The 71,334-nt window shown below is 40.3% G+C and overlaps 4 protein-coding genes across 7 annotated transcripts; all 4 read right to left on the bottom strand.

Annotated features, from left to right (window-relative positions):
- Positions 1-25,333: 25,333 nt before the first annotated feature.
- On the bottom strand, positions 25,334-28,049 carry LOC121181134 (ependymin-like). The gene is made up of 6 exons (XM_041036944.1): positions 27,974-28,049; positions 27,390-27,424; positions 27,148-27,282; positions 26,564-26,747; positions 25,921-26,008; positions 25,334-25,484 (listed from the first exon to the last, which is right to left on the bottom strand). The coding sequence occupies exons 1-6, from the start codon at positions 28,047-28,049 to the stop codon at positions 25,334-25,336; spliced, it is 669 nt and encodes a 222-aa protein (XP_040892878.1).
- A 1,982-nt stretch (positions 28,050-30,031) lies between these two features.
- Positions 30,032-58,935, bottom strand: pnpla6 (patatin-like phospholipase domain containing 6). 4 transcript variants are annotated; one of them, XM_041035346.1, is made up of 36 exons: positions 58,860-58,935; positions 54,620-54,693; positions 52,147-52,200; positions 51,721-51,808; positions 51,535-51,617; positions 51,291-51,382; positions 51,049-51,189; positions 50,613-50,772; positions 50,093-50,173; positions 49,584-49,712; positions 49,266-49,346; positions 48,885-49,020; positions 48,635-48,709; positions 47,908-48,008; positions 47,255-47,434; positions 46,144-46,221; positions 45,345-45,550; positions 44,938-45,069; positions 44,638-44,761; positions 44,209-44,322; positions 44,048-44,123; positions 43,796-43,945; positions 43,519-43,582; positions 43,104-43,272; positions 42,792-42,974; positions 42,571-42,689; positions 42,051-42,207; positions 41,769-41,885; positions 41,550-41,619; positions 38,480-38,596; positions 34,531-34,679; positions 34,196-34,348; positions 33,697-33,813; positions 33,491-33,578; positions 32,984-33,129; positions 30,032-32,092 (listed from the first exon to the last, which is right to left on the bottom strand). In XM_041035346.1, exons 2-36 carry the CDS (start codon positions 54,650-54,652, stop codon positions 32,018-32,020), a joined length of 4,038 nt encoding a protein of 1,345 aa, XP_040891280.1. In that variant the 5' UTR covers positions 54,653-54,693; positions 58,860-58,935; the 3' UTR covers positions 30,032-32,017. The 4 variants fall into 4 exon arrangements, 2 of the variants coding, with proteins under 2 accessions (XP_040891280.1, XP_040891279.1); XM_041035345.1 differs by lacking the exon at positions 38,480-38,596 and adding an exon at positions 36,579-36,695; XR_005893928.1 differs by lacking the exons at positions 30,032-32,092; positions 32,984-33,129; positions 33,491-33,578; positions 33,697-33,813; positions 34,196-34,348 and having other exon boundaries at positions 34,672-36,047; positions 36,089-38,596.
- Positions 58,936-59,639: 704 nt separating this feature from the next.
- Positions 59,640-62,795, bottom strand: LOC121180068 (ATP synthase subunit d, mitochondrial-like). The gene is made up of 6 exons (XM_041035192.1): positions 62,717-62,795; positions 61,464-61,594; positions 60,792-60,888; positions 60,310-60,381; positions 59,939-60,001; positions 59,640-59,824 (listed from the first exon to the last, which is right to left on the bottom strand). The coding sequence occupies exons 2-6, from the start codon at positions 61,583-61,585 to the stop codon at positions 59,693-59,695; spliced, it is 486 nt and encodes a 161-aa protein (XP_040891126.1). The 5' UTR covers positions 61,586-61,594; positions 62,717-62,795; the 3' UTR covers positions 59,640-59,692.
- Positions 62,796-64,991: 2,196 nt separating this feature from the next.
- On the bottom strand, positions 64,992-66,425 carry LOC121180880 (homeobox protein MSH-C-like). The gene is made up of 2 exons (XM_041036559.1): positions 66,005-66,425; positions 64,992-65,404 (listed from the first exon to the last, which is right to left on the bottom strand). Exons 1-2 carry the CDS (start codon positions 66,423-66,425, stop codon positions 64,992-64,994), a joined length of 834 nt encoding a protein of 277 aa, XP_040892493.1.
- Between the last annotated feature and the right edge of the window lie 4,909 nt (positions 66,426-71,334).

Here is a 71,334-nt window from a genome sequence, read left to right as displayed (position 1 = left end):
TTAAAGGATGCCAGAAAGTATTAGCTTCAGTCAGAATCCGAGCAGTTTGGTTGGTGTTTCAGGCATCGACTGCATCTATGAAGAAAAGAAGATCAGAATAAACCAACGTTGTTAAGTGCAAAGCGACCACATTTATTTGGCCACACCAATTAAACATGAAAACCGAAGAACAGAACTCAAATAAAAAAAAAATCTTTCAAAATTCAAATGACATCAGAGCTTGTCCTCGACTGCCAGGATGAATACAAGATTTTCTACACTTTCAGACTGTTCAGGGAAAGTTTGAATGGCGCTAATCAAGTTCTTGTCACATCAGCAGGACATCTGCAAATTTAACTGGCCTTGGATGGCAAATGTCATTAAACAGCTTCATAGTAAGTCTGAAAACAGCTGTAACAAAAATGAATGGACTTCTGGTGAGACCTTCATCATGTTGCTCACAGCATGACTTCACAGCAAGTATCCTGTGCTTAGATAGACAGATGAACACTAGGGCTGCAAAACAACTAAAAGCTGAGTACTACAAAAGAACTAGCTTGTATGAAGTGCCGTCTGACCATGTCAGAAATCAGAAGTGTTTATACCTTCTCTAAACAGACACACTTGAAGCCTGCCATCACAGAGAGGGGGGAGTTGTTATAAACATGAGGATATATTTTTAGACTGTCTCTCCTGGAAGCCCTTCATAATTTTTTTTGTGTAATGTTGTCATGTTGTTTGAATGTCTCGTACTGATAGTTGAAAAAGGAGCTAGAGAGTGAAGTTCAAACCTTTGCTCCCGCCTCACCTCTGCATGGCTGGTCAATCACAGCCTTATGATTGTTGCATTGTTTTGGAAAGTTAAGGAAACAAATGCAGTAAGATCCAGCATTGGAAAGGTGAGGATGGAGGTGGTTCTTAAAGGTATTCAACCATTCGACAAGCAGTTCTGAAAGAGTATACAGGACCCTTAAGAGTCTACAGTCATGCTAGTGGCTTTGTAAGGCTATACATTGGGTGAAAAATAATCGCCAAAGTAATTACTATTCATACTATGGAGAACATGAACCTATCAAATTTTGTAGCAATCCTTCAAAAATATCTGTTGAACCAAATGTCAACCTCATGATGGCACCAGGGGAAAAGTCAGAGTTCCACCAAAGTCAGTCAGATGCATCCTCTGGGAACCATGAATGTCTTTACAAAATTTTGTGCCAATCCACTGAGTAAATGTTGAGATATATCAGTCTGGACTAATGTGGTGGAGCAACAGCCTAACATGCTGCTACTATGGCCACAAAACATGAAACAAAACATGAATCCACTTTTTGTTTTTTGTTTTTTTGCGAGCAAGTTTTGACCCAAGGCTATTTTTAGCTGTCATACATGCTGAACAGGTTCTCCGTGATTAACAGCAACAACTTCGTAAACGTATGGAGTGCCGATATCCTCTTCAGGCTTAATGTTCTTGGTCACACGTACTCTAACATGTAATCATTATGCAAGGTCAAAACGGCAGCTCAGGGAACCTCAAGACTCCTACAGAGGAGACAAGATGGATGTGCATTCATAGTGGGTCCTTTACAGAGGTCAAGGGTTAATTGGCTGTAAATATGGTATATTAGTGAGATTTCATGACTCTGGCACTTACATGTGGCAGATCCAATGACGCATATATGAGTTCATGCCAAACCTATCCATAACGTTGTTAACCTTTGAAAGCCAGGGCTAAGATGCGCTATAAGATGAGAACTCACAGCTCTGAGCTGATCTGCCTCACACACTTATATTTAAACTGAAACTCCATGAGGCACTGCAGACAAACCCATTCCCCAAATTGTCTCCTCTATTTGCTGTGCTGCTTCCTGTTTAAATGCAGCCCAGGCAAGAGAACAGTCTATCTCCCTCCGTCTCCCTCACAGCAGGAAAATTGAATTTGCCAGAATAAAGAATGGCGTTAACACTCCGATGAATCAAAGTTAGCCTCAAAGTGTATGCACAAAGAGGTAACCGGAGACTTTAACTGTAAGACTCTGCCTGGAGTATTTCCATACCTCTCTCACTACAGTTATGGAGGTGGTTTCCATGACAATGATGCACTTTTGAGGGATAAATGCGAGGGAGCTTGAAAATGAACTTTCATATGTACCCCTCCTCCTCCCACTGCCAGGCAATGAACTCCTCTTGATTGCTTTTGTCGCTGTGTGAGGAGGAAAAGAAATGTTTAATTTGCAATCATGATGACATACTGTAGCTTAAGAGGAATCTATGCATACAGACACGTTTTCAAAATTGGATTTTGTTCGAATTTTCCTTGTATTTAATCATGCAATGTTTTCTTGCTTTGTGCTTGTTGATCCTAAACAGCTGCTTTAGGCTTTTTAGGATCAGCTTTTGGCTCTGCGTTTTTCATCTTAATCCCGAAATAAACTAAAGTTAAAGACATTGTCTACAACCTTTACCTCATCATATTTAACAAATGGAAATAAAACAATTTAAAACTGCACTAATCCATATTTTATATTCGCAACAGATGAGTTGCTGTGAAGACTGTATGTATAATGTGGAAGGTGTCGCCTGTAGTGAGGAATCCACAGAGAATTACCAGTATCTCCCAAGCACTGTGGTGTTTTTTTAGCTTGTTGTGTTTAGGTTTACTGCCCACAAATGTACAGTTCTGGTTCACTTTCACAGTTTCTCAACAGCCTTGTTTGCAGCAGCAGGAGGCAGCCGTTTTCAGCCAAAAAGCACCTGGCTGCTGAATAAAGTGGAGCATTTAGCCACTAAAGAGACAGATATTTTTCTCAGAAGCTGGTGGAAAGAAAATCAGAGCTAAAAGTGGAGTGAATATATGACTTCTGCCAAGTGGCCAGAAGAACGAGTTTAAATAAAATGCTAATGTCATTCTGTATCACCTGGATGTGTAAATGTTCCAAAAATTAATTAAGGCTGCAAACAAATTACCTTTACCCATTCCACAACACTTTTCTTAGTTCTGATTCTAAGCAGAGGTACACTTTGCTGTCCATAGTTGGCTAACATGACCTCTCGGGAGAGAAAAGTCTGCCTGAGGACTTAGAAAAATGAGACATGGGGAAAATGGGTTACAGTTTTTCTGGAAAACCATCTACAAGGAGGAGGACACAGAGAGCAAGAAAATGAAAAAGAATTGGCAAGAGAAGGAGCATGAAGGGAAGAGAAGGAGAGAGTGAGGAAAGCATCTTTACTGTGCAATCAGGTATAATCTCTATACTCCTGGTGAAAGAGTCAAAAGATTGAGAGGGCAGCAGGCAAGATGAATAGTTTGAACCAGTGTCTGTGAAAGTGGATGATGGAAGACGGAGAAGAACAAAAAATGTGGGGGAGAGAGAGCGAGAGAGATACTGGCAAAAAAAAAAAAGAAGCTGCAAGTGTGAGAAAAAAAAAACACAAAAGGCAGAAGACACACACAGAGTCAGAACATGCGGGAAAACTTTGGGGCTAATAGTCACCGCATTAGCCGGTCATCATCCACCTCGCCTGACCACACAAGTCTCTCTATGGGAGCTGTCATTAAACCCTCCCAACAGGTGTCTGGGTGAGTGATTTTAACCAGAGTAAACAGAGCAAGATTAATGGTGCGAAATAGCACACAAGGGCCACAGAGCTGGTGGAGCAACGGTGCCCGTGTCAATGAAAAGGTTATTAATGTTTGGGAAGGTACAGACAATGTCTCTGCCGCTCTGCTGCTCTGCTGTTCAGTGTTTTGTTTTTCTGTTGTAATGTGCTGTACTGTTTGTCTGTGATTGTGTAATAAAATGATACATTAGGAATATATTCATGAAAACTGGAGCTGAAGGAATATTGTTAATGATTTACGAAACATGACATGCAGACGTCTCATTCATTCAACTCAAATTACTCCATGAATTTTATTAAAGCGGGAGAATTAAAAAAAAAAAATGTTACAGCAAAATTAATCAAAACACTTTATCATTGTTCCCTTCCACAGACCTCCAGATTTGACAGCAGTGTTCCAGCTCGGCCTGATGTGTCCAAATCAATAGCAAATTTAGGCTGGCAGTGCTCAGCCTGCAGCTCATTACAAGGGCCAGCGTTATTTACTAGCATTCGACTGCCTCCTCCTCTGTCCCTCGCTTCCTCCCTCCCTCTCTCTCTCTCTCTCTCTCTCTCTCTCTCTCTCTCTCTCTCTCTCTCTCTCTCTCCTCCTCCTCCTCCTTTTCTTCCTCCTCATGTTCCAGGATAGTATTTCATACACATACTCCACCACACAGTACAACCTGCTCCCACTCAGTGTCACCAGGAGACAGTTCCTCCAGAATCCGGAGCCAACCAGTCAGAGCTGCCGAATTAGACATGTTATTGCCAAGATGTCCAACTCGCACAAACGCACGGGGCCTCGTCTGTTTCCACAAACTAAGATCTCAGTGTTCCCAGAAGAATATGGCAGGATATGTGAAGAATTTGTATTGTTTCGTTTTTTAAATAAACTGCTAGTGCGGATGAGACATGAAATAAATTAGGAGACATGGCCGTGAAATCAGTCATGTCATAAGCAAATGCAACTCTACACAGCAGATCAACCAGTATACAATTTTAAAGGAAAGAGAGGTGCAGTGAGCCTGCAGTACGGTAAGTCCTCAGACAACAGTTGTTTAAATTCAGCCTGGATCAGGGCTCCTGATCCAGGCTGACACAGAGCCTGACTGAACAAGCATGACTGTCTCTACTGAGCAGAAACCTGTGCAAACATGTTAATCTATATTATGTCATTGCACTTAACCATATCTGTGCTATATATGTTTTTTTCTGAAAGGCACAGAAACTCCTATATGCATCTAACTTGAGGTACGTGTACTATATGAATTTGTATGCTGCTTGCACATGCATGCATCAAAAATAATAATCGAATAGTATCATATATATAACATAACACGTACGGAGGCCATTCTGCCGCACAGTGAGCAGGCCCTCCCCTTTAATTTTAATACTTTAAGTACATTTTACTGATGATGCTTCTGCCTTTTTAACTAAGTGACAATTGCCATGCATTACTTTTAACTTGTAGTGGAGCGAATGTTCTGAATGTTAGCCCTCAGGTTTGCAGCTTTGACTAAATGTCAAAATCTATAAATGGGAAGTAGTTGATGCTTTTTGTAAATAGATCATCATTTGTCATCTCTTTCTTCAAAATACTTTCAGTTGAAACCCAAATCCCAAATGATTAATATTCACTTTGAAGAAACAAGCCCTCGAATGACCACTGAATTCCAGAAACGGAGAACAGATAATTATGATGTCAAATGTCACTGTTTTGTATATTAGGGATGTGGTTCAAACATTAGAGAGCAGAGTGAACTGCTACTTTAGGATGAGATCCAATTCTGATGTTCTGGTTAATTAAAGATACAATAAGAAATGAAATGAATCTTCAAAAGGCGTTTGTTTTGGCCCAGCAGCTCTGCTACCTGAACAGTTCAGCCTGCTGTGTACTCAACATCTAAATGTTGGAGGAGGAGGCTGCGACGCCGCCTCCTCTGTGTTTACCCACAGCTGTTTAACCAGGGAACGTCGGCCCACAGAGTGGGCTGCCAGCGGCATGGTAAAGAGGGGCTTGATTATTCTGCCTCTGCCAAATGAGGCAGAACGGGGGCTAATTCTATTTGAGCTTCACCACTTGAGTCAACTTTACGGCCCAATTAACTCCCTGAAACGAGAGAAGGCTAAAGGAGAGAAGAGGGGCGGGTGTGAGGAGGTGATGGCAGGAAACACTAGCGCCCCTTCTTGATGGCACAGAACCAGAGTGATGTCAAATAATATTTTCCTGTTGCTGCACCGTCTGGGTTTACCTTGGCAAGATGGAAATTAAATGTAGATCATATTTGGTTGGTGCAATTCTAAAAAAAAACATATAAAGAAAACTCAAAAACCTGTTGCATGTTCTATCTGTTTTTTCATAGAGGGAAAGTACAGAAGAGCTGCTGTTACAGAAAAAAGTTTTATAATTCCTACAGTAACTACCGGACATCCTGATATTATCATTAATGTTAAGACTTACGAGACTCCACCCAAAAGTTTGATAGCTTAGAACTGATCTATAAAGAATTAGCAACGCATTTATTAACGACAAATAAAACCATTATTAATTGTTCAATTAATACAAATTCACAATCACTTAACAAATGTTGCCTTATCAGAAAGCAGTGTTATTATAATAAAACATTAATAAAGTTGTGGAAAAAAGTATTCTTGCATTCTTGCCATCTTTAGATGCCATAACGCTATTATTGTGAGCAGGGGCCACTGTCAAAACCTAAGTGGTGCATTCAAGGACTGTTTGACCTAATCCTTGTCTGCCAAACAATATTGTACTAAAAAATTATAGTGCCATAAAATTAAATATAGAAAGCAAACTTTGATTATGTCCACTGTGTATTTGGTCATTGTGTGCTTTTGCTATTCAGCAGCTCATGCCCAAGTCTCAGATGTCAAAATGTCCTTGAACACATCAGCAGGACAAGTTTTTAAAGAATAGTCCATCCTCGAAGCTTCAGTATCTCATGATGAAATTGCAACTATAGCAGAAAAATAAAAGGCCCTGAGCTAATCAGTGTGATGGTACAGCTGTTCTCATGCGAGAGTGAATCCTCTGTAAGTTGACTTTCATGCAGCACACCGTTTTGAAAATTGTCTCTGCTTGCAACAGCTGTAACCATAGAGAGCTCTGAAAAAAATAAAATAAAAGTAACAAATAAATGAAAGTGATCTTAGGAGAGTTTCAAGTCACTGCAGGGTGAATTTCATTGCATACTGAAATAAAAATGAAAACAGCTGCCTGGAAGGAAATCAATCTACAATCTTCCACTCTGCTCTGGAAAATGATCAGCAATAATGTAAAGTGTGCAATTTGTAATTAAATAGACTGAAACAGACAAAACCACCGCAATGCATAAAAGCAAGAGAAAAGTGGACAGATTTTCACAGAGCGAGTATAGATATTATGAAAACAGAGTAATCAGAGGGAGCATTTGCATGACAATGTACTCTGCTGCACAGAATATAAAACATTTTCACAGAATTTGTTTTGAAAAGGGCCAATTTATTCTCAATAAGGTTTAGTACACGAGGAATTATTCTCATTATTAGTGGAATAAAAGGCTCTGTGTAATTGCTGCCACCAACACAATAGGCAATTAGAAAAGGTCAAAGCCACAGTGGCCAAATAATGGATCAATAGATGTGACAAACATTGAGTCACTCATATTGAGGTACGATGTGGATGTACCAGTTTCTTTTCATTGTCAAAACCAGATCCATCTCGCAGTTTGATATGTACAAGAAAAAAATATATCCAGGTATCAGAAGCAGAAAATTGCAGAAAATTGTATTTATCGTTGTTCTCCCACAGTACTGACAGTCCCAGCCTCTGTTGTCCGACCTCAGCATTTATGTTTGGAAACTGAGCAGGGCGGGGCAGCGAGGGAAATAGTTTATCTGTAAAAGTAAGTGGTTTACCACATGAATGGTAATCATGTTGCTGTTGGTTGCCTGGCTACCGTCACTTGAAATCAGAGGTTATGGATGGACAGGAGAGGGATTTTTGATCCTCTGGGGGTTTGTGTGTGCTCCAGTGCCTAGTTCAGTGCTTTGGATAATGACAGCCACGCTTAGACTGAGAATTTTTTTTTTTTTATTCACAGCAAATAACCCCCTGTATGATATTTATTTGGTGGATATTGGATAAAAAACAATGCTCCAATTTCCAGGTAAGGATAGCTGCGAGGAGCCCACACATCAATGACAGATTTTGCGCTCCTTCGAAAAATCAAACATGCCTAAGCGAAGTTTCAACAGAGCGGGAGAGGTTCAGATAGATTTTATACAGTTTGATGTGGCAGCCTCAGGCCTCAGTGGGCTCCAAATGAATGTCATCATTTAACTATTCAACAATATCTACATTCCTCACCCTTCAAAGAACCAATATGCCGGTTTTTCTGGATGACTGCAGGCACAGTTCAGTAACAACCACTAAGTTAGAGCCACACTCTGAGGAGAACAGCTATTTCTGTTGGATCCAACCAGCATCCTTCACGCTCTGGATGCTGAATGAAACAGATGATGACGAGAGAGCATTCATTAAGCTTTAACAATGCAACGAACTTCCATATCTTCTCAGTGAGGCATTTGCAATCTCTCAAAAACAGTCCACCCACTGCAAAGAAGCATAAAACCCAGGCAAATGGGTTGATTAAACTAGCTTTGACACACCCCCACTCAAGGGAATGAATAGTCCAAAATGGTTAATTTATCAACACCAAACAAACTTTTCAAGGACTGCAGATTTTCAGTCTTTGTGTTCCAACCTTGAAGACATTACCAATGACTGAGTACAACAAATCCCTGATGGCTGCTGGGCTGCTAAGAGAGCCTGTCGCTCTCACAAACACTTTAAGAAGAAGTTCATTCTGAACATCTATTGACCAGAAAGTCTCCTGTCACAACATGACACTCAGTTATCAATCATCATCACATGGTTGGGACTCGAGACCAGTGACGGGCGACCACACTGAAAAAAATTGGTACTGCGTTAAAAAGGAAAGGGGCTGCTTTGGTTCTACAGATACAGGTGAGATACTGAAATCTGAGAGATCCACAAGTTTACGGCTTGTTAGACACCATGACATTTCAGAATGGTTTATAATATAAGGAAATATTTTACAACTCTGGACAGTTATCACAGCAGCAATCATTTATCCTCTCTCTTGATGATCACAAGGTAAACAGTTAAAATACAGTGTTCCCATAATAAACTGATCTGCAAAGAACATATGGTTGCATGTATTTGACTGAACACAATATATTTCTGGATGATTCTCTTAAAAGTTTAGGATCTTTGACTTGTATAGATGTGGGCCCTTTAGGTCTCCAGTCTAGAAAAGCTTGTTGAAAAGAAAGTGTTTTTTCTGTGCTTTGTGTTTTCTTAAGAAAAGAATATTTCACTTTCAAGAGTAAGAAACGCTTTTCACCATCACCATCAAACTTGAAGGAAAGAGATGCTCTTACCATCACCGTCGTCATCATCATCATTTTCACTGCGCTTGTAGTAAACTGATCTTTAGCAGCACTTTCATAAGCAGAGTCATCTGTGGTGAGAAAAAAAAAACAGATGATGCCTTTGGGAATTTAGCAATCTGCTTTTTTTTTCTTTCCTTCCTTTTTTTCTTTTTTTCTGCTCCACTTGAATAAATGCATCTCATTTTTGCTGAGGAGCCAGTTATTAGAGGATCTTTCGCCACGTTTCTCACCATTGAATTGTCACTGGCAGATGGCACGTGAGCAAGAATCATCCGTTATTACCTGCCAGTTACACAGATCAAATGAGCACACTTAAGGGACTTTTTGTGGCGTAACCTAAATTGACAATATCCTTTATTCATCTAATTTACATTTTAGGGCTCTCTGGGGGGTTTTGACCGGTGGAGGCCTAGACCATTTGCCTAATAGGAAAGTTCACCTCTGGTTGGAAAGGCAAAGGATCTTGTTACCTCTATGAAAGAAAGTAATTAGCCCACAACAGTAGTTCAGTTGTTCTCATCTCTGTGGATCATTGTGTGTTGAACCAGAAGCAAATCACAACAATAAAATGCTGAAAAATGCAGTCAGAAGGCGATCAGTTTTTACATCTTTGGCATGTAGCCAGTCAATGGTAAATAAATCTACTTTGAAATTTCTTTGGCAGTGCTGAGCTCTGAGCTTGCATTAGTCACTGTGACTGACTGGTGAATAGTTAACATCATGTTCTGTACCTATTTTTTCCATGACAATGAAAGCTGCCAATCACATGTACGCACAATTTTTTTTTTTTTTTTGTCTCTGCTACTCATAACCAAAGTTGTTGCACTGCTATTCAAGGGCACACACATATACACATCTTCTGTTGTTCTTCTTCTTGCATCGTCTTACGGCGGTAAATGCTTAATTGCCAACCCCCAAGAACTTTAATATTAGACAATTCTGCAAGATATGTGCATGACAGTTACGGAGTAGTTATGGCTATAAAATTCTATTTTGGTTCTATACTAACTCTATTTTTGGGTAAAGGGCTAATGTTGGTTTTGAAGAAGAGAAATAAATAGAAGAACGCCAGACTTTGACAGAAACACAGCACCTGTACCAGATTCAAATTTTAAAACAGTTGTTTGTCTGTATCTGAAGTGACTGAGGTAAAAAATGACAAATAATATTTCAACAAGCACAGACCAGGTCCTGGCACATTGTCACTGGGATTCTGCTGTCAGTGCACTGGGAACCTTGGCAGATAGCCAGCCTGTGTTAGGTAATGTTTTTTCTACCTTGAAACCATTCAACTGGCCGTTGAACATCAGAGTCTATTACTCGCTGTCTCCGATTCGTGAAAAGTTTTTGTGCCGTAAAAACTAATTTCAAGCCAACTGTTGTCCTTCCTTCTTCTGATTACAGTTTTCATTTTCATTTCAGGGAATGTAGCTTATGCAAGCTGCAGCATAACCACTCATCTTTGAAGAGGTTCGCTGTGAAATTGAGACAATGTTTTTTTCCTTAAGCGACCTCACTATATGGCCAACCTTCATATCACTTGAAACACCTTGACAGCTAACAACTCAAAAGCCTCTGGTGGCCCTGAAATGCAAAGCACTCCCCCACACTCATTGTAATCATCCATCACCCCCGACCGTTTCTTCCTTGTGTCTGTCAACAAACAGCTGCTGACAGAATCGGTGGTCACATCCTTTTCTCTGAGCGGAAACTCAGCACCATCTGTGGCTGGATTGTGAGTGCAGGTGGGTGATTTCCCTGTAAATGTTAGTGAGTTGGCTGAAGACCTTCAGAGCTCTGCCAGGTCTCAGTGTGGAGGATTTGGCTGAGTTAAAACCTGCATATGTATGTTGCTCTGCTGCATGACTGGACACCATCTGCGGAGTGTCGCCTGTCCTTCTGTGTCACTCTGTGTGTGTGTGTGTGTGTGTGTGTGTGTGCAGTGATGAGATTTTCAGTATGATTATTTGTGAAGGAGTTAGGATTTGCTCGGGCTTCAGGACAGTATTTTAATTCCTAATAAACTTGTGAGCGGCATTTTTATTCTTAGGAGGAGATGTACCGCTTGTTTTGTGTTTTTAATAATGAAATTGGTGACAAATGTTATTAAGATTCCTGCATAAATTCTGTGAGGAAATTTTTCAGGTGCGTCAACCTTTTCTCTTCTCTACAAGTCATTATGATCACATCTGGTGAGAGCACACAGTCTTGTTCCTCCGTGTTTTTCAGCTTAATTTCAAGAATCAGCACCGGTACAATTGATTCTGTTTAACTGTGTTCAGACAAAAAGCAAAGTGAATTTTGGAGGTGGTATGATTGAATACAAAGTAAATTAAAAGATGCAATTAGAAGTGAATTTACATTGTTGTGGTGCAAATTAATGCAAAGATGTGTCCGTGTGGAGGCCCTGATGTACATACCACAGAACCACCACATCCACTGTTTGATTCAGGCCAACAGCCTGTGTTGAATGTCCCCACCCACCTCTCTTCCCAAAAATCATTCAATGCATTTAATAAAGTACTGTGCTGAAGTACATTTTTAAGTTTATTGTACACATTTTAAAGGGGAACACAATATTTTTTCTGTATTCTTTAAATAATGTTTTGCATCAAATATACTATCATCTTATAAAATATGATGTATTGCTCTAAACTACCAGCACTGTGTAAAACTTTGGTACTATCGTATGTTTCTAAATTTATTGCATTTTTTAAATTATTTTTATAGGAATAGGGTACAGAAATACTGTCATTATTGCATTATGAAATAATCACTATCTGCCTTGTTGACCACATAACAGCTAAACTTCCTACAGATGACATGGCCCATGTAATGACTTCGCTGTGCTCCACCAGGAGATTACCGCAATGATTCATGCATGCATCATACAAACTAATGCACACATAAAATGAATGAGCTCACAAACACTTCTGAAGGACATGAGACACCTTTTGCAACATTATTAGAAGAACGTTGAGGTAGGCATAAGGGGATAAGTGGATGAAGATGAAGATGAAGATGAGGAAGGCAGTGAATGCGGGTCATCCGCAAACCAGCTGTGGTTCAACCCTCACCTCCTTTCCACACAGCACATAATGGCTGTACATAAAAAAAATACTTCAGCTCAGCAGAGAACATCTGAGCAAAACCAGTTGAGAGCAGAAGCATTGCAGGTAATGGAGGCCACCCATTCTTAACCTCGGCTCCCCATTATACATCCACTCAGTGCGTTATTTCAGCAGCTGCATGCATGGGGACAAACACGTACGCACAAAAACAGAACTTAAAACAGACATGTAAGGACTAACGAGTGGATAATGGCGGGTTGTTGATGGGCTGGGTCCATTATGTCTTCCATCATCTGTTGTTGGATGTTTGTGTAACTGTCTCTGCGATGGCGGGTGTTTTCATTTTGGATCAGGGCCTTTACTATAGGTTGTGGTACTGTCTGGCCAGCTAGGATGAGGTGGCCAGCTGTTTTTCTTTCTTTCTTTTTTATTTTTTGCTCCTCTGTTTCATTCATTCTTATAAAGAGAAATCATACTGAGTCTGAAATAACCATAAAAAATTGAGAAAATCTGAAAAATTCAGGTGAATATTTTTGCTGGTGTTGTAAAATATAATTTTACATGTTTTAAAGGACCATACTACAGCATGTTTTAGCCCAGTTTCTACAAATGAGAGACCCTTCACAACACAGTACCGTGCTGGTAAGGGCTGCCTGGAAGCTGAATATTTTTGATAAGATCACTTCATCCACATTATAACGCCAAGGTGCAAAAGGCCAAAAATTCCAATTGAAGCATCTGCACAATGTGCAAATAAGAAAGATCTGAAACCAGATTTTCACTATTTGTATTAAGTACTAAGAAAATCTGGCCTCAAATCTTTCTTATTTCTCCATGACAGGAAATATTCATGACTAAATAAACAACAATCAAAGGGGAATAAAGCAAGATCACAGGGGAAAAAACCCCCCAACATAAATTGGCATTATCTATTTGACACTCAGCTAATCTGCTTCATTAGGACTGTGTGGTTTGAATAGATAGATGAGAAAACCACAAAAAACCCCAGAAAAACAGAAATCTCTAATGTGAAATTACCAAAACTTGGCAGAAAACTGTGTCTTCGTGTGGGACCTCATATTACAAAAAACAGGTCAACAGAGACTCAGAGCTCAAATAAACAAGATAAAGTGTATTACTTAACCTTGGGAAGAAAAGGCTGAAGGGGAATGAGGATTCTGGCAGTCAAATGCAGTGGACAGAGGGAGGCAGGCAGCCCAGCAGGGGAAGGTTGACTGGGGCATGAAGACAGGGTGGTGAGTGGGGCTGGATGGACCAGGGAATGAGCTGGGGAGGAGTCAGGCAGAGTGAGCTGAGAAAGGAGTGAAGGCGAGGTGGAGAGTGGGGCTGGCTGTCTGGCTGGCAGGGGAATAAGCAGGGAGGCAAGCAAGCAAGTGAGCAAGCGAGGCAGTGGGTTTTGGAAGGCTGGAGACCAGTGAGGCAAAGATGGTTTGTTGAGAAAGCAAGAAGTGAGAAAACACAAGGAAAACAGCCCAGACTGTAAAACCACATAACAGGTAACAATAACAAGCTGATGACATGCAAACAAATTAGAACATGTTAATCCACAATTCTTGTCTTTCTTCATTAGGCTTTCATAAGTGTAGACGAACAAATATAAATACAATTTGTTTGCAGATGCAGGCCAAGTGTTGGAGTTTTCCCTTTGGTTGTTGCTGTTTCGCAATGAATTGGCACAAACAGTTTCTATCATTTCATCAGGGGTGTCTTCATAGGCAGTGTTGCACCTTTGTCTCTAGATTTACACTATATTCAGGTTTTTTTTATTTAATAAAATAAAATCAGGAGTTTAGCAGAGCTTGGAAATGGCTTGGAAGTGACTGCTGGTTAACATGTATCTTAATGGACCACGTGTCTGTCAGGTGTTCCATGGTCTGACAACAGAAACAGAAAAACATGGAAAATGAGAACAGCTTTACTGGTAATTCAGATGTATTAAATTACTGTCTATGTGAGCACAGAGAGAAACAGAGAGAGAAACAAACAGATACAGGGCAGTCCAGCCATATACTAGGTTTTGACCTAGTCTGGTTCGTGACAATTAAACAAGCTTCTCAGCCACAGCCAGGGCTCCCACAGTGACAGTTTTACATTACTGAAATGTCAAAAATTAAAATTAACAAGATATTTCACAGCAAACTTTTCACTGGCTGACTGGAGAGCACAAATGACGTGCAAAATGTGGACACAGCTACTGTATCACAAGTATGTTGCTAATCCCCAGTAGTCTAACAGACTCCTCCCACATGAACAAACCAGAACAGCCATGCTCAAACATAATCTATCTCAGTGCAAATGTAAACAGAAACCCAGTACAGCAGACACACAGATGCATGTAAATGCAAACTGGAGCCCCACTGAAGGTTGTAATCTGTTATGCGCCTTGACATAATGAATGATTGGACCTGGATGACGGATGTCAAGCCGGATCTCTCGCCACCACTGTGTGATACCGCTGTCCACTGAGTAAATGTTCATAAATCAACAGAAAGTGCACAGCGTGTGAACCAGTGACCGCACAGGCTAATGGTGAGCTGCAGAGCATAGCGTCTAGGATCACAAATGTCTGAACAGTGTGTTCATTTATCTAACAGGAGCATCTGAGGGACAGTCAACAGTGAGTTGAGTCTCTCCTATCCTTGTTATTGTAAACAGTGCCTCTAAAAACAGTTGATTGGAAGCAATGAAACTGGAGGAGAAATAATTTGAGAGAAGTGGATACTGTTTCTCTTTTTCTCTGTTTTTTAAGTAACTTGCACTTTTCAAATTACAATCTCTCATTATCATTTTAAATGTTATTACCTTCATGATGGCTCAACCTACCCAAAATGCGGCTATAATCTCTCCAATGGCTTATCAAGAATGAGTTTGGTTCAAATGACTCTGGGTATGTTGCTGCGGCTGAGTGACCTTTTAAAATGGGAGCTAGAAGAAAAAAACGACTCTGCAATAATGCGTTCGATGTTTAAAGACCAGTGTGGACTATCAAAGAGTAAAAAATCTGTTAAATTCCTGGTGTTTAGGTTGTTGGAAATTAAAGGCTCTGAAGCATTACACTGCATGTGGGGCTATGTATTAGTGTCAGCAGCGCAGTGGGTGTTTTTTGTTTCTGTGGTCCTTACACTTGCACATACACAACACAGTGACATACAAGTAATTAGAGAATTAGAGTGGACCTCTACTGACCCGCAGTGTGCTTCAGTAATTACACATTTGCTTCTCTTTTCGTACCTATAGCCGATGTGACACAGTCTGCTCACACTCTACCACACAAATCAATTAGACTATTCATTTTGGGGCCTTGTTTGTGCCTGCTAATGGTGATGGCATGCCTATCTGTTAAAGAAGACAGGTCAGGGCCAAGGGCCCATAAAGTGGTGCAAGCAAAATCGGGCTGTAAATGAGGATCGGACTCACAGATTCAACATGACCTGTCCCCTCACTGTGAATCTCAAATACTTATGGGAAAGTGTCATTGAAAAGTTTGGTTATTAACTCAGTGATGGTCAGTGCTGTAAAAAAAGACCTTTATAAGTAACCTGGGAAGCTAAACTAAAACTTTGATAAATGAGAAAAAAAAAAATCTGGAAATACTGACTGAACAAATATTTTTAGCCAGGCTAGCTGCGTTGCTCAAAAATGCCAATCAGTCCAACACTTTGTCCACTGGCCTTTGGTGACCCCAACTTTTCCTCTAGAGCAACTATGAGGTCAGCCTTTGTGGTTCTGAATGACCTGTCTTGAAAACTACTGGATGGATTCCCCATGAAAATTGGCACAGACATTCATGGCCCCTCAGGGTAAACTGTCATAACTTTGTGATTTCTTGACCAACGATCTAGTACCATCAACAGGTCAAGATTTCAATTTGTCCAATAGTTTGGTGGACATTCCCATCAGCCTCATCTGTACTTTGTTTTTAGTGCTAATTATGTCAGCATGCTAACTCTCAGCTATGATGGTGGAAAAAGTAATGAAGTGCTAAACATCAGCGTGTTAGCATTGTCACTGTATGTGTATAACATGCTAAACCCTCATAGTGAAAATGAAAAACATTGCACCTGCTTAAGCAGCTTCAAATACTGCTGTGCTTTAGCACATCCTCACAGAGCTGCTAGGGTGGAGGTAGACTTCTCTGCCTTGTTTAAACTAGTGTTAATTTTGTTATCAAAAATTATTACAAAATAGACTCTTCAACAACCTTTTTCCCACAATAAGGACATATCTTATTAAACAATAACTATGACTAAATCTCAGTACAGTATTGTTGACAGAAAGAGAGGTCACTGAAATGGAGTTTAAACTAAAATAATTTCTCCTTATTTTTCTTGATGAATTAAGAGGAGACAAAATTACATTGTGGGTTTTTTTTTTTTGCATGCAATGCTAAATTAGGCTTCTGCAGTGACATACTTCATCCTTATATCTATATGCAGAATAGGCATATTCTAGACAACAAATTCCTACTCTCAGTTCACTAGTCCACACTGGGAGACAGACCTCAAAACAGGCATGTAATTAGATTAACACCTCCTGTCAACATGTTTTGCCTGTGGCTGAATTTAATCGTACACTTTGGGAAAAGCTGTTTTTAATCCTGTTTAACTTTTTGCTAAAAGTCACCCTCTGTAAGAAGGTTACAGGCTCAGATGGGGTACCCATGTGGAGAGATTTTCTTGGATAATTGTAGAAGGGAGCAATATGTTTTCTCTAGGGAGCTGTTTGGACATTTTGTACCTTTGTCAGCCAGTAAGAGCAATTCTAATTAACTGCGACATATATATAAAAAAAAAAACAAACAAAAAAAACCCTAATGGCATGGTTTCCTCTATTTGCGCCCTCCAATCTTCACCCATGGCTTTCACACCTCATTTCCACAGCCAGTCACTACAGACGTGTATGACCAATACATCATGTACCCAATTCACAGGCTTCTTATGTAAGTGTTAATGTGATGCAAATAATGAACAATGACGTCCCTTTTCTCTTTTTTTTCTTCTTTTTTTCAGAAGGCAGACACTGTGTAGGCCAGGTTGGTGTGTCTGCCTGGGATTCTGTATGTATATGTACATAAATATATTCATCTCCATATGCTCTGCCAATATGTTTGGGCCTGTTTAAACAAGCATTTGTCACAGGGCAAGCCACTCAGCAAGGTCATAAAGTGTGTTATTGCCCTTTAACTTCTGCTTTTTTTTACCCTCCCCTTCAATAACAATGTAAATTTCACAGCATTTAGTGATAAGGCATTTTAGAGCTGTTGTGTACAGTACCATAGTAGTTGAAAGACGAAAAAACATTACAGAGAGGTGGCCTTCTCTTGCTCATCCCTCCATCTGTTTGGTTGAAAACCAGATTCACTTTGGTCAACAAGTGCAATAAATATACAGAACTATATCTACTATTTTACAAACTGAAAAATAACCACTGTCACATTAATACGTAGGCACAAAAGAAAGCAGAAGTGGCCCAGCAGCAAATCTATCTGACAGATTTCTTGAAGAAAATGATTTTGTTTTTCTTTTCTCATACTGTTTTTGTGTTCGTGCTTTACAAAAATAATAAACTATTAACTAACAGATATTGAAATTTCCCTAAGCAAATGTTTTTTTTTTCTTATTACAGTTAATCTTTCAGGACATTGCTTCATTACGAAGTATGGGGGTTGCAACATAAACCTAAGCTGTCACAAGACAATTAACAACATAGGAAATCTGAAAAAAAAAATCTCTGCTGCACCAGTTTTTTTCAGATTTTTAATCTTTGTTTTGAGAATTAATCAATAATTATACCTCTAAAACAAGACAAGTAAAATTAATCACTCTCTGGTTGAACTACTCCAATTCACTAGACATATGCAACTATTGACGATACTGACATTGAGTAGACATTGCTCTTTTTAAAGGTCAGAAGCCAAAAAGAGAGAGAACCACTGTCTTATGATCACTTAAAGCAAAAGTTCAAAGTTTTTACATAATATGCTTATTCACTGTCTGGCAGAGTTAGATAAGAGGATTGATATACCACCAAATATATGGATACAGCTAGCAGCTAGTAAGCTTAGCTTAGCATAAAGAGTGGAAACAAAGGGTAACAACTAGACTGGCTCTGTCTAAAAGTGACAAAATCAACCTACCAAAGCTCACTAATAAATATAGCATAGTATAGCATAAAAAATATTTATGTGGCTGTATAAGATGTAAAATCTGCTCCAGAAAGGAAGGCAGTTCATTATACTCCTTGTCTTCCTAACAGACAAATATACTGTGACAAACAGAATATGAATGACAAAGAAAGAGAAAGAAAGAGGGGAGGGGACTGAGAAACACAGAGGAGAGGACCAGCCACTAGCTCTCATCAGTGTAAAGAGGATAATTGGTTGCTGCCCATCCGACGTCCATCATTCTCTGCTGAATAGTGGGGTGACAGTGACTAACACTGTCCACTGGGAGCGGTTCGCTGAGAGTAGCTGCATCACGTGCACACACACACAAGCTCCAATGTACACTCCAGTTCACACTCCAAACTCAAAGACACACACGCAAATTCTCATACGCACGCATTAAAACCCGTGACCTTGCATACAGAGTCTTATTTGTATGCTTATTTGTAGTACCCACTCACTGGAATCATCACTCACCAATGCGTGTAATTAGGGCTCTTTGATCAGGCTGAATGAGTACTCAGTAACTACACTGAGTAGTAATAAAAGAGGTTTCTGAGCCATTTGTTGTGTGTGTGGTGAATGAGTGGGTTCATGCATGCATTTACTGATCTATTTTTTTTTTCTTTCCAGCTACATGCTACTCAGAGCTGAAAGTTAAATGTCAAAACATGTAAAATAATGGGTTTGCCTTGAATCAAAGTTAATATAAAGTGACTGGTAAATGTGACAGAGTTTCATAATAATGTGGGGTTATCCAAAGACATGAAAATCTCACGTCAGGCACAATTAGTGCTGCATGTTTGTGGTTGAAACACTAAACTAAACATAGTGTTGCAATCAGCTGCTTAAAAGGAACATCAACATGAGACACACTGAAGTTTGACATAAGCAGTCCATCATGCATTTCTGGGCCTTTTGCTCCTGGATGACTGGTCAAACAAGGAAGTGATGTTACATCACTGAAAGATTTCTCTATGTACACTTAGGGTGTTGGCATCAAACCGCAAAAACTTCTCTGTGCATTCACCTTTTCACGCCAGTGTTCGAGAATTCTCCATCATGCAATGTAGCCAATAGAAGACATGGCATGACCAAATATTTTCTAATGGAAAAACTTATGCTATCACCGTCATTCCACCTACATAAGCCCAAAGCGAAACCTAACCGCCTCAGCTGACTCCTCTCCGTGTTGACTTTTTCCCTTTCACAGAGACAGTGTGGCCAGCTCTAATTGAGGAAAAATACTGGCAGCTCAATAAGTCACTAAAATTATCCAGATGACAGTGTATATTAATTTGCATATGGACATTTCTGATTAAGCATCAGTTGTGCATGAGAAACCCTGTAATCAGTGGAACTGCTTGGATTTACAATCACACGGCACCAAGTGCAGTGGCATAAGTCATTCTGATTTGCACCAAATGCTTTGGGAGTCAACTCATTAAGTCTCTAAATTTTAAAGCAAAAACTCTGCAGCAGCTGGTATGTAATGAATTTGAACACTCTTTCTGAAGTATCAGCACTCTCTACTGTGCATTATATAATGTCCTGTAAACAGGACAACAAAAGTAGATCTATTACATTTTTAGTCCACTTAGCAGCATGGAAATGCTTGGAAATGCTGCTAAGTGCGCCCCCCGGTGATCCCCTGACCTTTCATTCAGTTTGTCCAAAGCTCTTATGCCTAAATACAAATAATATAAAGAAACAAAGAAAAAAAAACAAAAAAACAAACAAGCTAATGACATTCCAGTCAGCCTCAGCTGTGTTAAGTACTACTAACACCCTCAGCTATGATGGTGACAAAGGTAAACATGGCATGCTAAACATCTGCCTGTTAGCATCATCATTGTGAGTATGTTAGCATGCTGATATTAGCATTTAGCTCAAAGCACTGCTGTGTTTAATTACAGCTGTTGCATCCAGCGGGCTCCTCAGATGGTCCCATTCAGCGAGTTGGGAAGTTGTTCTGCTGACTTCAGTGTGCTCACATTTCACGTTTTTACTTCTGAATGTGGAAACAACATTGACACTTCAGCATGTAGGCTATTCTGTTTCATTGCTGAGAGCATTTAAATACACTGATAGCTGTTTCCAGTATTTCCATGACAATGAAGAGGAAAGGTCAACTCAGAAAATTCCAAAGAAATTTTCGCTGACTTTCCATGTTTATGTTTCGACTTGAGGGGACGTTCTCATTTTCCCAGTTGGGAATTTCCAATTATTCTGGCACCACATGAATACACTAAGCCCCTCAGGGCCAATAGTATGGATGCAGACTTTTAGTCAAGTTTTAGTTTACAATCAAAAAATGGAACAGACTTTGAACCATACTTCTATACCACTTGATCCGTCAGGGTTGTGGGGGGCTCCCAGCTGACTGCAGGCAAGAGGACGGGGTACACCCTGGTCTAGTCGCCAGTCAGTTGCTGACACAGAAAGACACACAACCACTCATGCACACACTCACAACTAGGGGCAATTTAATGTGCATGCATGGGATTGTGAGAGGAAGCCACAGAGAGGAAACCCACACAGAGAGGAAACCCACACAGGTACAGGGAGAACACTTCCTGAAACTTCACACAGAGGAGCCCAGACTGGGGTTCGGTCGGGGTTTTGGAACCCTCTTGATGTGAGGCAACAGTGCTAACCACTGCACCACCGTGCCGTCATACTATATGTCCATAAATAAAAGTATAAAAATTGTTCTCAAACCAGAAATGTGAACAAATAAAATATATACTAAAAGCATACCTGGAAATACAAGAAAAAGCTTCAACACCAACATACTGATGGAATTACAAGGCCATATTCTAAAAAGAAGCCTTTGTTAATAATTTTTTTCAGGTGTGTAATTTGTCATAATATCTTTCTGCTCCATAGTACAAAAGTCTTGAATGAAGAATACAGAGACGATTTAGCTGTTTTTTAAAAGCTTGTCCAGTGGGGCTAAAAATGTACATATGCAATGATGGTAGGCGCTTTCTAGGTTAGGACTGTATACTGGTGCTACAGGTAAGGTCATGGAGGACAGGTAGAGTTATTTATGGTGTTAGAGGGAGGGTGTGGATGGATGTGGATCACCAAAAACATTAAGATTAATCCTTCTGTACCATGAATGAGACAGTATGGTCACATCTTATTGAGATATGTGTTTAAATAGTTGTTGAAGCGACTGTTACGGTGGTGTTCTTTCTCTCTGTAGTTATCAACATATCACTGCAACACACAGCTGAGTTTTGAAACTAATCCACTGTCAACAAATCACGTCTATACAATAAACATATATGTTCGAGATGAAAAATTAACCTTTGCATTTAAGTTCTTTGCTGTTTCAGATCTTGTTTGATGTTGTTAAATAAGCTTTACTTTAGGCCTGTTCATGTGACACTGCTGAGAATTTTAAGGCGACAGGGTTTGAAATTGCCTCGACTTTCCGCTGACATTGTCATTGACTGGCAGTCAGGCACAAAATTAACAAATCTGCATACACCGTCTCCTACGTTAACATTTAGGCTCAGTCAAATCTGGTGAAATTGGAAGGTACAACTGACTTTAACAATGTAATTTTCTTATCACAACAGGGACTTTACACGTGGCCCCATCTCTTCCTGTGCAGGCCTATGCAGCATGCTCAGATAATCATTAGGCTGATAATTGGACAGACTAGCGAGGCTATTATTGCTGATAATGCTTCCAGAGCAGGCTCTCATCTCTTTAATCACACAGGACAGATTGAGTAATTTTTGACAGTGCGCGGTGGGCAGCCACCTCCAAACACCTTGACATTCATTATTAGAAGATGACTCACAGATCCCCAAAGGATGAAACAAGTGTGAAGAACCTCTAATGACGAAAAAGAGATGCTCTTATTATTGATGTTCGGTGGGTTAGTCAGCCATTGCTGTAAGAAGACACTGAAGAGTGATTCAGTCACTCAGGAAGTTTTTGAATAGATTCAAAGCTTGAACAACAAAGGAAAAAAAACCCTTTTAAATGGGCACAGCAGCATCTGCTATCATGCTGGTGTCGGTTTGATTATTTTATCTCGAGTACGAGTCACATATTGACTAATGGGTAACACTTTGCACATTTCCAAGAATTTATTAATGTTTTTGTAACCAAATATAACATCTCCTATGAAGAATCGAGAGTCTAAATAGCTGAATGAATAGCTGAAAATTCTTACTTAAGAGTTCTATCAGAGCTTTCAGCTGCATCTCGTGGCCTTCATCAGCAGATGAAGGCCACGAGATGCACTCAAATATTGACATAAATTCTTCACTACCAAACGTAATGGATAATATAATAATAAATTACATTTACATGATGCATTTCACACAAATGTTTTACATTATACTACACCGTACACCATCTAAGGATGCTTCACAGGTCTAGGTTAAGCTGTTTACAAACATACATTTAATAAAATGTCCTTATCTCTGTTTAAAACTACATTATAGTGAGTTGTAGTGTGTTATAAACCATTGTTATTTTTTAATATACTGTTTATGAATGCAAAAATTGGTTGCTGATAAAATAAAGTGTCACTGTGTAGCATTTAAGTAACTGATCCACTGTATTAACTGTTTTCAGAAAACCTTTAGATTTGGGGACAAGCTTGGCCAATGCATAAATCAAATTAGGAACTGCTGAGATAAGAGTAGTGCTGCTTCCATCTGCTGTAGGACAGCAGTACTGCAGTTTGCAACAGGAGGATTTAAGCAGACACAAACGGCAATTTACATCACACAGCAGCAACTTTCATTAACACTTTGATTTCAAGGTCACAGTATTTGTAAGGTTTATTTACTGAGTAATGAACATTAGTGATTCATTATCCAGCAGTAGCTTAATTTCCTATTAATGTTTGACAAGCACTACATGCTCTTTCAAATTTGTGCCATTCAATACTGAATGGCACTGAATTTAATAAGTAATTTAAGTAATCCAAGGCCAAATAATTGTTATTCAGTGCTTTATTTTAATGAAGAGGACGACATCATCCAGGTTGATCAGATGATCAGTTGTGGAGAGAATATATTGATATCAGTATTAATATTCTGTGATGAGTTGGGTTAATTTTAAAACAGTTCTGCTGTGCTGAAGGAAGCTTTATTAGCTTTAATCCTGGTGGGTTAGCCAGATGTCTTCTCCACTGGATTGGTCAGTTCTAGATTTAAAGGCTGCCAAGGTTCATGGGGTTTGTGAGGTCAAGTACCCAGTTACAGGTTCTGAAGAAGCAAAAATGCATTTTTTGAGAATCACTGCAGACTCTAATGAAGGCCGTATGTTGTCTTACTTGATTTGTCATTGGCACAGAGATAACGTTTCAGAGTCATGGTTGTCACAAGGATGTGACCTGTTGTTTTTTTAAGTTTTTTTTATTAAGGAATAATTCAACATTTTGAGAATATAATCACTTTCTTGGAGATTGTTGGGCCCTGTGATTGACTGGTGACCAGTCCAGGGTGTACCCCGCCTCTCGCCCATGGATTTTATTACTAGCTATTTCCCCGTGTCCAGCCTGTATGCTAATGTAACTTTATAGTTACCATAGAGACAGGTAAAAGGTGTTGATCTTCTCATCTAATTCTCAACAAAAAAGCAAATAAGTGTTATTTCCCAAAATATCAGACTTTTGCTTGAAGTGTTTCATAGTTATGTGGAGTTGACAAGTGACTGGAGAGTTCTTTGTCCTGGTATTGTTATGAGATTCAAAATAAAATCTTTTAATTAACTTACATTGCTACGAATGATTATGCTCCATCCAGATTCTCCGGTGTAGCCTTTGAACAGCACAGGGATGCAGCTAACCTGAGTGAAGGCAGCCATGCATTTGCCTGAAAACATGAAACATGCATAAGTTAGATATAAGGTTTTACAATAAACAGGGTGACTGAGCTGCACAAAACATTTGGCATCTAACCAGCCATGTACCTTTTAACTTTTTAAGAACTTTTTAACAAGTCAAGGTTTAGTCCAAATACAACAAGTTTTCAGTTCTTTGTTCAGGGAATAATGTTCCCTCCTACAGTCCTGTGGAAGGACAGCACACAGATGAAGTTCATGTTGAGAGAGAACGTGTGAGTGCTCTGGTTTCAAGGGACGACACACACCTCCATATATACCTGCTCACGTGTTGTGGTTCAACCTCCTCAGGATGTTTTATCAAATATGACCAAGTGATTAACAGTCCTCCTTTGTAGAAAGTGTGTCAGGGAAATGTTTGTGTGACATACAACAAATTATAATCTTATGCAGTGCATCATGTGCTTGAAATCTCTAATCAACTGAATTTCCCGTTAGAGACAAAGAAAGAAAAGAAAATATCAACACAGTATCAACTCTAATGAACAAATTTCATTTCACAATAACCTTTGAAAACATCTCCTTGGGCTAACGGATGTGCAAACACTGGTCTCATTTGTGATTTGATTACTGAGTGATGATCAACAACATTTACATTTAACTGTTCACATTTTATTTTCTTTGAAACGTTTTTGCTGTCACTTCAGTTGCTTTATTCACTCATCCAGCCAAGCTTCCAACTCCAAATCAGTACAGTATTATTCAGTGCTTTTAACTGATTTTATTGAAGAGGACGACAGAGATACAACTGCAGATACAACACAAAGCAGGGACTGAGTTACATTACGTGTTAAGAAAATGTCTCCCTCATTTAGTTCTCACTGTGTGCCTCTGATTTGATCTTACTGTCTTACCATCTTACTATTTCCTTTAATCTGCAATGCCACACACTGAGCTGTGCAAGTTTTTCCCCATTACAACAATACAAATACAGTTGTTTGACATATCAAGAGTGTAACTGACATCCCTGTAACTTTGTTGTTCAACAGGTGGTCATATGGTGGATTAGCAACAACCTTAAAAATCATGTTCATTTAAATAGCTTCACATTACCTGATGATTACTGGATCATTAGGGTTAAATTTAGGGTGTGCTGCCCCTGACAGGAGCAGTATCGGTGATGATTTTGGTGAGATGCTCCAGATGTTTACTCCTCTTTCTTGGTCTTCATGGCCAGAGACTCCAAGGCAGTGAAGATGGTTTCTGGTGTCTCTGTCTTCTCCAGTTCAGACTTGGCACAAAAGAAAGGTGGGATGTAGTCCATGGGGTTTGAGTTGCCCAAGACCCAGTTGAAGGTACTGAAATATAAACAAAAACTTACTAATTTGTCTGTATTTAAACATTTTTATATTTGTTAATCGGGTTGGGTAAAAAGTTAATTGGGGAACTGTTTTTTTTCACAACTTAAATCTAAATGACTGGGATGTTGTCATTTGTTACAAACTCATGCAGTATGTTTGAACTTTATTTTAAATTCTAGTCAAGGTCTCAAAGTTTCAAAAGATACCAAACATGTAAGGCTGCATTTTGGGGAATTATGTGTATGGTGCTGCAAACGACATGTCAAATATTTCCATTTGGTCCAATGGTGAGAGAGTCGTGGCTTTGAATAATTAATTTGGTGTAGACATCATATACCCTCAGTGAAGAGCTGGAACATGAGTTCAGCTCTTAACAGTATTTAAATGATTCTAACTCTAATTCAGATTTTTTTTTTCGCTATTAGATCCTCACCTGATGGTCATCCATCCAGATTCTGGAGTGTAGCTGGTGTAGGTCATTGGGATGCAGCCAATCTCAGTGAAGACAGTGGTGTACATGCCTGAATACATGGAGCATGTTACATGTGAGGCTCTCACAATAAACAGACTGAGTTGCACAAAAAAGCGAAAGTTGTGGTCGAGGCTTTTTTTAAAACCTCTTTTCCCCTTTCTTTCCTTTATTGCTGCAAATGGTTTTGGTTTTATTTTCTGAGATTAGCGTCTCTTAGATGAGAGTGTAAAGCAATGTCATTTTTTGTTCCTTAGAACAAACTTTGGGCAATGTACATAGAAGTGTATAGACTGATACACTGATGCACTGATATTTTGCTTCAAAGTAATGATTTAGGAATGGTGTTAAAACTTTCTACCTCTTCCCAATCTGAATTTATAACTTTGAGTAGTTCCCTCATCAGGACAGTAATTTCAGTGGATGGCTGTATTTATTGATGTTGTCAGCCACAGCCACGGCCATTCATATTTCAAGTTTTGGCCTTTCATTAAAGTTCCAGCATCAGACGAACAGGACAGTCCACTGTAACAAACAGCACCAGCTCGTGAGGTTTTGCCAAAATAAAGCCAGATTTCTTTGTTCAGGGTACAATATCTCCTCTTACCGTTGTGTGGCAGCTCTCCATACCAGGTGTTGGCTAGCACACCCATTCCCCAGGAGGAGGAGGAGCCCAGGAACACCTGACCCATGAGTTTAGCATCAGAGGGCACGTGCATGGGAATGAAGGAAGTATCGAGCTCCCTCTTCTTGCAAGACAATTTGCTCCAGTCGATTTCATAATAGATTTTCTGAAAGGACAATACTTTTCATGTAAACTGTTTTCTCAGTACGAATGCGTTGTGTTGTCCTCACTGTGTCTCTCGCATCAAAAGGTCATTTGCTGAAAACTGAACAAAACTCTATGAAAGTGTCTGTTAGTGGTTCAGGGAATTTTCATTTATAATAACTAAAATAACTTCTGTGAATACTGAAGAAAGAAAAAAAAGGTAATGTTGTGAAATGTAGGGAGTAAATTCCCTGTCCACTAATTCATGGGCCACAGTATCAGTTAAGTCATGATAACAGACAAGCAGTCACTTACATTTCAGTCTCACAGAAAAGGTGGGAAAAAAACACACACCATTCAGTATGGATTAAAACAAATCATTTAAAGTATTTTCAGAAACATTTTTGTTTAGGGTTAAATACCTGGCTGAAAAGCATCAGCTGGTCCATACCAGTGGTCTGATTGCCGCTAAGTCCATAGTTTCTAACACGCATCCTCTGTCCGAAAGCATCGTAGCTTATTGTTCCTGTTGACATGAAGAGTCCGTTGCCAGCCATCTGAGAGACACAAGTGAAGAGAAAGTCGTTGATCACATGACATATGTCCATCCAGGAGAGATTATAAATGAGTATAATTTATCTGTTACAGCAGGTCAGCAACTCACCACAGAAAGACCTCCACTCATCAGTGGTGGTGAAACTGGAAGAGGAAGTCAAAACTGATTAAGAAGTCAGGCCTGTTGATGATTTAAAACAAGATACAAGAAGAAATGTATCTGCCTAATTTGTATTTGGTAAATACAAATAAATTTGAATTGGGTTACTTCAATTTCCAGTTTAAGCCACATATAAAATAATTCCATTAACAGTTACAGGCATCAGTATTACAGCACCTTGTCAAACTAAATAAACTGAAATAAATGACTGCCTGACTAAATGAATGAATGAATTAATAAATGAATGAATGTGTAGAACAGATGTAATTTTTTTCCTTTTAATTCCAACTCATACAGGAAAAAAAAAAACAAAACCAAAACAAACACAATATTGTACAAGAGATGAGATTTTTCTTTTCATTAGATGCTTTTATGGCCACTTTCTTTTTATTTTTCTATCATTTGCAAGCAACAGTCAAAACGTTCTTCACTTTTCCTAAATTCACTGGAGCATGACACAACACATGTGTGACATAACACAATGACACAAAAATACTTTTCATAAGTCATCAGCAGAGGTTGTTCATACTCACCGCAGGGTTTTGGATCCTGAGTGGCAGCAGCTGCCAGCAGCAGGCTGAGGCAGGACAACACACTGATGAAGTTCATGTTCAGAAGCTTCGAGAGCCGAATGAGGAGAAGGTGTGAGCTCACCACCTCCACACATACATATGTATATATACGATATATGTCTGCTCACAGCTGGCTGCGCTCACTTCACATGGTTCAACCCCCTCTGCATTTTTTTTTCTGACTGCCTCAGACAGTCCTCATTTGTAAATGTTGGTGTGACATATGACCATTGATAAGATAATGCAATACATCACGTCTGTTTTTATTTTTGAGATATCATGGAAATGTTATGTTTGCCTGTTTGATATGAGTTTATTTGTAGATGCTGTGCCTTATGATTATTTTTTCCACATTTAAACAAGCATTAGATTTAGTGTGTTTGAAATGAACACTTTTGGTCAAATGGTATATTCCACATATTTGTATATGTCTTTTTACTAAAACATGTTCGGAAAATTGATTAATTGATGATAATGATTAAAAGATGTAGTTCAGTTGTATGCCATATTAAGACATTTTGTGAACATTTAGCTGATTTGTTTTCCACATATCAGTGTCCTATGTAACTTTCTTACAGTTCGTGTCATTCACACCTGGAGATTCAGTGCCTTGCTCAAAAAGCACAATTATCTGTAGATCAAGAGTTTGTGGATGTAAACCCTCCATTCCATGAGACAGTTCCAGTTTTGACTGCAGGTGTAAATAATCCCATGTTGTACAGAGTAAATCCACCTGCTTTTTTTCTCAGCCTGCGGGGCTGCATTTATCTGAAGTACATCTAGTACTTAAATTAGCCAGTTGGTCTTTCCTTTGTTGGGTTTCCTTTGTTACTGAGTGCTGTGTCAAGTCTTTTTTAAATTTTATTTGACAGCTTAAATTAGCTGAAAAATGTAATTATTGTACTAACAATTCAGTCAGTGAAGCAGATTTGTTCCATTGTTGCATATCTCATTTTAATCCTGAATGCTTTAATACCTTCCATTTACAGTGTAATGATGGCAATATTTCCAATCAGAGCACTCCATATTAGGTAAGAGGAAAAATGTATGACAGCTAAACCTGCATTGGATGAATGTTCACAGGTTAGATTGTTTCTAATGGAAATAACCACTGAACACTGATAATGACCATAAAATAAAAAATAAAAAAAACGGCTATCTCTCACTCAGGTGCTTGGTCTTTATCTGATGACTGACAGCAGTTTATCAACAACACACATACATGATAATAATCCAGAGAGTCCCACATCAGATGCCCTGAACAGATTTGAACTGATGACATTATTAAGTGAGACAGTTAACAAATATAGCAGCACAGGAAGTGCTGGTAAAAATAATTTGATTTAGGTCCAGAGGATTCAGTTACCACTAGGCCTTGCGGCTGTATCAGGTACTGGCAGGTCATTGGTTGACAGCACAAAAAGGATACAGGCCTTACCTGAAAACGCAGGTGAACTCAGCTCACTTCCTGCCCTGGCTCACTAGACTGTGTGGTCTTGGCGGCCGCCCTGGTCCTTCTTCTGTTACCCAGCAACTGGTTTCACTTCTTTTAAGTTTAATAGACACAGAAAAACAAAACCAAACTACTGCAGCTATCATTCATTCCATCAGGTCTCAACAAAGAGTTCATATTAGACAAATGAAAACCTCTGACCCTGACAACAAGGTAAAACATGAGACCTCCTCAAGCATGTTAGCATTGTTTTTCTGAGTATATTAGCATGTTGATTTTTCCTTGTCTGCTCAAAGCACTGTTACATGAAAAGAACCAGCTTTTCATGTAATGCCATGTTTGCCTTTTCATGAAGCAAACACGGCATTTCTGTGCCTGGAATGTTCAACTTTCCTGTATGGAAAAGCAAACATGAGCTGAGCAAACACTGATTTGGCTGCTGAGAACCAACCACATGTGCAAACTGCATCATAACAACCGTTTAAGATTATCTGATCATAACATGCGCTAAATGTTTTAAGTAAAAAAAAAAAAAAAAAAAAAAAAAAACTCGAATACTTACATGACATGATGCATATTATATTTATTTTCCAATATGCATATTAAATTAGCATCTTTTTAAGTAGATTCCCTTGGCATATCAAGGTGGATGGCAATTATTCAACCAAACATCTTCTGAGCAAGGAATACTTCAAATATTTCAGTGCAAAACAGCTAAAGCCAAGTTAATTAAAATAAGACAGCCCCCACCCCCAAATTTAAAAAAGAAAATCTTTTTTTAAAAGCCAGTAGTTAACATGTATAAATGAAAAACAAAAAGCAAATCGGGTGAGCATCCATAAAAACAGAATGGATTTTAAGAGAAACCCTTTTCTTTGTTTAGTTGTTGGTTCCCTTGTTTTCTAGCAAAGCAACAACTTACAAATTTCCACCTCATATACATATATGAATATCAACATTGTATATATTATAATATAATCCTGTTACAGTTTCTACATTAGGTCCATATTAATTAAGTGTTAATAGTTACATGAGGTGAATTTCTGTCCATTTGGAGTTTAGAGTTACTCAGGGTTACTGCGTATTATCCATGTCAGAGTGACAATGATTTGGTGCCATGGTTTTTCCATGACTGTAAAGACTGAGATTCACTGTCATATACACCATGTCATCCAGTAGAAACATTTTTGAACTCTTCTTTTGTCAGAAATGTCCAGTTATACGCAGGAACCCCGAGTACTGTATGTGTGACCTTGTGCAAGTGGAGATGGGCACACACACTGGTTCGTTGTGTAATGTCAGTCAAATGATCGCTCTCTTCTCCACAGTCACTGTTCACTGTGAGTGGATCGAACACTGGTTCAAAAGGCATCGTCTTCATCTGGCATCGTCTCAATCAAAACAGCTGAAACACAAAATTTCAAGAACGCAGACACCTTGTCATCCACTCGCTGCAAACGTCTCATTCATTCCTCGTTTCCATTGCACATTCTCTCCATCCACTGCTCGGTTTAGTCTACCTGCAGCGCATCAAGCTCACCCTGCTGAACTGTGAGTGAATTTTAAATAAATTAAATAAAATTAAATTAACACTTGGCTCACTGGTCCATCTCTTTTCTTGTCTAGACATCTTTATCTCTTGATTTTCTTTAACCCACATTTCAAAACTTTCTACAGCATTCATTAATGCATCTTTCTCTTTGGAGATTAATCCGCTCTCGTCCTGCTTCCTAACACTTGTCCAGCCTCTGTTCATTCAACATAAACTATACTTTGGTGTCTACATGAACAACTGCTCCTCCTACAGCTTCCTCTACCTGACTCCATACTTGGCAACTACGCTAAACCTAAGTAACTCTTACAAACCGCAGTTCTACTGTCTTACTTTTCTTTTCAGTGTCCTGCTACTATTTCACAGCTTTGCAGCAGTCATCCTAACACGCAGGCAATACATACACACACACACACACGCTCGTCCAAACAAGCGCACACAAGAAATGAATGGACCGTGCAATACGTCAAAAGGTCAGTGGCAGAGTGCAACGAAGCTGTACATACAGAGACGTACACAGAGATTCTGAAATGCAGATGGGACATGCAGGTGATTTGAATTGGCAGGTTGGAAGTTTAAAGTGTTCGTGTTTTGTTCTGTCCTGGTTTTGGCAGGTTTTTGAGTTTTCTGGCAGAGGTTCTGGCAAATGGGTCAGATTGATGTAGAAGTGATGAGAAAAACACTGAGTAGCATAAACCTCTGAAGACCTTTCTTATTTAGGACTGCACATAATCTTTTTTTTTTTTTTTTTAAATGGGGTCGGGACGTGAACAGATGAAGCCAGTGTGAGAGCGAGGAGGAAGCCACTTGATGCAAAGAAGGCTGAACAGTTTAGAGGATGAGCTGTGATACCCTCCAGAAAAACAAAGACAGAATTTCAGAGTTTCAGAAGTTGCAGGAGCTGAGTGTGACGTCCACGTCTCTAGTCTTGACAATTTATGGACCCGTAATTTGTCCCTTGTTCTTGTTTGAACTCCCTCTATTTCTCAGTGGCCCTCTGTCAGCAGTCGGAGACTTCAGAGGTGTTGGAGTCACTGGCGAGTTTCCTGCGTTGCCTCACGGATTTCTCCTCATCCTGTGAAAGCGAAACAGTCAATAATATGATGTTTTAAAAAGCTAAAAAAAAAAGTGTATTTTTGGGGGACTATTTTCAGCAGCAGATTAATATACTCATTTGGTACATGTCAGAAAGTGCAACAGTGTGGGGCATTGATGTTTGTTTTGTTTTTGTTTTTTTGTTTTGAATGTTTTTTTCATAGGAATACAGATCTGTAACATGGAGGATGGCAATACTTGTTAGTAAGATTCATTATTTGTTGGACTTTTCATGGGATTTGTGGGTAAAAATTACAATATGGGATCACCAGACTGATCCTTTAAGGTTAGGCATGTTTGTTTTCATTTTAATGGCAGGTCATGAGTGGGGCTAGGTGGTATATTGACTTTTTAAGGCATACTGATATATTTTCAAACGAGATGTAGGATAAGATAATGCTGTTTATATCGATATAGTTCGATGTTGCGTTACATAACCTTTCTTCCGTAAAGTCGCGCCAGTGTTTGCATTTCTCCTTACTCACCCTCTCCATGCAACCCCACCCTTACTCTCCCTCTGCAACTCCCTCTGCAACTGTGTGCAAAACGGGCTCAACACACTCATACTTATTTTTTAATTTACATGTTTGATTATGTTATATTGTGTAGTTGTATATTCTTGAACAGGGCAGGCCTGTTGTTATTTGTTGTTTACATTTTTACTGTTACTTGCACAGCTGTGTTTTGTTAAGAAGGAAACCTGTAATTATACTCTATTACTTTAATATATATTTTTAAAATATTTTTGTCCTGATTATTGAGAGAGAGAGAGAGAGAGAGAGAGAGAGAGAGAGAGAGAGAGAGAGAGAGAGAGAGATTTTTTTTTGTTTTTGTTTTTGTTTTTTTGATTTTTGTTTTTGCAAGTGCTTACAGTCTGGAAGACACCATTCTGCCCCCACTCTCCAGGGGAGTGGTCCTCAGGGTCCTCTCCCTCCTCCTCCTCTTCCTCCCCCTCCTCTTCTCTCACTGTGTCCATCCCGTCCTCCTCGTACTCTGTCAGACAGTCTGACTCCTCTCCTGAATGGAAAGATTTAGAGGAGATATCAGAGAGAGAATTTATTGTGTGACTGACCCACCAGGTTTAGAGAGCACCCATAAAATATCAGGGACATCTCCTACTGTATTTCAATAAAACACACCAAGTGAAAGCCATGACCCCTTATTTATAACACTGATTAAATCCAACACGATCTTGAAGGGGAACTATACATTGAGTGGAGGAGACAGCTGCAGCAAGGACTTTTAACATGATGTGAGCAAGGTGTGTACTTATGGCCAAGACTTGTTCACTGTACATTGTGTTAAAAATAATCTAGCATGGTCTGAAATAATGAGAAGAAACATTTGACCACTATAAACTAAGAAACTCATCCCTCACCTTCTGCAGCTACATAGCTTTGGACTGGCTCTATCCTGGATACAATCTCTGCGAGGTCAGTGAAGTCAGCTCCTGGGCATGTGCAGGACTGCGAGGCGACAAATCGGCATTGAACATGGAAGTAATACCTTTGATGGTGAATATTTATGTAGCTATACATCAACCACATCATCTATGGTGCAAGCGTGTGTATGTGCTCTTCTCACGTCAGTCCTCTTGCTGTCATTGTAGTCGGCTGAACGGTGGTCCTTCAGCATGTTCTCGATGATGTCACCTCGGGCCCAGCCGGTGAACAACAACTTGCCGTGCTGGTAGCCCACATCCTGAGGTACAAGGTAATTTACATAGAAACATAAGGCATAAGTAGTGTTGAGTAAACATATACTTCCTGTACATTGCACTACATTTACCCTCCACGCTTTTTATAAGTGTCCAAATCGTATCAGAGTGGAATTTTAGTGCCCTCTGTGATTAAGATGATTAAAAATGTCCAAAATCTCAATGAACTTTACACTATACAGAGTAGACAACTGACTATATTATATTATATTATATTATATTATATTATATTATATTATATTATATTATATTATATTATATTATATTGAGGAGCGAATGAGTGAATGAGGGAGATATTTCAGACACGGCGTAAATCACCATACTCCTGAATGATTAGAAACAGGCCATGTTCGGGAGGTCACTCACGTAGATCTCGTCAAACTTGCCGAAGTCCATGGTCTTGAAGCGATCGATTGGCGGTCTGATGTACTCGCAGTAGGCGCTCTTCTTCACCAACTCTAACTGCCGCACGCAAGACACATACGCCAGCCGGGACTGGATCTCTGCCATGTCTGGCACCTGCGGGAACATTTTGGCCACATGCTACCTCAATTCACCGCGGACACCATACAAAATACTGTTCAGCTCAATCTGCTGATTCCACATCATCGCTGCTACGCAGACTCAAATGTAGCTCTGTAGTTTAAGCTGCTGAGTCATCAGTAGTTACGAGTGTGTTGTGTTGCCAACCCATGCTGTACCTTTACTTTCTCTGCCCAGGGATTGATCCGTTTCCACAGTAACCACCAGCCAGACAGGCAGTCGCCATAGTTACAGAGGTCGGTCTCATCTTGGCTTCCCACGTCGATGGCAATGACTGTTCTGGCACCCATGTTCCTCGCAATGTCCGCTGTTGGACGCGTAACGCATACACCAGCATTCACACACGTGCACACACGCGCGCAGACATACAAACACAGCACGACAAAATCCAGCAGCAGAGATGGTAAGACAATGAATCCTTGTTTCGGGATAAACTCAGCTTCTTTAAACCCTTCATTTAAGGAGACACAATGTTCAAACAGACTTACACCACAAAACTTTTTCTAACTTGTCAGATGCACTCCAGAGCATTTATGGCAAATTAGTGACAGAGAGTACTGCAATCTCAAAAAAAAAATGTATACTTTCCTGGCCAACAAGCACAGGGTCTGAGGTCATAAGCTTTCTCACCGACTTGTTAGTGTTAAAAAGAGCTTTGGGGGAGTGAGCATTTTTGTGGTGTTGAGCCTATTCAAAGACAGAAACAGGAAGACATCCCACAAGCCCAAAGCACTGATCCAGTGAGCCAAGAACAACTATAAATGCAGCTGATTGAGCACAAACCCTTCGAGGAGAAGGCAGAGTAATAAACTTTAGAAATGAAGGATGCTGATTTTACAAGGCTTCCTTTACTTGGATCGGTCTTTGGGCCCAGAGAGCAACATATTTCACAAACTTCTGAAACGCGGATCCCTCGGGACATAATGAGACATGATTCCCAGACCAAACAGAGAATTACAATAACTCAGTCCAGAGCTTTGTGAAATATGGCTGCGTTTCATCAGTACAGAGTACACTCTTTGTCATAACTACACACAGACAGACACACAGGGGAGTTTTTGTCTGCACACCATCATGAAAGCCAAAATAGCTCATATCAACTAAGTCTTACTTCGCATACATGGCGTAGAAATGTGTAAATTTGGACTTGTGCGATTTTAAATACTTACAGGTAATGAAGGCATATTTAATAGTCCACAGACAAAAAAAAAAAACAAACAGCTCCCCTGTCCTCTTTCTAAACAGACTCCACTCATTTTTCCTCTGGTTGAAATGGAGGTAAATACAGAATTTCAAAACAAACTTCAGCATAACAAACAGAAATGTAGGGCTGGGTGATAAGGCTGAAATCACTGTCACAATATTGTTTAGGATTTTAGATAATATTGACAAATATATATAAAAATATGGAAAATGTATGCAAACTCAAAGAAATCAAACTGAAGTTTACACAGGACAAAAACATGTCTACCAGTGTAAACCAAAACTTCAATATCTAATGTAGTTAAGAATTAAACTACAACTGCGATAAACGATCATATCGAGTTATCACCCAGCCCTACACAAAAGTGCTTATTTCAACATGAGGAGAACCAGACTTTAATCTCAAAGCAGACTGGTGTCCTGTGTCTCAAAAATAATTTAGGAATTACACATTGGCTTCAATTCTTTGAAGCTTAAAAATCCAAATGTGATATCAGAGGAAACCCCCACCACCACCCCACCCCAATTTTTATTCTACACCTGACACCAGGCTGTTTGACAGACAAATACCACATTCCCCTGACTCAAAATTGTATTTCTTCTTTTAATCTTTAATATTTGTATATACCTTCATCAGTGAAACATTGTCTGTATTCAGAGTGCTGATTTTTTCCCCATCTAGTAGATCAGAGTATTTCAGGGTTTCACTGAGCTCACTGTTTTTACCATTATATCTTCAGTTTGGTTAATTGATTGAATTTTGTCTCACCAGATGAACTAATTAATGGTCTGAACCAGCTCAGTATTCAGATGGGGAAAACTCAGCACCAACAGCAGACTTCCCTCCACTAGTATTGTGTAATCTTGATTAAAACCCCTCCTAAAAATCATCCGCATCCCTCACTCCAGCTTCCCCCCTCCTCCAGCAGACAGGAGTTGGGTGGACATTAAGGATTGTACAGTATATTGGTGGAGGGGGGTGAGAGGTACCACCTCTACTTGCCTGGCAGGTTGTTGATGTAGCCACCGTCCATTAGCAAGTTGCCATCTTTGGGGTCGCAGAGAGGCGGCAGGTACCCTGAGAGGGTCATGCTCGCCCGCACATAGCGCCACAGAGAGCCTGGCACACCAGGGAGGGAAGGAGGGAGGAGGGAGGAGGAAGGAGGGGGGGATAACAGCTCAATATTGTTTGCTAAACGTTTCAAGTTAGTGTTGACAGACCACAATCCCAACACTGGAGGGAGGCTGGCTAAAGGAAGGTAGCTGGTCCCTGCAAAGGCTAGGACTGTGGTTCTGCTCACCTTTAGACTCTGTTGTACACCACTGCAAACCTCATTACCTCGCACAGAGACCCTGTGTGACTTGTGCAGAAGGTAAAAAAGTAAATGGCAACCATCACAGAGCACCAAGGCTGTTTGAATCTCCAAACTATGTCCCAACACCTGCTCTGTGAAGCACATAATCTCTTAAGTTTTTGCAAAATCCACAGATACTGTAGGTTGAAGCTGGGACTAATTATTATAAATAGAGCTTCAGTGGTAGAATACAATGTCAACACGTCAAGAGAAGGAGCAGCAGCAGGTGTTGTGACAATGTTTGGAGATACGTCACCGTGAACACGGCAGGGAAGCACCAAGCCTGCTCAGATCTGCAGTACAGCTCAGTGCCAGCAGGGGACAGGAGCAGGCCGGGTGCTGCATGGGTTGGAAGGATAAGGAGCACCGCAGAGAAAAGCAAGGGGTGCAACTGTGCATGGAGTATACGTAAAATACTGAGCTAGAATTATCTAACTGTAATACACAGTATTTACTCTAGATTTATGTAACTTAAGGGCTTCATTCAGTTTGTATAAGTGGCTAAAACGGGCAACAGCAGGATCCAGAACACATACCAACAAATAACTTATTTTTAAAAAAATAAATGAAAGGTAATATATGCCATCAATATATATTTATGAGAAATATATATATGGGCTCACTGTATTTAACACTGGCATGCATATAAAAGCAAGCAAAGCCAGGGAAGAGGACAGGGGCTGTGTAGGAGAGACTGAACAATGTTCCTGTTGGCAGAAGATGATTGAAATGAAACAGAAGCAATTTCACAAGGACATCCTCATGGGAAACAAGCTGCGGTTCAGGCCAAAGGGGAGAGACAATTAGGCCCACCAAAACGCGCAACGATCCACAACAACAACAACAGCAATAGACAGATGTGATGCTGACATGGTGCAGCTCTTCCCTATCTCCAGCAAGGCAGAACTATCGCCCAAAACATACAGTACTGTCTGCACCTGATCTCACACTGAAAGTCCAGCTACATCCAAACCAGTTGAATCTGACCAGCCAAGCTGAGAGATGTAAAGACTTATCACAGTAAGCAAGTACAAGTGGTGCGTGATGACATCGGTGATTACAAGCCATATCTAAAACTTTATTGATATAAAGGAGAAGGGAAGTTTTTTTTTTGGCAAACACAGAGCGTCTTAAAAAGCTGGACCATCATGCAACTCCATATGACCCACAGATGTGCAGACATGCATTGGCAAAACCTCACATCCAGTAAGAAAATGAGGGTCAGCAGTGATGGTGGCGCTCAGCCAGCTGGAGAAAATACGTTGTGCATGTGAATAACAAAGCCAATCGGAGAGAGAATAAGATGTGCTATTGGTCATTATCTAATAATATATGAGGTATTGCTTGGATCAGCCTGAAAATATATATTGAAATTAGTTTTTCCTTCCAAACCATGAGGTCCCAATGTCCACCTGGTCAGGGTGGGGTTAGTTATGAGTGAGAACTTGGGAGGCAGAGGACAAGAAAGAGGAGGAGGGTAGCCAAGAGGTTGACTGTCGACTTAGGGATGGGGGAGGAGGTTCTGGTGAGCGGGTGTTTAAAATCTGACCTGGGACATTGTTAACATAGCAACCATCCACAAGCAAGTGGCCATCCTTGGGGTCGCACAGGGGAGGTAAATAGGGGGTGTAGGAGGCGCTGGCTCTAACATAGCGCCAGACGCAACCTGTCGGGAAATGGAAATGGAGAAGGAGGAACACATCAAATATGGGCCGGACTCCACGTCACAGATGGAAAAAGAGAGTGAGAGTGAGAGAGAAAGAAATGGAGAAAAGAAGAATGCAGAAAAAAAGAGAGGAAAAAGGAGAGAGAGAGAGAAGAAAAGAAAAAATAGCCCGCAACAAAGAGAAGAAGAGTGCAAGAAGCTGCCAACAGCAAGACAGAGGAAGAGGAAAACAATGTCAACAAAATTACGTACTTATCCCTATGGTGTCTAATCAGTTTCAGTAAACACTGGTATGAGGCCAATTCCATTGGCAAGGATACTCTAGGTCTACTCCACAGCCAATTATATTCAACTGTTTGAAAGCTAATTAAGAAAATATAAATGACTTTGTTCAGAATAATGACAAGATACCAAAATTCCACCCGATACTATCATTTGACACCATCTGACTGTTAAAACGAGAATTTAAGCTACATAAAACAATTCATGGCACAAATAACAAGTATGTTGAAGGAATGACAACAGATGTGTGTAAATTAGCTTTGTAATAAAAAAACACTGATGCAAGGGTCGTTTGACTGGTGGTTATTAATATTAATAAGAATATTAAAAATAGTATTAGCACTGTTAGATGAGTGGCTCAACAAGCAAGTTGGGAGGAAGACAAGCACAAAGAGAGAGAGAGAGAGGGAGAGAGAAAGAGAGAGAGAGAGACAGAGCCCTTCACTTTGAAAAGTACTGTTGGGCCTTAAGTTAAATTCTTCAAACCTGTAAAATAAGGAGAAAACTGCAAGGGAAACTGGACAAGGGTTTACAGGAAGGGTTTTTCAATTTCTGTTTAGTTTCAGACCAGCTTACTCAGATCTCAGTCTTAGTAGTCTTTCTCAGTGGATAAAACCAAGCGATGTAATGCAAACCCATGACACTGTGTACCTGTACACCCATCAAAAGGGTGTACAATTAAGCTTTTCTCTCAATGGCTGAAGCCAAAGTGACATATTCAGAGTAGCACCACGCTATCGATGTTTGACAAAAGCACACCAGAAAAACTACAGAAAGCTCAGAATGGAGGTGGAGGAGTGAAGGAAGCAACATGGGATGTCATTAAAGAGCAAGGAAGGAGTAGGCAGGTGGAGTGTTCTGGATCCTACATGTTGACATGGACATGGGAGGGGGAGTCAGCGTTTTGGGGTCAGTGACTACACGGGTTATTTTGTCTATGCAGCAACCTGTTTCAGCTCTGTGACGACTCTCTATGTGCAGGACGACCTGATGCAACGGATATATCTAGGACATGATCTGGGGAAGTTTTAGACACAAATGTGATGGACAAATAAACAAGGAAAAAGCTACAACTTTATCAGTTTAGCATGTGAAAAGGAAGAAGGCAGAAGGAAGAAGAAGAGGAAGTTAACAGAGACAGAAAAGAAAATCAAGATACAGGTAAAAGATAAAGATTGAAAAAAGAAAGAAAGAAAGAAAAGAAGAAGGGGAGAAACTAGTGCCGTAAAAGTAAAAGAGGCAGATGATGGGAACAATGAGGCTGAGAGAGAAAAAGGCTTTGCTCCAGCAGTTAGTCGTACACATGCCAAGATGCAAACATAAGCATTCAGTGTTTCCCTTCAGGACTCAGGCCTGCAAACCCATAAACCCCTCAAATCCAGTAATCGGCCTGAATTATCATAATTCAAAACTTTACAAGGAGACTAGCAAAGTCTTAATTTGATGCGCAACACTGTAGATTTCCAAAGCAGCATTACACTGAGTATGGCACAAAGTTGCTTACATTTATAATGGCACACTGGATTTGCGGGGTTCGTGGCAGGGGTCATTTCAGACTACAACAGAGGAGATCTACTTTAGCCAGTGTTAGTGTTGGTGCATTTTTTATGCAAGTCAAACCGAACACATTTAACCACTATATCATCCAATGCAGACACAAGCACAGAAACATCTACACAGTGTTTTCTTCTGTACATATCTAGTGAAATTTCCTTCTGAGCCCTGGGCTACAGCTTACTTCAAATGAGACTGAATCTGGCCTGTTCGTGAAAGCAAAGATGTTCTGCAAGCAAAGCCAAGCAATGCATTTAGCTTTGATGGCTGGGATGTATGCAGGCAGGCCATTCAAACTCTTTTTTTGGTCCTTTTAACTGTTCTCTGACATGTCTGCAAGTCATCCCTAATGTCTTGAATGGCTGCAGCTTCTAGCCTCATGTTTTCTGCTTATAACCATTAAATTTTACTTCTTGTTTTCGTGGAACTTCAATTCATTTACTTCCAGCACGACTCACATGGTTCTCCAGTTGGTGAAGACACCATTAAACAAGCACAACTAGAGTCACAATGACTATACTGGCATTTTCCCTCAGTGCTGTATTCAACAGTAGCCTGAGAACAGATTACTTCCGATCCAGCCTTAAACCATAAATCTGAGGGCATGCTTGTGCCTACCAAAACAATATTTACAGACTTGTCGCATTAAGAATAAGAGTCATTACAGCGCCTTAACTAAGTTCTGAGGGTGGATTGAGAGCAACAACATGCCAATATATTCAGATAGGCAACAGCTTTAGTCAATGTGCCATTTTACTTCTGACTGCTGCAAGCATTACTCACTGTTTAATTACTTTTGAAACATGTATCCACGATAAGGCCAATTCCACACATTAGTACTCTGTCATTCAGAGAAATTATTATTGGATTGAGTCGAGTTAAATGTTGAGAAAATCTAAAGCAATGACTCATGCCCTTTATTGTGTATGAGCAGGTATTATGCTATAGCTATTAAATAATTCTGGTAAATGTGCTGTACTAAAATGTAGTATAAACTGTGCTTTAATGTAATGTACAAAGGGACTGTTTTGAGCTTGCCTAAAGCTTTTAGCCCATCAGAATAGTATTATAATAGAAAGGGGTGGCGGCCTCTGCAGTCAGCTCAGCTGTCACTCACCATCCTGATGAACACGCATGGCTGAGGCTGTGATGTCAGTGGTGACGTTGAAGTATGGCAGCCACAGGTCCTGGGGACACGGAAATTATTTCAGTGACTTGAACCTTATTATTGTTCTCCAAGTGACTTCTGACAGACGATGCTGCACTGGTAAATACATTTTCTGTGAGCTTGAAATTTTTTTTTCCTGATATGTATACATATATATCAGTCTCTCACCTCAGCTTGCTTGTCCTGGAACACTTTATAGATGCTGGTGTTGAAGGCAGAGCCAGAGAACATGGAGGTGATGGGATAGGTCAGGTCCAGGACGGTTTTAAAAACTGAGTTCATTGCCTATTAAAGAAAAAAAAAATGGCAAGAGTTTTTGTTTATTAGAGGTTCTCTCTTTTTTTTAGTCATACCATAAGGTTTTTGTTTCAAAGCAAACTAAAAACAGTCATCTTAAACATACAGGCAAGAGAGAGATGACTGAATAATGGCTAAAGATGTGTACTGTACCTTGGACCACTCTCTAGCTCTCTGTTTGGTTCTGACAGCACTCCTCTCCTCAGCGTACAACGCACCAATGAATGAGCCAATCGAGGTCCCACCCACTATGTCAATAGGAATCCCCGCTTCCTCCATAGCTTTGATCACACCCACATGAGAGCAGCCCCTGCATGATGGAAAACAAACGTGTTAGACACCGAGACATGTGCACTGGGTGACTTTGCAGCACATGGTACAGAGTGGTCAGACTTTAGTTCGGGCAAAAAACGTACAAACTGCTGAAATTGACATGTTTTTCTGTTGCAGCTCCAATCTGTATATTTGAGTGATAGGACAGGTGTATTTACAAATTAGAAATTCATTCCTGTATTACCTCTCATGATGGTAAATTGAAGGAAAGTTTAGGACACATTACATTATATTCATGTTAGGTGTTAAGCCAGCATTTCTAATCCTATGTTTCAGAATACTAAACTCTTAACACAAACTGGTAAAGTCTGTACGGCTAGTTGTGGTAAACGGTTCTCACCTAGCTCCACCTCCTCCCAGCACCAGGGCGATGCTGTTTCCAGTCAGGACTCGGGCCAGCCGAGAGAAATCACTGTGCCTGTCGGCCGTCTTCTCAAACACCTTCTCATATACCTCCCTCTGCACCAACACAGAAAATACACTATAAATACTATAAAAACAGTAAAAGCATCAAGTTTGCACTGATTTATAAACACAGGACCGGTGTTCTTGCTTTCGTACCAGTTTGCTGGGGCCGCGTCTGGAGAAAACCCTGCGAGGACACTTGAGGTGCAGATGGCCGGAGCACCAGCTACGCATGTTGAGCCACTCAACTGTCCTGGAGGGGCCTGGTCCATCCTCTCTGTGCAGAAGGACCAGCTGCTTCAGAGCCCGGACTGCTGTGTTCTCCAGCATCTGCTCCAACTGGAGGACAAGACAGGAATAGGAAGAGAGACGAAAACAGTAAATGTACTGACCTGGTATCTTAAAGGTCAGTAGTTAGTGTCGTTTTTCTCATTTTCCCTTTCCTCGCACACACACACACAGACAGACCTCTCCCAGGGTAGGTTCCTGGTCCCCCAGGCCAACAATGAGGATGCAGTCAGCCTGGCGGATGCAGCGCTGAGTCCATGGGGTCATGCTGTTGTCGGTTTGGTACAGCACAATCCGATTGATGTCCTCCTGCTGGGCCAGCCAGCCAGACAGACGGTACTCATGGATACTGATGGATAAAGAGGACAACAAAGACGAGGATACTGAATAACATTTTGCATCACTAAAACACAGAGCTACAGTGCCTGGGAAGTTGATTAGGTAGAGACAGAATAAGTGGAAATGCTAATGAAGAATACAAGCAAACTCAAAGTGGAAAAATTGGGAGAATGAAAAAAGGCTGCAGTTGGGAAACTTTTATGATGATGCTTGATAAAACAGAGAACTGAGACGATTCTCCGATTGTCAGACTGACCTGTCCAAAGCAGAAGCACCCAGACGCTCTCTGATTATGTCACTGGTTAACAGCAGAGTGGGCCCTGCAATTGTCCAACACAGGCAGAGTGAAATGTATAAATATAAAAAACAGTTAAAAATGTAAAAGTTACACTTGTATATTCAAAGGGTATGGATCAAGTTTGATGTGATTTTATACTTCTGTCACAACCATGATGTGATGAAATAGAAATCCAGCATTCCCAGATACAAAAACAGGGCTGTTTTGGACAATATTAAAAAACTGTGGAACCTACCAATGGCACTGAGGGCATGGCTGAGCTCCAGGTTGAACGCGTTAATCGGCACCTCATCACATACAGGCAGCACGGCCACAGTGGAGAGGTTGCTAGCAGGGTTGGTTACATCTGCACTAGTTGTCATGCTGGGCAGACTCAGGGCTGAGCCTGGGAGACAGAAACACAGCATGTGAGAAACACATTAGACTGCACTAACAAAGACATGGAGATATTTATGTGCAAATGAAGAGCCCCTCATCATCACTTCACCTGAGAATGGCCCACGACCCTGCTGCAGGTTGCCCAGAATCTTCTGGCCTAACAAATGGATCAGCCTGGTCACCACCTAAAAGACAACAAGCATCTGTATGATTTCAACATAAATACATAACACGTCAACCAGACGTTTTCCACGGATGAAGTCCACTGACCTGTGGGTATCGTCTTTTGATGTTGTTGAGTGTTCCCTCGGGCAGTTTGACCAGCTCTGTGTCCCTCACAGCATGGACAGTGGTGGCTCTTGGCTGTCTGGTCAAAGCCTCCACCTAAAGTATAAGACAGGACACCACAAGATAATGTTTCAGAATTCAAAAAAGTAATGATAACAAGATAAATTAAAGATGAATCAATATTTAAAGCAAGATTATTGGGTTTGTCATTTCAGTGGTAACTATGCACAACTGTATCAAAGTTAGCACCAATTAGAAACAAAAAGTTCACCGTGTGCGATAGTAGCTCATCAAGCTCTGAGACTAAAATACACTTTTAACTCAGTCATTTTAAGTTATTTTGACAGCTGAGGTTTCTTTCACACAATCAGACTGAGACAAGCACTGACAGGAAAACAGCCGTGTTCTCACCACTCCAATGAGGTCTCCTCTGCCATATTCCCCTACTAGTTCTTTCTTGCCATTTGCCTTGCGGATGACTGAACGCAGACGTCCATTCAGAACGATGTAGGTGCAGTCTGACTGGTCGTCCTGTCTGTAGATGTGAAGAGAAAAATAAAACACACGCATACAAACAGTAACTATTACATATTAACTGTAAATGAACAAACTGTTCTTTGTAACTGTAAAAGTTTGGCATTATTTGAACAAAGATGTAAAATATGGCTCAATCTCTTCCTCAAAAAGAAAAAAGAAAAAAAGCTGAAGTACCTGTAGAGGGCTCTGCCAGCCTCCACTGCCATCCAGTCAATAGCAAAGTCCATCTGCCTGACAAAAGCTGACATGCGGATGGCCACTGTGTGGGCTGCACTCAGCACCACGCTGGGCTGCTCCCTCATGATCCTGCAGGTGGAAACACACAGCACAGGAACAGACTTGAGAAATACTGAATATGCAGGACTTGCATTGTTTAGTGGATGTTTTAATGCATAACTGAATGGCTCCAGCATCTATGTAGGATCCATCAGTCTATGAAGGAAGCGTCAATTTGAGATTCAAAGACTTTGGGTGAATGTGTGATTGCATTGAAGGGCAAATAATAGGACAGCATTTCCTTATTAATGAGAGCTCACATATGACACATTCCTGTTAGTCCACATCAAAGAGGATCGGCTTACTCGTAGAAATCCGACTTTGAGATCTTGAGGTAAGCACAGTCTCGGACGGCCTTGATGGTGAAGATGAGGGGTTCTCCGGTGAGCACAGCGAGTTGGCCCACCATCTCTCCTGGGTGAGTCACAAACAAGCAGACGGCTTCCTGCTTGTTGATCATCCGCTGGTAGACGTGCAGACAACCAGATAGGACAAAGTGCAGACTCATGTCCTTAAGAAGTGAAAAGTGGAACAGATAGAGAAAGCAAAAACAGGGGAGGATAAAAATAACTTTGACATTAAATTTTTGCTGAAGTTATTGAGTTACAAAATTTACTATATTTTATTACCATTCTTTCTGCTACAACTACATTATTACTGCCCTGCCATGGCAAAACACAGTAACCTGAATCTGACTTTCTGTTCTCTGTTCTATTTTCACTATTTAAAAAATTTATGCAATAAAAACATAGAACTTTCAGTGAAAACAGCCGTCACTAATGAACTGACATCAAGGTAATTCAAGGTTAGTTATTCCATGTAGCTGAAATGAGTGGTTGGTCAGTAGTTAGTTAAATACAATTATGAGAGAGAAAAAATAAAAAACAGATAAACTCCTGCTAAGCTAACTAGGTTAGCAGATCTCATTAGTTGCCGTCATCTCGTCGTCTCTGCTTTGTTTTGTGTGGTTAATGTTAAGCTACTATTAAATCACACAAGCTTTAAACTCAGTTATTATATTGATTTCTACATAAAGTAACTATTAATAAAATATGGACAGACAAACAGGGGTCGAAGGGGTCCTGTATTTCTTGTGTAAAGTACCTGGTCTCCCTGTCTGGCTAACACAGCTCCAGCTTTTGCATGGTGCAGAGTCACTCTCCCATTTAACAAAGATGGGTCCTGGGTTTGAGAAGACAGAGAGAAAACAGAAAAAGGTCAAGCACAGTTAAGAGGTTATAGGCAAGGTGCAGGAACAAAGTGGGTGACACGTCATTCATTTGGATGAAGCTAAAGACAGCAACATTTATTTTATCGATCACGCTTTGATCTAGTTACGTCAGCAGGATGTTTTGCAATATTACCTGTAGAAATACGAGGCTCACCGAGAGGGTTTATCACATTTTGCATCAAATGCAGGTGTACAACTTTGGATACTACAGCTACAGCACAGAACCATTAAGAGTTTAATTTTTGTCACCACAGTGGTATCCAGTGTATCTGAACTCTGGTTTGATATTATGATTTTTTTTCTGGATTTTAAAGTATTTTACAAGCTTATAGGAGCAACTTGTGCCCAAGCCTCTAGGAGACTGTTGCTTGACACTGCAGCCCTCTCTCCCTCATTATTTATAGACTGAGCCGAGCTCCTGTAGAGTGGGCCTGCTGACTGACCTCCTTTCGACATCATAATCGGTCAACAGATGCTCCGGGGAGAACTGCGACAATGTGTTCATTCATGCAAAGAAAGAATAATGTAATAAGCCTATTATTATTATTATTTCTGAGTCCATGAGAATTTGGTCCTACAGTGTATAGTGTAACTAGGAGAGAACTACACTAACCGTGCTTCAACCCTGTTTTACTTTCTAAATTTTTCAGCTGAAATGGCTAAAAAGGCTGGGAAGGAAGAGAAGGCTGACATATTTCCTAACTTGTATTTTTAAAGACGGGGAATGGTAGGAAAATGCAGATGACTTAAAAATTATGTGTATGTGTTATTTCTATTCACATACTGTAAACACTAGAAAGTTCTACAAAGCGAATGGAAAAAAAACACTCGATAAGAATTAGCTTTTACTTAACAGTCTCCCTAGGTTTAATTCCTCATGGAGCAATATAGTGCATACAAAAATGTACAAACATCTGCAGGTTCGAATAACTGATCAAAATGAAACATCAAAATTATCTTTATGTTTTGACTGTTTTAACAAACCTCAATCCTCATAAGTTTGAGAATCTCTTTCTGAGCTTCCTCAAATAGAGCAGCAGTAGATCGACAGGACACAGGTGTGAAAATATTGTCCACTCCCGACTCTTCTTCTGGATACAGGTAGATCCCTGAGGGAACCTCATCTACTGTCACCCTCCTCTCCCGCTGGTCCTGGGACACAGACTGTAAGAAAGTACATATAAGAAAATATTTGATGAGTTTTATTCTGAAACAGGAAATCTGCTCCTACATAAGTCTATGATTTATCTATTAATTGTCACGATGAGACATCACTTTTAGATGCTCAAAACTAGTACAGGGTTTTGAAACAACACAAATAATTTTATATCACACAGAGGGAAGTGAGCAACAAATAGTCAGGATTGGAGGGTGTTCTTTCTTGTTAGCAGGATCAGCATTATTAATAGATAACCATTGATAATCGACAAGGAAAAAAACATTTTTTAGAAGCTTTGGAGAGACACTTAATTTTATATGTTTTGGTTACTCTATATACTGGATTACTTTGTTGTTTTTCATACACTGTGTCAAACTTTTAACCTTTCTCTAACACCACTTTTGTTGCTGCTGCAATCAGCCAAATCTATGTCAGGGAATCATTAAAGTCAGCCTTATCTCACTTGCAGTGTACTGACCCGAGCAAAAGTGGGAGGAGTGTTGCCATCCTCTGCAGAGACAGAGATCCGTCCCCTTTCGTACGCCATGTCAAAGTCTGACCGCAGACCTTTCTGAATACCTGCACAGACAACATTTAGATAGCATCCTTTAGTCTTTAACCAACATACAGCTGTGTTTAGGTGAAAAACATACATCTTAATCTTGGGTGGTTTTCATGATTGAGCAGGACGAATTAATGTTTTGGGGGTTTTTTTGCCTGATGGATACAAGAGGCAAAATATGCTGCACGCTTTAAAAATGTCATCAATTGAAACCATAAACCAGAAAAAGTTAACATACTGGATTGTACAACTTTCCATCATACTGTGAAGATAAGTTTAAATAGAGACAAAAAAAACATGTCGTAACCTGCAGACGGTTGAGCTTTGCCTATCTAACTGCACTGTGCTTGATTTGGAAGAGAACAGAGACCAGTCTTTTCAGGCAGCTACAGTGAAGTCAGTAATCTGTTCATACCTGTTCACAAAGAGTCCATCCTCTCATTATGGCTGGTGTAAACACAACCAAAGACATGATATATATGCAGTCTACTGTAGACAGGTATAACATCTGAAGAGCTCAGTGGGGAGGTTTTAGGACACGTGTGCTGAACCCTTTTGTGGTGTCACAGTTATGAAATTCATTTAGTCCTTTTTCACATTAAAAAAAAACACTTTCTCTCTGAACAGCAGAGAAATTCCTCACCAGCAATGTCCACAGGCATGGAAATGGTCCTGCTAAGAGTTGGCACTGTCGCTCCATCCTTCCCTTGTTCTCCTCCTGTAAATAAATCAAATGTGGAGCATTCAACAAGCAACCACACAACAAGACTGACACTTGTGGAAAATGGACGGTCAAGATATGTTTAGCTTTAATGGAACCTCCCAGAGTGATTCACAAACAATATGCCATCATTCTGTTAAGAGTCCTTATAATTTTTTTTTTTTCCCCTGACCTGCAGCTTCACCCTTAATGGCAGCTTCCCGATGCTCCTCAGGCACTGTCAGGCTGCCGAAGCGCTTGCCATGGCGGATGGGACTGGTGCGAGTTGGGTGGGGTGACGGAGGTGGCAGACGCGAGGGCTGCATTTCCTATACAATAAGTGCGAGTGGTGTGTAGTGTGATTTGAGGTACACAATTTTCATTTGTGTGTGTGGTGGGAAAGTGGAAAGAGAGACGCAAGATTAACATTTAGTGACTCAAACTGTAATAAAAACAGTATGTGCACTGAGCTAATGATGCAGAATTCCTGTTAAATGCCAAACCACATTGCCCACAGATGTTTGCTTGGGACTTTCTGTGTATGTGTGTGTGTGTGTCCATGTAATAAACTTACATGGCTGAAGAGTTCATTGGTGAGTCCCAGATAGTTGTGCAGGGCTAGGACTGTTACTCTTTGGAGACGAACCATGATAATCTGAACAGATACAACAAGAAGAGAGTCATTTGTCATGTCACATGCAAACAGACAGATGATTTTATCAGGTTTATGAGTGCATGTATTTATAGCTTATTGTAGCGAGTGTGTGTGTGTGTTAGCATTTTGCTTCAGCTGTCGATAATAGAGAACAGAATTATAGAATATGAGAATAAATATTGGTAACTAGGTAGAAATAAAACAAAAACAAAAAACACAGTTACACACACAACCCACCTGTACCACTCGCACCAGGCTCTCAGGGTACTTCTCAAATATAGAGAGGAAGGCCTCTACAGGTAAACGGAGAACCGTGGAAACCTCTGCAGCCCGTGCCGACACCGTTTTGTAAGGCTTCTGGTGGCCCTGCACACAAAGATACCACATATTTGATACATCTGAAATTTCTTTACATTTTCTCAGAGAGAAGGCTTTTTATAGACTTAATTTACATTTTTGTTCTATGCAAACATACAAATTGGATTTGTATATAAGGATTTTCACTGAAATACAACTAAAGATCAATGTATGAGTCATGTGTATGCAAAGGGGAGAAGGTCTGGTGAGTCAGCCAGTAAATGTGAATGATGTAAGGACCAAGAAATTTGTGGCAGGAAGTGAGTCGTGCCTCAAGATCCACACACCATTTCTGAAGGTGTATGAACTGTACATGTTTGGGTGTGTACAGGTGGGTGGCAACTATGCCTGTGCAGATTTGTGTGTATGCAGCAAGAAGTGTGACCTACTGTGATGACATCCAGGATGCTCAGGAGGCTGTGGACGCTGTCTCCTGGGTAAACCTCCTTCACCACACTTTCTTTGCCATCCTAGACAACACGAATAAGCAGCGGTGTTCACATCAAGCAATAGAAATTGTCTTTTTCTTAGTATTACAGATAAAGATTAAGCCTGACCTGAGCTTTCTGAAGAAGAGTATCTTTGTTGAAGCTAGTTAAATGCCCTTGAAACTGGCTGTAGGATACTTATTTGTTATTATGAGAGCAACCTTTGCTAACAGACATGCCCCTCCAGTTCCCTAATGAGACTAACTCAGATATTAACAGATGCTAATGAGCTGTTAAAGCCAGAACTCCCACCATTATGCCCTTTAGTATATTTTCTCCCTTGTGAGCATGAGTTTGCATTAAGTTTTTACCAAAACACACATTAGACCATGTAATTCTAAAATATAAAAACAAGTGTTGCATGCTTAAAAATCACTGGTAAACAGTATACTTGGGTACGCATGCACACACGCTTGCATACCGTTCCAGTAAGGCACAATTCTAGTTTTCCATCCTGAACCACGTAGATGCTGCTGTCAGGCTGGCCTGGCCTGAAGACGTACTCCCCTTGTTGGAACTGTAGAAACACCATGTGTTTGCACAGCTCCAGGAAGAGGGGCTTCTCAAAGTGACCCAGCACACTGCAGTGAAGGACAAAAGACAGGTTAGGTGGTTAGGAGGTTAGCACTGGACAGCATAACCTGGACGGGTTTACATATTCAGAAATGCTGGGTGTTTTTAAGCTCTGATAATAATTACAGCAAGGAAACCGCAGCAGAACCACATGCGTGTAGGAGCAATGCACAAGTTTCATAACATGTAAATCAACTGGGTAATGTACGGACATGTCTGGGCCTTTTGAACACTGCTGAATGTATCACACAATTGCACAAGCACCACACAGAAAACAAACCTACCGGACATTTTTGAGCATGTAGAGCACCTCAGAGGGGAGGTGGGAGTTGGCCACATCAAATTCGGTGAGGTCTGCCTCCAGCACTGAGGGAGGGGGCTCCTTAGCCTGAAGGGTGGGCACCTCCTTCTTAAAGCGCAGAATCCTACACAAGTGAGAGACATGGAGAAACAGTGAGGAGATGGAGCAGTGTACTCACCACTAACTGGCCATGACAACAATGGAAGCTGGTGGGGAGTGATGTACTTTTTGGCAATGTTGAGCATCTTCTGCTTCTTCTTGAGGCGTGGCCGAGAGGAAGAGGATGTACCCACCAGGGAAGAGGTAGACTGCGAGACCTGTTGCGTAACATATTGGTTTAGATATTATTCCCATGATGTGGACATGATAGATGACTCACCGTGAGTCAAGACAGAGCCAGCCCATGATAACTACTATTTGCACACTGGCTTTTCAAGTGTTATCATTTTCTGTCAACACACACACTCACTTTACGCATGATCTTTCGCCCGTAGAACATGACTTTGTCCCTCTTGCGGAAGCGGTACTTGGGCGCCTCCTGAGCTTCTAGGTCTGTGAAATATAAGATATGACCAATTAGTAAGCTCTCATTTTTCATGGCTATCACTGCTTGTTCCGAGCATGTGCTGAGAAACGCATCTCAGCATTTACTGACTTCGAAGCTGGATCCTCCGCAAGATGAAGAAGATGAGGATGGCGATGAGAACTATGGCGATGCCCGCGCCAATCACCATCCCCACCATCTGAGGAGAGAAGAACAAAAGAGGAAGAGAGTTGATGTGAGTACAAGTTTAAAAGGTTGCATAATACCAAAATTTAATGACCCGTACTGTCTGACTGTAGCACTAAAATTATATTAACATGGATGTTTTAAAAAATACATGTCCATTATTTCATCTGTTTGCTTGTGCTCGCTAAGCAACAATGAATAAAAAAGAAAATGTTCTTATTTTCTAAGTTTAGCCACAGTGAAACATGTATGGTAGTGATAAAAATTTCCTGCTGGAGTCACCCAACAGCAGCTAAATGAAAGCAATGAGACCAGCTGAAATATCTCAATGAAACCTCATTACACACTCACCATGCTCGTCTGCAGTTCCTCCTCCACAAATGTCTTGATGTTATCAAACCCGTCCTAATGTAACAGAGAAACACAGAGACACATTGCTAATCTGAAAGAGAGTAAAGAAAACATATCACAATTTCTACAGCCAGCATCCTAACTGCTTAGAAGTTTACTCGATGGCTGCGACCACCTACAGAACATTCAGACTGAAACGCTGTGTGTGACCGGGCCCGAAGGCTTCAATTCCACTGAAGTGTAATGGAATGTGGGAATAAGGGATTTGCCCTGGAGGCAGGAATGCCTGGCTATCAGTGCCTGGGAAACAAGAGGAGAGGAGTGAAGATGTTGCATCTTATCTGACCTTCTCCATGTTCGTGCCCTTACATTTGTCTTCTGACTATATTTCCCAGGCCCTTACCTTACCACTGTTCACTCTGTTAGAAACAGCATGCTGCACAGAGCTTCCCTGCACTCTTCCCTTTTTACAGACTCAGGATTCCAGATGTAAAGATGTAAAGGCAACAAAAAGCCAATGTGCGAGAAATCCTGCCCCAAATGTATCTGAACAAAGTTGTCACTGCAGGGAGTGTTAAATCCTAGGGCCAAATTCTTTATGTCAGCAGGTGCAGACTGCAGAGAGACAATGTGCTCTGTCACGTTGGTCTGGTCTGGAGTCCACCAGAAAGGCCACAGTCACTAGTTCACACTGCAAGACTGTGCTGAATATTACACCAAAGGTCCCCTAACTCCAAACTTTCTCTAGTGACAATACAGTCAGGCTTTGAACAGGTGTAGAAACATTGAGTGCAAGATAATCAGAACTGACTTCCATCCCTGTGGTATAGCTCTATTCATATCAGTCACAGATATATGTTAGAAACAATGTGATTTGCTGCTGTGAGGGAATGAAACTTCTCTAAATATGGACAAGACCCACAGGGCTCAGAGCAAGATATAATGAAAACTGGAAGAGCTGGACTTTGGGTGAAGATGGCAGAGAATATGCAACTAAGCATGAAAGAAACCAAGAAAGAAAAGAAGAAAAAAAGGAGGGAACACATATTCAAGATGAGGACAGAAATGCCCTGGTGCACTACCTTCCAAAAACAAGCAGCTAAACAGTAGATGATTAGAGGAACCTACTTGAACAGAGCCGAGTAGCTTTACTTCTGACTTGATTAAGGAGACTTTAATCATATCACATACGTTCAGTAACATCAAGCTAAGCAATTCTTTGTTGATCAAAACAAGACTGTCAGTGCAGGGAGTGGAAAGATCCTGTGGCAAGACAAGATAAGCTTGTTCGTTTTACTGTGTGTATGTGTGTGTGTGTCCTTCGCTATCTATCAGATAGAGTATTGTAAGAGCAAGAGTAATAGGTTTTTAGTGTTCTGGCTGACAGCCAATGGGACCGCATGTGTGTTATCAGTGGTTATTGATTAGTGTGTGAGGAGCTATGGGTTATTTGGCAGTAAAAGGGCCTAAGATGGACACTGTGGATATTGACAGTGGGGCTGATATATGGTGAGTGCACGGGCAGCATGTGCACACAGAACTATACTTCAGGCTTCAAGTGAGGCGCAACAGAGTTTGTAAATGTGTGTGTGTGCAAGAAGAGTATATGTGTGTGCAACTGTACACAAGTCCTAAGGTGATGGCTAAAATAGACAAACTGAAAGTTTGCAACTAAAGAAACCCACAGGAAATCGTGGTGCGTCTTCACATGACAGAGGAAATTATCTGCGAGCTCATATCACACAAAAAATGATATGGTGCATCTCTATTTTTCAGCTATTCTATTTAAGTGTCTCCTTTGATTTATTATTCAAAGAAACTCTTCCCCATGTAAAGTTTTGTTGCCCAAACTTCACCTGATGGGTCCGGACAATGTATTCGGTTTTGGGTTAAAGACGTTTCGTTACGTAAAGCTTCGGGCTGAGGACTGGTTTGGGTTTTGTTAAGTTATTTTAAATGTAGGTGACAGAAAACATTGCATATACTCTACATTACACTGGCAAGGTAATTGTCACCAATAGAGAAAATAATGCACAACATTTCAAAGGGAAGCACAAAATTCAAATTCAAGGAAGCTTCATTGTGGTTTGTGATTGTGGCTGTTTGAACTGTCAGCTGACCAATGTTGGGAAAGCAGATGGCTCGTTCTTATGACCTGCTGTTGTGCCCTGTGCTGCTCTCTGACTGTAATCTGTGTCGTGTTATTGTCACTAAATGTGTTAGCTGACAGAAATGGCTTACTGGATATTACAAGCCTCTGGCCGGTCACTGTGTCTTATTCTGTGTGGGTCCACTATGTTTCCACAGTCTTTTTTTTTGTATTTTTTGTGTGCTAAAATGACAAAAAAGAATCTGAAGACAAATCCCTGATGGTCCCCTCATGTACCTACATTTACTGTATTTGTAAACCTAGGTTTTGCTTGACTCAACATGTTTTTGTCATGATGCAAATAAAGACAGTGAACAAACCCACCTCGACCTCTTGTTCCGAGGTACTCTGTCCCATTGTAACCCTGTTTCTTCATAGGGATGGTCCATCAACGACCCCTGGAAACAAAGACAAATAGCGTTACTCAACAGATAGATATTTTAACATTTCACAGCCAGTGAAGCATTTTATTCCATTTTGCTGCTTCAGTGTCAGGGTCCCAGGTTTATACATGCCGGCTCAAGTCGCACTGTCATGGCTGACTGGGACACTTAAATACAGCAGAGCCAATGCTAATGTTATTAGAAACACCTGTGCTTCTCCTACAACAACAACTAAGAATATCAGCTGCAAACCCCTCTCTTAAAGGTAAAAATATGCCTATAGTCACTCATGCACAAACTGGTGGAGAGAAACGTAGTTGTTCGCACATAGCCTTGTCTTAGGGCAGAGAATCCGAATGTCCCTGACTAAACTGTTTGTACCTTTAACTGTCCGCTTGTAACAACCATACATAATCTCTCCTTCAAATTGCTTTCACTGAGTACTCGAATCAGAGGAAGATCACATTATTGCAGCGTACAGCCGAGGACACTGGGCCAGGCTTTTGTCTCTGTCACATACACACTAACACAGCAGGCTCTCTAGATAACAGATCCAGATGGTAACCCCTTCCCCTCTTTTATCCATCCATCCCTCTGTATTCACCTCCCTGTGGGATGATCTTCTTACTGACGAAATAAATTGGTGCCACTCCTACTGGGGATTCAGACACAACATTTAAGGCAGCACAACATGATGAAAAGAAACCGAAATGAAAATAAAATAAAAGCTTGTGGGCATACTTTTTCATACAACAGTTTTTTTAAACGTGTGTGAGCAAGTCAGTTTTTGTGTGTTATTATGTGTGAATTTGTTTCTGTTTTCGCCAGAATACAACTTGATGATTTAGCAAAGAAAACTATAGAGGACCAGATCATTTTGCTTATGAGAATAACTGACCTGCCCCTGCAACAAAAAAAAAGATGCCACAACATAGCATATATTTCACCTACCAAGGTTTCCCTTTTTTTTAAGTCATATAACCAAATTTACAAATTTATATTTACTGGAAGCAGCCCAGTATAACCAGAATCCTCTGGTGCTGGTCACTAAGCTACTGCAGTGAAGCAGTAATTCCTAAAGTTCATCCAGGCCGGCTGCATACCACCTCCCTGCCCACATCTGCCAGTACAGACTGATTCAGCTGACACAGGCGTATGTGCTGTCGCTGGGATAACCAGCTTCATTCTCTGTCTATGGACAAATAAACAGCTATGCTAGCTTAGCTCAATGAGGTTCACTGATTTCCCAGTTCTGCAGAAAGTGAGGCTGGAGGGAAAACAAGTTGGCTAACAACACAGACTCTATGTTTGCTGAGGGCATACAAAGTAGGCTACAGCACAAGCATGAACAACCCAACTTCTCATGGCTGAAAGCCAAAACTTCACAACCATTAGAGAAAAGACATTACCACAAACATTAGATAGACTATAAATAGGCCTCTTTTTCTGTGTCCTGAGTATTCACTGAAAGGACGTTTGAATGTAAATCAGTACTGACAGATAAAGAGAAAGAAAAAAATATATATATTTGATTGTGATTTAATTTGACAATACGCTTTAAGTTACAGTGAAAATATCTATTGGCTGCTGCCCAGATGCATTATTTCCATTATTGTTTAATTTTGACAATCATTTTTTCAAATAATAATTTAGTAAATGAAATTTCCAAATTCCAAAACCCAAAGAGATTCAGTTTACAATGTTATGAAATAGAGAAAAGAAGCAAATCACTGCACATGATGGAAGCTGGAAGCAGAGAATATTTTTGCTTGAAAAATGACCAAAACAATTAATTACTTATCAAAATACTTGTAAATGACTTTTCTGTTGACTAATCAATTAATCAACTCATTGTTTTGGCTGAAGTCTGAGATTTGGTTACAAATAACAGCAACTAAGTTTTGTGCTTACTGTGTTGACCTCTACAATTAGCACAACACATCTGTTAATGATACCACTAATGTCCTACTATTGTCCAGGCCACATATAAAGTAACAACACAGTCTGGCATCAGCTGCGTCTTTGGTCTAATGTATTTCCTGCTTAATCTATAACATCAGTGACGGGGTGGGGGATGGCTGAACTGCTGTATAGATGAAATTCAATCACTGAAAGGCAAAGGATGGAGTGTCATGTTACATGAAGTAACCCTAAGGGGGACACAGTCTCAAGGCCATAATATAGCAAATGAGAATATTCAGCACTAAAACTACATTATGTGACTTAATTTCTGTGTATTTATATTTACTTACATATCATATGACATTATGCACTTTTAACCAGAAATTGTGAAATATATTTTTAAATAGTTTAAAAGCTGAAAATCACAAAGGTCAAAGTCAGTCAATCAAAGTTTGTGTTTGATACGTCTGTCTGTCTTTTGAGTGACAAATCAACACAAGCTAAATTTTAGCAAATTTTGGCTGAAGTTAGATTTTCCATATATTGTTTGGGAAAATAGTCAAAACAGTCCTTTTCTCTTCTAAAAACTGCCTGTTCAAACACTGACCATAGCTTGTAGATTTGGGGATGTGACAGTTACTGTTGTCCCTCGTGCTGTATAACATGTCTTAGTTCATCTCTTGTGCAGCAGCCTTTGCAACTAAACTTTCATCATTTCAGAAGACAAAGTTGACCAAAATTTGTTGCTACATAAGACGCGTTGCCTCAGATCATCTCTCTTTGCCTCTACATTTTCTACATTGCCTTGTGTGCGGTAACAACACTGTAAGAAAAGCACGGGCCTGCTGTCCCTTAGAGATGAGACATTAGCCAGCCTCGAGCCTCCTAGCAGTGCCTCCCTCAGTGCAGTCCTACTCCCATTGTTCTCTACCAACAATGAAGCTAGTGTTGACTTCACTGTCCAGGGGCGGACCTGGGCTGACTACTAACACAACTATGTCTGTTTTCACCTAACACAATACGCACTCCAGGCCATGAGATTCATAATAACAATAACAACTCTGTAAGGGTTAGTAGGCCATAAAAAGTGTTTGAACCATAGGCTGTATATAAGATACAGTTTTTATGTACAGTCTGTAGTTTGAATGTACATTAACCTGCTTATTTTTAATTATTTTAAAGTGGAAGACAACAGCTACTGAGAAACACGTTCTTGGATGAATGAGCTACTCTCCACAAAAACTTACAACAAACTAGACACAAACTGAATTGTCACCTTTGACCCCGGAAGTCAAGCCAAACTGTCACACTTCACTTCATACTATACCGTTACAGAAACATGTCTTACGGTTTGAGCAGATAGGCGCTCAAAAGGAAATGGAGATAATATTAGCCCTAACACAAACGGCAGCAAAGCACTGACCAAGGTGAACTCAGAGAACGATATCAGCTCACATTTCCCTCCAGCCAAAATAGTTTTGCATATTTTGCACCCACAGAGGTGTTGCCTTACTGACCACTCGTAAATCCCTTGGCAGGATTGTTTGGTTGTGTTGTAAACTCACCGAGGCGGCAACAGAACACTAAAAAGTTATGTTTTCCTTTAATTAAAACCCATGTTCGTATGAAATTCTGCAGATTTGCACCGGTAGAGGATGCTTTGATGCAGAGGTGTACCCCTAGCTAACGGGCACATGAAGCCTAAAGGTGATTGGCTAATACATATAGTCAGGCCTTATTGTTTATACCAAGACCGGTGCGAAAAGACTAACTTCAAGTTGGAGAAACATTAAAAGTGTCGGGTGATATTACCATTAGTCTTTGGTTAAATTCGTATGGTTGAAAACAGCGACGTGGAACATCTTTTCACCATCCAGGGCAGAGGGCACCTGGCTGACTATCCCATCCATAACGTAATCTCTGCTGCTGGCTAACGCTGTCACTGATAACGTTAGCTAGCTGCCGAGGCGGCCGATGGTGGTTTACTGTGGTCAGCACCACGTCTGTGGACGTAAAACAAGTCCAAAGCATCACAGACACTGAAACGAAACGATTTCAGATAAATTCTTGTTTTTTTTTCTTCTTGACCTCCGAAGGACTAGTCTGACTGAGCTGTACGGTTATTGACACACTATAGCGGATGGCTACTGTTTTCAACACCAGTTCACTCACCAGCACTGCAGAAAAACTCGGGATAAACCACAAGCCCGTGAGCTACAACATATCATACTGAAAACATGCCATCAAATTATAGTAAGGTTTTTAAAAGAAACATTTACCTGAGCTGATGGTGTCCCGTCAATCGTCACTGCCTGTCAAATAACATACAACGGAAATCATCTCTCGTGAAGCCCATCCTGTTTTACTTACCACAAGAACTCTGACCAATCAGCAACAGAGACGCTATAACGGTGGGCCAATCAAAGCGTAAATCGGGGTCAAGGGGCCTAATATCCCACCTACTTTTATGTAAATAAACAGTTGGTGTCCAATGAGCATTTACGGATAGGGCCAGACGATCCATGATTGGATAACAGGAATGATTGACATTTCAGATTGACCTGTAAATGCACACGACCATTTGCACGCTTAAATCGCACTTTAATATAAGCAGCATTTCTGTTGTGACAAGTAAATATTCAGCCTACATTAAATGTTAATATGCAATTCAAGATTTACCATTAATTATGGTTAGTAAGATGATTACATCAACTTTGTTATTTACCACACCTCTGTGCTCAGCTGTTTCTCAATACTGCCGCCAATTTAATCAGTCTCTGACTGAGACCAACTGATTGTTCACAGAAGCACATCAGCCTCAGGATAACACTTCCACTCCTCAACAGTTAAATACATCACAAGAGGAAAAGGAGATTAATGATAACCCGAGTATATGTCAAAATGTTAAAAAATATTTGAACCATCAAGTTTACCCTTCAAAATAAAACTACAGCAACACCGCCCCCTCGTGGGCACCGCAATAATTCAAGCCCACTGTTTCTCACAGAAACCTGTTCTATCCTGTTCAAATGTTTACCAAATAATGAAGTCATCAAATGTTTCTCTTTAAAATACATTATTTTTATTGTGAGGTGAGAGTCCAGTAATAGGATTACAGTTCGGAAATGGGCTTGTGGGGCCAGTAGGGATGTTTGACCTTATCCAACTTTGTCTCCGGGAAGGTGTTGTTGAGGTCCTCAATGGTCATTTGATCGAAGGGGATCATGTTCTTAAACATATTCAACTAAAAACACATAAAACAGAATAGAATGAGAGAAGGAACAGTTGGGTTTTTAAATGCTAAATCCCTTAAGGTGTTCATGAGGTATTTTAGCAACTAATGCAATTACAGTCTCACCTCTTGCTCATACTGAGTGATGCGGGCCTTTGATCCTTCAATGTAGGCTACTGCGCTTTTGTTCTGTTGGAGAAAAGTGAAATAATTATGTCTGGAAAAAACAAAACAACAGTAGCAGCAGCTCATATTACTGCAGTCCGTCTGATTCCATCAATGGGATCTATCTCTTTTTTTATATTTGCAATATGTGTTTTAGGGTCAGGTAAATTTTGTGATCTTTGGACAATACATGCACATTCACACAGTAGTTAAAGTATAAAACTACAAGGTTTTATTTGACATTTGGAAAATTCAAGTCAGCTACTTCTTATTTTCTTAAGTTAAAGCTGAGAATCATGCAATGAACGGATTTGTTTGATGTAATTACTTACAGCCTCGGCCTCCTGTGCATTGATGGCGCTCGTTTGTGTGTCAACAGGCTGAGGGATCTGCAGGGCTTTGAACTGTGTCCAGAAGTTACATGTATGAGTTACCACCGAAAGGCAAACCAACAACTATCACATGAAATATCTATCCCAGATTACTGTTGCAAAGGGCATTCTGTCATGCAGACTGATACAAAGGAAAACAAGTTGTAGCTTGCCTGCCACACTTATTCACCAGCACTGACAGCCTCAAACAAAAAGTAATTTAATGATTACAATATCTAAAGGTGTCTCTGAAATCGGTTAGATTCCAGCCTTTTCAATGAACTCCAGGAGATTGTTTTGTACACTGAATTTACCATTAATTTGGAAGCAGGAACGTTTGGAAAACGATTTAAGCAAAGGTTGCTATGTAGTGTTAAAAGTAGGCTTCTAAACCCATGCCTTGCCGAGTGCATATATAATTCTCCCAGAATGTTTGAGCTCACCTTCTTCTCAAACTCATCAACCATCCCGGCTTTGGCCACCGTGGTCCTGTAGTAACTCCAGTCAATGGCTACAGGAGTCTCTGGCAGGGAGGCTAGTCTGGTATAAAGACATGAGTGGCAAAAAAAAGGAATAAACTGAGGAACTGAATAGCCTGGTGAGGGTGTACAAGTCCAATTATGTACAAAGATGATCCATTTTTAAGGATACTACTTAACAGCCCCATGTAGTTTATTGATCATGAGGACCTGATAAGCTGCATGAAAGAAGCAAAGAATAACTGATAGACTAATTTACCACTTAGTGCCTGCAGCCTTTTTTGAAGTTGGGCATTTGATCAAGCTATTTACTAAAAATGTTCAAGCAACTGACTATATGATGTGGAAATACAAAAAGAACTTCAACACACACATCTTGTGATTTCCTTCCAGCATTTTGCAAAGGCTGTGAGCAACAGACACTTAAGCTCCATAGCCGTGATATGTGCCATTCTCTCATGGCATGAAGAGAAAGATAAATTTACATTAGGCTCCTTTGAAACTTTCCTCAGATTAACATTGCCTTGAATATCAGCAAGAAAACACATCAATATGCTACTGTCATTTAACTGCATTACTAAAAACTGATGTGAAACTCCCCTTCCTTCTAACACTTGTAGATGGTGTATAACTAACTTGGCAGAGATAGCATCACTGCGAGTTTTCAGAGCATTGAACATGCCCCTCTGGTTGGGTGGAATCCGCTCGGCAAAGGCCACCCAGTCAATGGCCTTCAGGGCTACACGACGGCCTGCCATCCTGTCTGTCTGAGAGGCAGAAGAAAACTGTGTTTAGTTCAGATGAAAAACATCAAAGTCGTCCAGGTAATATTTGGCTGTAGAAGTAGGATGTTTGTGTCATGTTTATGTAAGTATAAATATGTTGCCAGGTTATACACACACTCAACTCTAATAATGTTTAGTTTTGTTTGAAACTGATTAAGAAATAGCTCGTACAAGCTTTTTGAATTTAATGCTAAATTCAAAGTCAAAACTTAACTTTCCCACAGAATTTTTTAGAGACATCTTAATTTAACTTTAAGATGGTTTTGGCCGCTGTAATTTCTGATGAACTGTATTTCAGTGTACTTAAGTGCTTCTATTATTTTGTCCAGCCTCTCTATGTCAGTGGGGGTTGTCTAAATATTAAAAACACCTCTTAATTTAACGCACTACAAAAGGCACCAAAGATGCACAACTACAACTTCCAAAAAGACTGTACGGTTGAATCAACGCCTCTTTTAAACAGTTTTAACACAAACTGAACATTCATGAAGGAGGATTTGTCGCAGGACTGTTATATTAGACTGCACTAGTTTTAGTTAGGTAGACCTAATAAATCAGAACCAGACTGTATATGGCCAAGGGTAAAGTAACCATTGTTCGGCATTTCAATGACATATACGCATGTGTGACAGGTGTAATAACGGTGGTGTTTTAATGACTGACTCCAAGATCGCTGTCTCATGATGAGACGCTAATGAGCCTATATTGCACCAAACATTTGTGCAGCGAAGTCGCTTTAAACTGAGCGCCAATAAACACCGTCCGACTGCAGAAGTTCAATGATAACACGTTTTTAACAACTAACAGAGCATGTAAGATGGTATAAACACAAATTTTGCTTAATCAATGACACCAAGTCCTTGACATTTTGTTCAATTCGAGACCTCCGCAAAACCAGCTAACGGTAGCTAGCTATGTTAGCTAGCTAGCCAAGGTCAGAGAAACCTCTCAGTAACGCCAGGGTTTTATAACACCGAGACAACGCAGAGTTTACATTTTCGTCCCATGCACAACTATAAATGTGATGGGTGAACAAATCGTTATTTAAACTGTTTTTTATCGTGTGTTCTTTCATTCATTTACCCGCACCGCTAGCGTACTCACCTCGCTGCGCCAAGTGTTTTCTGTGACAGGACGAAACGGCGGAAGTGTTTTTTCTTCGTCAGCACCAGGAGCCGCAGCGAGTCCGCCACCGCCCTCTGCAGGACAAACAGAGTGTCTACAGTCAGCTGCACCGCCGGAAAGCTCAGCCACTAAACAGGAGCCTTCATCTGCAGCTATGTTTCTTACTTTATATCTGCACAGTGTTTCACTGTAGGTCAGTCTGCAACTGAGCGCTTTAACGGGAAATAATGATACAAATCTCCCCTATAACTATAAACTATAAGTAATGTTTCTTAGATTTTATTTAGGAAGACACAGGTTCTCTTCAAGTGGAGAGCAGAATAAGGACAACGGAATGAAAATGAGATTTTTTAAAATCTAAATTTAGTCCGATTTGAGCCTATATAGTTATAAAATATAAAAATATAATTATAAAAACTAACTCTTAACCTAACACATGGAGTGAAAGGGCAGTGCGATAAGGGTGTAGGCAGTTTATCAGAAACAATAGAATGCATCACTTTAAAAATCGTCAGGACCATGAAAAATAAACTTTCCACAGTTTTATTCAGTTCTTAATTTGTGAAACTTTGTTTATGGGCTTTTTGCATCACACAGACATATATATGTAAATATCCTTTTGGTACCTTTTCCTCCCTACGACTGCAATATATCAGTCTAAGTTGAAATAGGCGAATTGTTTTTTAAATGTTTTAATTTTTTAACAGACAGTAGGTGTGTGTGTGTGTGTTTGTGTATTGTCCTCTTCAGGATAACACACCATTTGCGTTGGTTTTCAACACATCCCTCAAATGGCAAGATGATGTACTAAAATGTACTTTCACTTATTGTGTCGAAATGTAAAACAAATGTGTGCTGTCCCAAAGAAGACACGCAGAACGTGTCAGGACGTAAACAGAATTGTGGTTTACTGAGGTGATGAAAGGATTTTATTAGTTTCCAGCTGAAAAGTACCTGACAATTTACCGTCAAAGTGTTTAATAAGGAATTCATATATACGCTATTTTGAATTAAACCTCCACGCGCACAGACAATGGCACAGCCCTGGAAAAATTATATAATTACTTCTCAATTTTCAAATTAGATAATAATAAATAAATGCTGGTCAAGCTAAGAGGTTTTTGGCGACAATGATTGACGTTTGGCATACTTACCCAGAAAATATAGTTTTCTTTAAAAAAAAAATAAATTAAATTAAATTAAAAATATATATATACAACAACAAAAAAATAACAACAACAAACCTTTATAAATGTATAAATGTAAGTCATATTCCTTGGGCACAGTATGAACCTCCAGACTCCTGTATTATTAATTATTCATATATGGAAAAACAGTGACACTTTCAGACCTTGTATGATGTTTATTTACTAAAATCAGTCTTTACAAGTAACTGAACATTTAGATAGAGTGATGTATGTACACAGTACAGATACAAAGATATTCAATAAATACCACTTTTCCTGCTGCTATTCAAGCAAGGCTGCAGGGCTTTATGAACACTACACATTTTATTTACATATACAGCAAAATTCCTCAGACAATCTATTATCACTCCCACAAAGGCCACTTTGAGAGTAAAAAAAAATCTAATACATGTGTTTTCTAAAATATAATTTTGCTCCATGTTTACAAAATATAAAAATTGTGACAGGAACCGCTGTAAGCAACAAACAAACAGCAACTCTGAAAAACTGCGGTTTTTACCCGATGATGACAGAAAACAGTCAATGCTGAGTGAGCAGAGACACTTCAAGTGATACACTGGTCTTAAGGCACTGACACCGTTTAAGTACTTTTCTTTTGCTTTTAAGCATTTTTTCCTCCGCTTCAGTAGATTATTGCCTTCAGGTTTGGACACACTTTGAATGTCCAGTTTCACAAACTACTGCGGAGCACGGTGGATGGGCCGGAATGAGATATTTAAGACATGTCGTTTGAAAACCTGACATTTACATTTGGAGTTTTGCCTAAAGAGGCCTGCGAAACCACAAGCCACAGCACTGGACGCTGTCTTAAAATGAGGAGACTAAGTGAACGAACTCAGTCCAATTACGCACCCACTTACACTGTGTCCCAATTTTTAATTGTCTTCAATTATGGAGGTTAGAAAAAAAATTCCCCAACTCCAAACTGAAAATCTAAAAATGGTTTTCCAAGATGTTAAGGACTCACCATCCTCATACACGTGTATTGCAAACAGAAGACATCTTTTTTCCCTTAGAAATCACACACACAGGCACACACAGGAATACTAAGACAAATAGTACATCCCATAAGTGACAGGTCCACTGAACAGTCCTGGGACCGGCAGACTGGGCCTCGGGAAGGCGTTTGACGGACCCCACGTTGGAGAACCCATGTGCGCTCCGATGGGGAACGGCAGCGCGAAGGCGGGCAGGACAGGCTTAGAGGCCAGTTTAAACTTTTCCAGCTCAGCCTCTTGCAGTCTCTTGGCTTTGGCCCTCCTGTTTTGGAACCAAATTTTGACCTGAGTCTCCGTCAGGTTGAGAGAGTTGGAGAACTCGGCTCTCTCGGCGATGGAGAGGTACTGCTTCTGGCGAAACTTGCGCTCCAGCGCCAGCAGCTGGGAGGTAGTGAAGGGCGTGCGAGGTTTCCTGTTGTTTTTGTGTTTCCTTAAAGTACACTGAGTTGGACTTGAGCTCCCTGTTAGAGGAAAAAATACAAAGACAAACAGCTGAGGTCAGATTACCTTGATACTTCATCATCACAGTAGGTAAATACATGAGTCTTCGAGATTACATGCAAACGCAAACATGATGCCGCAAAAAAAAAGCTGCTCTGTCAACCTGCTTCACAAACCGACCACTTTTAGCCGTGCCATTTAGAATTGCACGGTTTAAAAGAATCATCCTCAGACTTTTTAAATATTTGCTCACATATATCATCTGCATTAAAGGCATATTTACTATATCAAGATACAAATAGGCTAAGAATACAAATAATAACAATCTGGCAAAGAAGCAGTGCAGCAGCCAAATATGCGCTTCACATGCACAGTAGCACAACACTCTATCATCATGTATCTGGAGTTTGTTAAACATTAAGGGCAAAAACAGAAATTAAGGCACAGCCTGTGGAGCTATAGGACAAACAATAACATTACTGTGACACAACTGGGAAATTAAAGTTACAGTTTTGTGCAATTATACCTAATAACATAATGATATTCTTGCAGCCCTTATCATTGACGGTAAAAAAAAATGTTCTTTCAAAACTCCAGCAATAGCGGAGGGATGGACTTACGAGGAGGAGTAGAAAAGGAGGACGTCTGGAACCAAGTGCTCTGATCTTTCTCACAAAACTGCGGACTGTCTTCGCTGGAACTACTGGAAACACCCTGCGAGCTCTCCGCGGAAACCTTGCTCTCCGCGTAAAAAGTCCTTGGGGAGAACTGTGCGCCCTGCCCCGCCACGGGCTTGGGCAGGACCAGAGCTAAATCTGAGGGGGAATAAGAAGTCCGACAGGTGGTCTTCTTGGAAATCAACGACTCGACGCTAAACGGGAGGCTGCTCCTCTCCAGTTTGTATCCTTTATCAGTGGTCATGTCTTTAGGCTGAAGTTCCTCTCCGTCTGTGTCCGTCTCCTCTTTTTGATGAAGCTGTTTGGCGTCTTGGGACGGCGACCCCTGCGCAGGATTCATCGCGATACAAGGGGATGGGGCCATGCACGTCCGCGTGGCCCGTTCAGAGGAATGGAGTAGCTGAAGTGTACAGTGTCCAATATGCGTCTGTGCGCGCTGTCAGCGGTGCCCAGTAGCTTTAACGCGCTGGACGGGGTCGTCTATAAAAGGACAGGGGCTGTCCCCCCTCCCCGCTCCTACCAATCAGCTCGTCAAGTTGGCCTCGTGACGTCTGCGAATGCGGTTGTGATTGGCCGGCTGCCTTTCAAGGGAACATCAAGAGGCCTTTGAAAGGAAGGAGAAGTTAATCATACAGACCCCATGCGGTGCAGGGGTATTGATGGCTCTCACAAAGTAGCTTAGACCAATTTTAACGCAATTAACCAGTGGGGAGGACTCTGTTGACCATTTGCATCCATTAGCCGGGCACTCCATCGGTACTATACGCTGAATTATTCTCCCAATGTGAAGCTGAGGATGAACTATCATGTCAATATCAAAGTAATACCTTTATCAAAGAAGACGGAGAAGACAAAGAGAAAACGCTCAAATGTATTAATCTCATGTTAAAATATAACACTAGAAATTACATTACATAAATAAACAAGCTGTATGAGAGAGAAAATTAAAGTCTAAAACTTAAAGAAGAGTAAAAATAATTAAACTTAAAATTACATCAAATGAGAAAACGTGCGCTGCCGGGATAGAAATCGATTATGTGGGCCTATGACTGTTGGTCACACAGCATTACTGCAATTTAAGGCCTGTCATGAGCTCTTCTCGCTTCACAATGGCCTCAGTTGAAAAGCAACAGGCGTTTTCTTTCTCCAGGTCATACTATTTAATAAGCCAGACAAGTTGTGTTTTGCAAGGCGCCAGGCTCGGCAGGATCAAACAGGAAGATACCTCGGGGAGAAAAGGCAACGGTTAACTCCACTTAACCAATTGTCCTCCAAATATTTCATAGTCCACTGCATGGAGCTGCGAAGCGGGCGCTGACAGTTAACCGTTTCACGTCTAGTATGAAACTGATGACAGTTTCATTCATGTTGATGTTTTTTTTTTATTATTAAAATCATAACAGTAACAATTTAATAATTCCGACATCGTCGCGAACCCAGGGCAACAGGAGAAAAAACACGTTTTGATAAGTCTAGAAACTGTTGAAAAAACTGTTGAAATTGTGCTCAGCAATTAATATTTAGAGTATATGATCTGCTGTAAAGACAATAGGACACTTTTCAAGACAGTTGCTGGAGAATGAATGTTCATGAAGTCAGTATTATGTTAAACTATCAATACCACAGTGTAAAATTAGGTAAGAGCTACAGAAGCAGATTTCTCAGCAAACTGACTTCCTCAATTACATCATGATAATGGACTGCACTGGATAATTATTAAAGTTGCATGAACATGTAAGCAGCTTTTACTGTTGCAGCTGGTGAAGTTAATGTTATCTACTTTGTGTACTGTTAGTTAAGTTTATAAGAAAGAATCGGTTTATGAGCTGATCATATGTTTCGTAAACAAAATATTTATTTGCATAGCATCCAGTAACCAAGACACATGTAGAACAGTGAAAAGCTTAATACTTACCTGTGAGGTGTGGTGTAGTTGAGGTGTAAAGTTACAATAAATGAATTAGCTACTTTCCACCTCTGGTTGTAGACCAGTCGGTCCTTCTTTGTCACATACTAATTATTCCCCTCCATCGCTTTGCAACCCACAGACATAAACTCCCTCAAACTTCATGATTCATAATCTAAATTCTTCCCTTTCAACATGTCCAAGGTGTTATCACATTAAAAATGTGTCAGCAGCAGAGCGCGGCCTCCTGGACTTCATCAGTCCAAGACCCCACTGAGACCTGCACAGTCATCAACGCTATCTTAGTGGTCAGTCCAAGAACCTAAAATTTCCACTTTTACTCCATCAGATTACTCAATCAGCCGCCTTCATGCATGATTGTTTTAATTGGATGAAACGATGAATAATGAACCCGTTAGACTTGCCTTGTTCCACCAACCACAAGTAATTAATTGCGTTTTTACAACCTTATCATGCAGCATATGACAGTCACACAACTGAAATACTTTAATTGCTGCCGTTTTCCAACAAATCAACAAAAAAGCAAATGTTTGCTTGACTGATAAAATTCTTTATAGAGATCTCTGACGGCTGGCTTCCCTCAGGTGTGAAGAGCAATTTATCCCTAATCAAGTAACAGGCACAACTTTTGGATGATGATTCAGCTTGAGTAAATCCTGATGTTGAGTCCATTCCTTCATTTCCTATCTGACAAAGCCAGCCCTCACACAGCAGGGGCCTCTCGTCACTCAGCTGGTTTTGGTTTAAATCCCAGCGATCCTGTACCCCCTTCCCTCTATCTCATATCCATAGTGTCGTGTTAAAAAAAAAAAAAGGGATGAGAGTCAGCCCTGTGGAGCGCACAGACTCATACGGACATTCATCCGATACAGGTACGCCCAGAGATAAATCTCCACGAGAAGTACAGTTGCCTCTCCTCCCCTGGTGTTTGCTTCAGTGTATTTTAGCTTCAGGGCCCCCTCTCCCCTACCCCAAAAGACATTTCTGTAACAGCATGCAGGCGAGTGAACTGTGTCAGAAGGTGTTAGTGAGTTTGAAAGCAGATCTGCCCTTCAAGGACGGTGCAAGCGCAATAGGAAGCACTTTCCCCTCAGCTGACACCAGAAATGAAAACTTTTTCACATGAATGTGCGGGGGCCAGAGCTCTCGTGCATCGATGAAACCACTTAGACAGTTCATAAAGTGCACGGGTCAAGTGGCGGCACAACAAGTTACGTGAGAAAACAATCTCACATGATTCTGAGGTGATTCTCGTGTCACGCAGTTGTTTCCTTGGTCCGAAGAGGATCCAGTTTGTCTCTTCAGGTGCAACACCTGCCTACGTCAGACTTTGTGGGAGTCCAGGTGAGCTGGTGTCCGTCTTCCGTCAACAATGTGTGAATTCCCCGCTGTGGTGAGGCCCTCTGACAAACAAACAGATCATTTAGGGGAGTGAGCGAGCTGTGGAACTCAATCCCTGTGAGATGTGTCGACAGTGGCACAAAGACCTGTAGCTACAGGATTCAACGAGATGGACGCGTTGCTGACATGACATGAGTGCAGAAAAGATAGGGACAAGTGAGTGCACTATTCTCAGCAGCAGCCCGGCATGTCACACTCGCGTCGCTGTCACTTTTCTGGTCTGAAATCGTCAGGAGGAGGCTCAGAAATTTGTGGTAAAGTTGCTCAACACATTAACATTTCTGCAGGAAAATTTAGGAGCAGCTAGCTATCTGTCTCACTGTGTGTTATTTTACTTTTCTGTCTCTTTCGACACCTTTACTCGTTTGCCTTCCTCACAGAAGGTGACCAGCATGGCACTCTCCATTTAACAGCAGTTTAAATAGCAGTTCTTTGGGTTGCTCGGCGCTGTGGAAAAATATCTTTGACCTTTCATTTGACTTAACAAGTTGATCCAATCCACATCAGACTGGCTTCAGTCCTGCACTTAAACGCTGGTTTGACATTTTCTGCCAAAGCCACTTCCTCTTGTGGCATCAGAGTGCCCTGTGTTTGAATGTCGGGTAATGAGGGAAATATTCTTGCCATGCTGAAAGCGAATGAAGCAAATTGCCTTCATCATGGCTTCTTTTTTGGACTGTAAAAAAGCAATCAGAGGACAGAGTGTCCTGCAGTGTTATAGCTGCTGTTTTTGACTCAAACATAAACACATTTCATTTTGTCCGTGCTGGAGGAATTTGCATGTTTGAATTTCCGAAGCTCAAATTAATGTTTGCTCATACACTGATAGCTTTGACCCTTCTTTCGACCTAACGTTTTTAAATAGCATCTTCAACAGCGTTCCCCTCTCTAGTGTCTTCAAAAACAGATGTTTTCGTTGAGAGGGTTCCTCCTGCACTCTGCTGCCAATAGAAATTGTTCAGAAGAAAAACCACAAGAGGTGACAATGCAATTGGCAATTTCGTCTGGCTTGCCGTCGGCCATAGAAATCCACATTCTTGAGGAAAGTCTCGAGACAATGCGAGTGGGCGAGTTAGGTTGAGGACTGGAGATGAGGAACTTTGTGTGGCTACTCTGTGGTCTCATTCACAAACCAAAGAATGTCGCCGCAATCTCATACACTCTTAGCAGCCAAAGCTGTGATGCAGTGTATTTGAGAAAAAAAAAAAAAAAACCAAGGCAGCAGCATCAATTTTCTCTTTTACTGCTGGCTTCAAATCTCAGCGAGGCCAAAACCAGTAACTATTGTATAAATTACAGCAATTTGGTACATATTATGTGAAATCTTTTCTTTTTCACGTCATAAAAATGTATTAGCTGGTATTTAAACTATGTGGGAAAAAAATAGAAAGCAATGTTGGAAGCAATTTTCTTATTTTGTTTCATCATCAGATTTAATGAGACTCTTCATGGTTGAATTTAAAGTACTTGCACTGTCAAATTCCACTAAGTGACTGATAGAGTCATTAATCATTGTAGATGTAACATTTTGTTGCGATAAAGGAAATGAAAATAACAATCATCATCGTGATAATGACAAAAACTAGCTACACTTGATACACTTTTTTAAGTTAAAATCCTGATCCCACATGTCTAAATGTGGGATAGTAAATTTTGTTTTTTCTTTTGCTCATCGGTTCCAGTTATAAAGCACTTTCATGTAATTCAACACTGAGAGATCCAGTGAATAGATCAGTTACATTAAATCATAATATTTGTTTCAGGTCCTGTAGTTTAAATTTGCATAACTTCCTCTAGTTATTTTAATGACAATAAATATGCCACTAGGTTCAGCTCTAATTTCTGTGAGTACAAGTGGATGAAAGCACTGTAGATCTAAATTGGCGATGCTTGTCTGATAGTAATAATGTTATTGCATGCACCAAAGGTCAGAACAAATGTGCGT

This window comes from Toxotes jaculatrix, chromosome 4 (genome assembly GCF_017976425.1).
Source record: "Toxotes jaculatrix isolate fToxJac2 chromosome 4, fToxJac2.pri, whole genome shotgun sequence".
Classification (NCBI taxonomy): Eukaryota; Metazoa; Chordata; class Actinopteri; family Toxotidae; genus Toxotes; species Toxotes jaculatrix.
The sequence above is the reverse complement of the archived record's forward strand: the minus strand, read 5'-3'. Positions and strand labels throughout refer to the sequence as shown.

Excerpts from the sequence above, each read along its gene's own strand:
- LOC121181134 (XM_041036944.1), bottom strand. The coding sequence starts at position 28,049 with ATGAACTTCATCAGTGTGTTGTCCTGCCTCAGCCTGCTGCTGGCAGCT. Across the intron at positions 27,283-27,389 it reads TGAGTGGAGGTCTTTCTGTG|ATGGCTGGCAACGGACTCTT; the intron begins GTGAGTTGCTGA and ends TGTGTCTCTCAG. Across the intron at positions 26,009-26,563 it reads TGGAGAGCTGCCACACAACG|GCATGTACACCACTGTCTTC; the intron begins GTAAGAGGAGAT and ends CCATGTATTCAG.
- pnpla6 (XM_041035346.1), bottom strand. The coding sequence starts at position 54,652 with ATGGGACAGAGTACCTCGGAACAAGAGGTCGAG. Across the intron at positions 48,710-48,884 it reads CATTAAGGGTGAAGCTGCAG|GAGGAGAACAAGGGAAGGAT; the intron begins GTCAGGGGAAAA and ends ATTTATTTACAG. Across the intron at positions 34,680-38,479 it reads CTATGTTAACAATGTCCCAG|CGGACATTGCGAGGAACATG; the intron begins GTCAGATTTTAA and ends CGCGTCCAACAG.
- LOC121180068 (XM_041035192.1), bottom strand. The coding sequence starts at position 61,585 with ATGGCAGGCCGTCGTGTAGCCCTGAAGGCCATTGACTGGGTGGCCTTT. Across the intron at positions 60,002-60,309 it reads ATGCACAGGAGGCCGAGGCT|AACAAAAGCGCAGTAGCCTA; the intron begins GTAAGTAATTAC and ends TTTCTCCAACAG. Across the intron at positions 59,825-59,938 it reads TCACTCAGTATGAGCAAGAG|TTGAATATGTTTAAGAACAT; the intron begins GTGAGACTGTAA and ends ATGTGTTTTTAG.
- LOC121180880 (XM_041036559.1), bottom strand. The coding sequence starts at position 66,425 with ATGGCCCCATCCCCTTGTATCGCGATGAATCCTGCGCAGGGGTCGCCG. Across the intron at positions 65,405-66,004 it reads CTCCTTTTCTACTCCTCCTC|GGAGCTCAAGTCCAACTCAG; the intron begins GTAAGTCCATCC and ends TTCCTCTAACAG.